This window comes from Cataglyphis hispanica, chromosome 14 (assembly GCF_021464435.1).
Source record: "Cataglyphis hispanica isolate Lineage 1 chromosome 14, ULB_Chis1_1.0, whole genome shotgun sequence".
NCBI classification, from domain to species: Eukaryota; Metazoa; Arthropoda; class Insecta; order Hymenoptera; family Formicidae; genus Cataglyphis; species Cataglyphis hispanica.
Window position 1 is genome coordinate 2,638,626 of NC_065967.1, and position 72,089 is coordinate 2,710,714.

Sequence of the window (72,089 nt, forward strand, 5' to 3'; positions counted from 1 at the left end):
TGAAAAAAGATTTCTTTTTCAAAAAGAATATTAGAAAAAAAGAATGCTTATCTTGAATGCACGTAAATGTTTAGTATGCGCATCGCGAGAAATAGACGAAAAGGATATTACTGAGATACTCTTGTTCTTTCGTAGCAGTTGCATTCAAATGAAAATCTGGCGTATCAACGTTACACGTTTTCAGAAGGTGCCAATTCCGCTTTTCCGTCGGAAATTTTTGCTAATTATAGTTTTTTTAATGCGGCTACTGCTGTACACCTCTCTTCCTCCCTCATCCTTTCTTGCAGCACGAGATCCTTCGCTCTGGAAACGCGTCCTCACGACGCAGAAGGGTCGTTATCAATTTCTTAAACGGCATACATATTCATGTATGCGTATCATATGCAAAACAAGACGGGAGCTCAGGCAAATATTTGCGCGTTGCCGCTGACATTTTCCGTGAGAATAGTGCGAAAGTGGATCTGCAATTCTGAGATCTTCATCGCCGCGAATCCATTGGTTAAAGCGATTTACAGATATTGGATTACGGATCACGATCCGTTCCCTTAGTCCTTCGTTAAATATTAATTAAAAAGTTGCAACACTCAAAATTCGCCTGGAATAAAATTCATCCCAAATTCCTCGAAAATTTTATCATTTGAATTAAAATTGAATTGAAATTTTTAACACTCACCGCGTCAAATATATGTGCAGAGTTTAATTAAAGTTTAAATTTTTTTAGGCATTCACAACACATACTCCAAGCTTTTAAAATTAACTCTCTTTCACATATTATATGTATATTAAATTTACAATTAGTATTTTCTATAGAAAAAAAATATCAGATAATCTCGTGCGTGCGCGAGAATATTTTAAACAAGATTTGATGAAAATTATTTGATGAAAACTAATGAAAGTTATTTTAATAGATAAATCTATTTTATGTTTATCTAAAATCTCTTTAGAAAACTGCGTTTATATTAAAACTCTGGATAAGATTGTGCCTTCTTTCTCTTTTTAACATTTTGTAGTTAATTTTTCCACTTTTTATTAATTTTTTCCATATCTGAATTTTCGTATTCATTTTCACGCATAAATTTCATCTTCTTTTTATCCCTTCTACTAATTGCAATAAATATTTATTTTGAAAGAATAATGGATAGCTGATTATTATTATCGATATTTGATATTTCGTTACTTGAACATAGTTCTTATAAAAGCAGAGAAAATCTGCAAATGAAATTCCTTCATTTCAAAAATTTTAGCAGAATAAAACTTTTCTCTCTCTTTCGAAACTGTGAATTAAAGCTTTTTAAACGTTATGCAATTTTGCATAAGTTTATTTTATGCGCCAATGCCCGTAAATATGATAATCCTCGCTTTAACACAGCTTCCTCGACACACAGCTTTATCTCTATTTGTTGATATTAAGAAATTATCGATTTAAAAAAAAATTCACACGAGTATATATTTTATTTTTTTGATAATTATTTCTAGTGATAATAAATTTAAATAATGTATATGTGTGTGCATGTATGCGTATATGATCAAATCTTTTATTTTAATTTACTAAATATTAATTGTAAGATACACATACGCATTGAATAAAATAAAAATTTAAGTATGACAGATATTAAGGATTTAAAATAAATGACGGATACAGAAAAATATTTTATCGCGATGCTCTTTAAAATTATAATAGTTAATTCGGTGTTATGATTACGACATGATATATAATGTTGCTGTAAAAACGTTTATAATGTGACGTATAAAAAACGCTTATTTAATATGAAACAAAATGGTTGTTTTTTGCAATGTTTCCATTTTATCAAATGCATATTTTTTAATAAAACACCTCATTTCGCAGTATTATATCTGTACGTGATTTTGTTTCACGGTAAAGCAGCGAGGTGTTTAATCGACCATCCGAGAAACATTTTTCTTCATTTTACTCGCAGTATATGGATGGACGAATCACTTTCCTTACGTAGAGTAAAATAAATTGAGCTCGAAGAAAATTTGAGTTTAAATATTACATTTCTCTATAATGATTACCGTATAATTACTTCCAAGAAAATATTGTGTAGAAGCATGAAGAAGTATAGCATCGGATAATAAAATTATCTGTGATCATAAGATAATAAAACGATTAGGAATTATTAGAACATGCATGGCGCGTAAAATAATATAACTATAAATAAAATAAATGATAATAAAATAATAATAAAATAAAATACTAATAATAATAAAATAACAGATAAAAGTCATCATCTTTTTTTTTTAGATTGTCAATTGTATTAGCGATATAATGAACGAATAATGGAATTGCTTTTGTTTCTCGGAACTAAGATAAGATTCTTGCAGAGATTAGTGTACGAATTAAATTTGCGTCAACTGAATAGAATTGAATTTAGAATGCTTAATTTCTTTACTTTGAGTTATTCTCTATTCAATGTTAATTAAAGTAAGTAAGTTAATCTTTGTCGGGGACGGAAATGCAATTCATTCAATGCTAGATTATGCTATGAAAAAAATAGAGAATAATCCCGTACATGCGGAATCCATTTCCTGCTTGGCAGCGTTTCATCGGCGGTTAGCCGTTGCGGTTGCAAGTGTGAATAAAAGAGAGATGCTTCGCCATCGGGACGGATATTTTTCCAGAGAAGGCCCCGTGTGTACCGTCTGCTATTTCATTTTTATCGATCAAGTATAAATTATAAACTGTATGTTCCTACATAACATGTATCTATAATATTGAGCACACGCTACAGCTGTCAGCTTTAATATTGACAACTTTACCCCAGCATTCTTTTAATGTCCATAACATAATTTTTACATAATATTTATTTAATATATATATTGATATATCTTTTATTCAAATTCAATTTATTATGCATATTATATAGCACTTCTTACATATTACTTCGATTTTTTTCTTGTTATACATATTTTTATTTTTTTATTTTTTATTTTATTATATTATTTTACTTTTATTTTATTATTTTTTGATTTTAGAGAATTAAATATATTTATTATATATTTACTATTACATAATATTATTATTAATATTATTATTAATATTATTATACGTACAATCAAACAAAATAAATCCCATGATCGTTCTTCCATTCTCGTGGAAATAAAAGTATACGGATTCTAAAAAAGAACAGGCGAGCATCGTGCGGAAAATGCAGAAGAAAGACGAAAGAAAGACTGAGGAAATAAACTCGCGTGTAACGACTTCTCGAGACGTCAGAGCACAAGTGAATCTTGATATTTATGTTGATTTTGTCGACTTTTATTCTTCGCTCTTTGATATTCAACACGACGCATCGTCGTGTCGAGACGTCGAGTGCGATGTGAAAACTCGAAATGCTGGATTTCGAATTCAATTGGCAGGCCGTCGACGATAGAGAGAACCTGCAGAAATTATTCTCTACAAAGACTCAAGGGACACAATCCCCGTGCCGTGCGTTTGGACGTGAAATTATTATTTCCGATCTCGCGACGGCCGATTCTAGTCCGAAGAAAAATTGAAAAATATACTCGGGGCATGAGGTCGAGGAAATCTCAATAGAGATGATTGCCGGTTAAATACCTTTAACCTTTTAAAAGTAAGTCGGCAAACGACCAAGTACTCTCAGATATACATAATATATGTGCCTCAAAGAAAAGCTAGGTAAAAGTTATAAGAGAAGGTAGAATCGAGAAAAGTTGTACGACATATTTTTCAAATTCACCGCGGCATCATCGTATAGTGTGAGTTGCAGATCACTTAATCATTTAGTATAAAACAAACTTTTATTCTGAATACTAAATAATGCTGAATACGCTTTATACAAAAAAAGGCCGCTCTCTGAAAGTTTCTGAACAAAATCGTTTAAACCGAATCAGAGATAAAACGCGAAACAAGTTCTGGTTGATTCGACTCAACCGCACGTGAGAAGAAAGTATCGGATAAAATCTACGTATCGAATGTACATGCCAAGGGAATATATTTCTTGCGAGTGTGAAATATCGAACACATAGTTATGGTGTAAGCCGCTCGTTATAAGAAGAAGATATGCTTATTCGATACGGACACGTCTATCAGCTGATATTTATAGATTCGTCCAACTCATGATATTTCTTGTTACATTATGTCACGTGTGATATTTTAACGTATCGCTTATTGATAACATTCACGAAATAACATTAATAATTTGTTTTCTTTTGACAAAAAAAAAAATTGAAAAATATTTTTTCAACCGCGATTTATTCGAAGATATTAAAGGAAAACTGTGCACAGAATTTTTCGAATTATTCAAAACTATTTTCTCAATACTTATATGCTTTATGTATAATATTTATAGTTTACACGTTTTAGAAATTTAGAAGGCACGCTTAGAAATTTTTCTTTGCATGCACTGTCTACATAGAGTTTTCGAATGATCGAGTGGAAATCTCGTTTTCGCGATAACATGGAATTCTTTCCGAGTTTACTTGAACCATGACATGATCGAGATATTGTAGTAAGGCTCATTCACGCATGACACGATTATCGGTAAAATTCTGAGCGCAACGTTGACAATACACGCACAGTGCACAACACATACGATCCCACAAGTGGTCGCAGTGCGATGCATCGGAATAATGCCGCGGAGCCCGATTGTTACGCGAAATCAATGCAAGAATATGCAGTCGCAAACAGCTGAAAGATGATTGTGTTGCGTAGTTGAAGATTCTTCGAAGAAAAAGTGTTTAACGCTGGATAAAGCTGCGCATTCAAGCGCAAAGTAAAAAAGTGGCTTAATTTTATCCTCATGCCAGGAATCCCCTTTGTCAAGGCACCTAATCGCAAAGTACTTTGCATAAATTGACTTTTTAATTCTTATATAAGATCCATTATTCAGCCTTTATCTTTCACGAGAAATAAATGATATGCGGATAAAATCGTAATACGAAAATTACATTCTCCGTTTAAGATATCATTGCAATTTTTCAAAGAGTACTCAAGATAAACGATCTTAGCGACGGGACACCTTTGATATCTGATAATTAAAAAGTTTCGAGAATTAAATATAAAAGAGTGGAATATACGATTAACGAGATTTCTTTTATTCTCTCTCTCTCTCTCTCTCTCTCTTTCTCGTGTCACGCTAAGATTCAATATCCGTTATATATTTCGAAGCTTCTTCTGAGCGAATGGGAAGAGAGCATGTCTAGCATTCTCGATAGCATCAGACGTATTAATGATGTCATTGATACATCTACCTCAAGCAGTCTGTAATACGATTACGATCCTGTTCCGCCAGAAATTTAATTTCAAAAGTCACGAGAATTCTCTTTGACAATTTCAGATAGAGTTTTCCAGGATGAAAAACGAAAGAGAGAGAGAGAGAGAGAGAGAGAAAGATAAGAGTGATTTATTATCTCATAATTTTATCGTTTCACAATTTTCACATCAAAATAGATGAAATAGATAAAATAGAAAATCTAATACATTTTCTGTGAGCTTTGTCGAACTCGATATATTTTAATCATGTTATCGCATGCCGCACAATATATACACACACGGCTGCCACAAAGAGCACGTGAGATCTCCTTCTTACACGTCGTGCCTGCCATAAATTTTCCCCGTTGCGACGTAGCACGCGAGAAGAAATTCGCGTGCACCACTTGGCAGCAGCCCTCGTCATCGCGCGTAAAATGATCCTTGCCATTTTCTCGGAAACAAATGCTAGATGATCGTGCCTTGGCGAAAAGCAATCTCAGCGATGGGGAATTTACAGAATACCATGTAACATCGCGCTAATGTTTCTCTTCGTGTTTTCCCTCTCGCGTCTTTTCGCTTTTCTCTCCCATTCTCTCTCTCCACCATTCTCATCGCGTGCTTTATATCAAATTTAATCTCGCGCTTGCCGCGTCATTAAACTTTCAACGCGAGACTGTTGCGTTGTTGGTGTTTCATTTGTATAGAAAAAGTTAATAGACCTTCGCAAAACAAAAATTGTTTTTTTTTTTACTTAAATATTGAACACTTAAAAAAATTTTATCTCCATTTTATTCCTTTCGCAATCTAAGAAATTCCCAGCTGGGAGAAATCTTTTCTACATCGAAGTAGATCAATCGAACAGAAACGGTAAAAAGATGGTAGAGAAAGCGGCTTGAGCCAAATTCCTTGTCCCTATGCCTGATTAAAATTATTCTCATTCTTTATTTACTATATTTACTGTGATAAATCTGCTTTTCTTGATTCGATAACGATAAGCTGCATTAAACATTAGCAATATCTATGGTAATTTAAACTTAAAAGGAGCTCGGCTGCCGATTGAGAGATATCGCTTCGAATTAAGTAGTGCGGCATTGGAAAGTATAAAAAGAGATCGATGGCTTGATCGACGAGAGAAGTCATTCACTTTGGTCTGTGCCTATGACCTTTGCATAAAGAACAAAGTAACTTCTCTCGTGCTTTCAGCAAGATTCATCGACTTTCCGAGTAATCGTCGAAATAATGAAGAACACGGAAATGTACTCACGAATGATACACTCAGAATTCTAAAAATAGAAAATTGAGCCTCTAAGTTTAGCACTATTTATACAGAATTTATTTAGAAAGCTTTGTGAGATAAGTGCTGATATACAGAATCAATTAGAAATGCGCCGCCTACGCTTTCTGACGACAATTTGTTATCGTTCGATTGCTGGATAAAAGGTTTCAAAATTACTTTAATAGTAATTGATAAAAGAGAATATATAGCGCCTTTCTAGCAATGATTGTCAAGAGAATTGCTGATCACGTTGAAAACAAACGACTTGGTAATATATTAATGTGCTTTGAAAATTATGATAATTTTTCGCCATATCCAATACTTTAACTATCAATAAAATAAGATAAAAATTCCCAGAGTGATTTTCTAATATTGTTTTTAAAAAATCCTTCAATTTTAATTAAATATCAGCCGCGAAAATACGAACAAGCGAGCAATCAGAGTTCATCGAAAAAAGTCTGCCTCGTGAATTCAATTAAGAAGTGGAAAATGGCTGCTAGACGATGATTGCTTTATATGACGAAAAAAAAAAGTCTGAGCGCACGACAGAAATCGAGTACTTTTATTTGTCATTGCGTATTTCTACGAGACACAACCGTGTTCTTTATGAGCCTAATAAATAGACGCATTTCATCTGTATTTTTCCACGCGATTCGTTTTATGCATTTTGCGAGGCAATAAAAATAGCATTCGTACGCGGATAACAATGTAACGAAAATTGAAAAATGAGAATCACTCTTCGACGATTAGACACGTGACTCCTCTTAATACAATTCAATATATTATCATTTTTAATGCGCTCATTGGATAGAACTAAAATAAGCAGATTTACAAAAGTTCTTGCAATAATCGATTTTATTCGCAGATATTAAAGAGCGATCGCGCGTCGATTATCCTACATAATCGAAGGTAAACTCGTTGTTAACTCCCACGTGTTCCGATTAAAGTTTCACAAAGCTGTGGACGCCTTCAATTAGCGCAAAGTCAGGTAATCATTAGGCGGCATTTAGCCCCGCGAGATCGGGTCGCTCGTGTGCAGATAGTAAAGACGCACGTAAGTCGGTCTGTTTGCATGGCCTGGATAAGTTTTGCGCGTTGGATCCGTCGTCAACATGCACGAACGAATATCGTGCGCCGCACGACACGTGTAAAATGCAAAATAAAATATTCATACGTGAAAAAGCGTAGACTTTGAATAATCCTATTTGAAAATCAATATTTCACGATGTAATATATAAGCGTTTGTTTTAATAAAAAATATGTTAATAAAACTCGCGATATCGTCTCTCGTGACATCTCCTGTCGAAAGATACAATGTACGACCGATATGAGATATATTTATGAGATATATATATATATATATCGTATAACGTAACACAGTTGCAATGTATGTCATAATTAATACTAATCGACATATATGAAATCGTTTCTGATTAGCGTCATGTCGCTTCATTACGCGTCCTTCGGATACGACTCAATCTAGCTAATTCCAATAAGAATGTGTCGTCAAATATCTTTTCGTGGGCGACCCTAATTTGAAATGATGACCTGGCTGTCATTTAGATCGGTCATTACATAAATTGATCATACATATCCGAGTGATCGAATTTCTTATGTCGGTGTGGATCTAAGTAGAAGAAAATTAATTTGTAGAAGTATCCGATGTTAAATGAGCTTTTGAACAATGATAAAAGTATTTTCATTTGAGCAAACAAATTTGTCAAAAATATCTAATGTAAGAAGAAATTATTTCAGTATAGAGTGTTCTTTCTTTTAAAGTTGAAAAATTGAAGATAAGAGAGAAAGGACAGGAAATTAAGATTGTAACTTGATAAGATCCATTTTACATATGATTTCGTATTTCAAATGAAGTTTGTAATACTGTAAAATTTCAATTCTAAAGTGAGATAATGTAGATTTCACTTGATATAAACTGTTGTTAAGCGTATTCTGAAAGACTTGTTCGGGGTCGTATTGGCGACGCATTAACAATGAGTTGAAATCGACGAGGCGCTACTTAAAGTCACATCGACTGGGAAATGATGCACTTTAACCTATATCGCTGATGGAAAACAAGGCGGATCGCCCCTTAGCATCATCTCGTTGCCGCAATAGTGCGCCGTATATCCTACCCGGAGGTTAATCTTGGCAATAAATACGAACGCCATAACTGTGGGGGAAGTCTTTTCCGATGCTCCGAGGTGTATGTTTCCCGTCACTGCGACATCGCATCGTAATTTTCGAAAAGGGATAAGCTATGACCCTGATAAAAGAGCGGAGGTAAACGAGATTATCGCGTAAGCTTCATTAAAATTAGTATCTTCACGTTAATTAAGGCCTCAAGCAACGCGCGCGCGCGAAGATAAGTTTAAAGTGAGTCAACTAATTATAACGCTGAAGAAAATATATATCCAGTAAAATTATTTTCTCTAATCTTCTCTAATCATTCTCTCTTCTCTTTTAACTTTTAACGTTCTCTTTTTAAATCATCCATATTTTTCGTAAATATCATTTTTTTTTCGATATATATATCTCGGTCACTTTTACTTCTCATTGCAACTTGTTAAATTTTTTAATCTTCTCGCGTTACACAGAAGTACGTTTTACACAGAAATGTAAGACATCTAGTAAGAATAGGATATTCTTTCTCTCCGGCTGCCCCGGAGCTAAGAACGCTCCTCTTCTATTACGTCTATACTATTAATCTCACCTTGAGAATATCAGACAAATCGACTACTTCGACCTGTTTTTATCTTTCGAAGGAGCGTATTACGGGTAGATAGATTCCGCGATATTAAGCATTTCACGTGCGCTATAAATCTGCTCTCTCGATTTACTCGCGCCGACAAGAGATGCGAAATATTGCCTCCTGTCCGTGATAATATTATCGCGCCAAGTAAAAATTGAATCGTGTGCGAAAGTTATGTGTATTGCTCTTTCGCGTTAAAAAAAAAAAGAAAAAACAATATTCGCATTCACCAGTCAATTTGTCTATTATTTTATTTTTATTATTCTATTATTTTTCCATCTATCTTTATCCTAACTAATTATCTATTATTTTATATTACTCTATCATCTATCTTTATTATTTCTATTAGTTTATTATCGTATTATTTCGCGCACGTTGCGCTTGTTCATAAAATGAATACCGCGTGTCCATAAATATTGTGACGCGTACATCGACAGTGTCGACAATAAAACTAGAACGAAAAACATCCATAGATGTGTTAACAAATAAAATGCATTGTATATCAAACGCAACGTAATGTTTTCAATTTAATAGAGAGGATTAAATGAAACTTTCTGATAATAATAATAGTAGCCTTTTTTTACATAAATGCGGTTTTGCTTTCAACGCCATTATCCGAGAACTTCGATGCAGAATCAATTCATTTTCAATATCTGGAATAGAGTTATATGTGAGATTTCGGAGTATCTGTGTACAAAAACTATCGCGGATATATAAAATATGAAAGAGAAAAAAATTTTTTTCTTGCACACGGACAGTTTACAGCCGCAGTCGAAAAGCACAGATACGTAAAGCATACTTGTGAGTATAGAGACCTGAGAACGTAGACGTAATCAAGTTTCGCTGCCGTTGCATAGAAGCGCATAATGTCGATGTTTTTCCGCGGCGAGGAGCGAGGCACATAATGAGATTGAGCTGGAGCCTGAAACTTCAGATGGCATACTTTCCGAGGCACTCCGAGAGCTAAGTATTTGGTTGTTTCACGATGTCAAGCACGAGGAGAGAAGCTTACGCAATCTAAGAGGATTTTTATCCGCGACATTATTTTTGCATCTATAACTGCACAGCTGCATTTTTCTTTGGAACGCGTGACAATCCGGTCGAAGATGGATTCGAACACAATATGCATTTGCAAATTCCGCTTCGTGAAAGGTATCGCTTTAAACCACATTATTTGCGATTGGTAAGATTGAACAGAATTTTCCATAGACTTCGAAATAACGTTAAATATTTGAACTTTTGGCAAGTAAATACGAAAGGAATATTTTCAGTGCCAAGAGAATAAAATTTACAGTCCTGCGAGAGCTCCGGATACGCGCGGAAAATAAATAATTCTTTTTGCCAAAATGAGAAAAACGCTTGTGCGTCGGACTTCGGAGAGCCTTTAATTTATGTCTTTGAATCTATGCCAAATGTAACGCATTTCGTTAAGCCAACGAAATGTATTGCTTTGTAGAGAGAATACCAGGAAATATTAGATCCCCAAAAATATATTACGCTGCATCAAAACAATTGTTCATTCATGCACAACGGTACCGTGTTAATATCGTTTGCAGTTAGTTACGCAAATCTGCTATACATCGAGAGCATTTCTCTATTTGCAGTAATTACAAAAGTGACAGGTGACTACTGTTCCTAGTTTACATACAGAGGTAGATTTACATATCAACGATAACGAAATTTAGTAACTAATATTCTTGATATTGATTTTAACATTATACATGTGTTCCTTGACTATACATAATAAGAGAGAAAGTTGGTTCGAGTTTTAACAAGTGTAGAAGATACCACGTAATTTTTCAAACCGAGAATAATTCACATTCATTTAAAAAGAAACCTGCGAAGGTAAAAAACTTTGCATATACTCTTTAATCTTTTCCGATAATTTACCGTATACAATTTTCAGGTAAAAACGTCTATTTTATTATTCACAAATTCAATGTTGAAATAAAAAATTCGAGAGAGACGATCCATTTAAATGCATAAGAGATTTCAATTAAATCACAAAAAAATGCGAGTTTCTCTACAGTTCGTTTCAAAGCAGAATCAGATTCTGCGATAAGCGCGTCCTTCGTTATACCAGCATCGATAAGAGCGCACGTCGTAGAGCACCTGGCGACAGGTCGCCAGGTCGCGATTTCGCGTGTTGGCGCCGATCTGCGCCCCACGTCGAACGTACTCTCTTGCCCGCACCCTCTCGCTCGGGGGTCGCGTTCAGTCAGCTCCGAGCCGCGAGTGGGGTAAGTTGCGCCGCGCGCCGGCTCGTCTGGCCCTTCTTAGCGAACAAAGCGTACACACAACGCCGCTCCGCGTGCACCCATTTCACTCTTATCTCGTCGCTGATAACGAGAAACGCAATTTCTCCAACGACCCGATCCGACCACGCGACGCGCTCGCGTAAAAAGCGAGGTGAGGGATGTGGGTGAATCGCATGGTGATCGCGATTTTTTCTCCTCCGCTCGGTTTCCGCGTTTAATTCTTTCGCGACGAGAGAGAAGAAGGGAAGGATCTTTGGTCCGATTTATGACGACCGAGGAAGAAAGCGGCACCGGTGCTAGAAACGCGGGTCGCGTGTGAACGGAACGGCGGGCGGAAAGTGAGCTTCGTCATGTCGAGGTGAGTTCTCCTTTCTCTTCCATTCGATCTAGTTTGCGCGACGTGACTGTGTGACTGCGCAATTTCTTATGTAACGTAACCGTGGAAAGCCTGGCCCCTTGGGGTAAGAATATACCTCGTTCTCTTATCGAGTTTCGCAATCACGTCTGCGAATCGGTTCTCGTTGGCATTTGTAATATCGCGTATTGTTTCTGCATCCCATTTTCTTCCTATCTCTATGAATTCTTTGAACAATTTAACATCAGTTTTTCTGATAAAATTATTGAAGCGATAAAATAGTTGATAAATTTCCAGCGATTCATGATTTTCGATGAATTAAGCTTCACGAATTCAAATAAATAATATTTTCTTTGTTCAATTTGCTCTCTAAACTGCTCTCTAGTTGAACAAAATTTTTACTTTTCCAAGATTTGCACCCATTTACAATAAACTATATTAAACTATGTTGCCAAACGTAGAAGAAGTATTTGTCACACTTTTATTTTTTCGAAATGAATGTCGGTATCCGAGCTTTGAGTTTGACGATTGCTAAGTTTTGAGCAGGAAACATAACAAGAATTTCAAAAAGTAGTTTATCATTTAAAGTGCACTTTGCAGTCTTGCGCATTTTTTTACAAAAAAAGTTTATGCCCACTGGCAATTGGTAGTAGACTTTGCTTCGTGAAGCAGTTTCGTCTTGTCTAGAACAAAGGTCGGCTTTTCTTTGGACTCTGAATAAAGATTCTCTAATAATCTGTTGGCAACCCATAATATATATTATCGCATTACTGTTAGTAATGTTAGAATGGGGAGCATGATCGATTAGGAATCAGAAGCGAATACCAAACGCGAATTGCAGCGCAGTCCTATGACAATAGGAGCAAATCTCTCAAGTGGGTCAACAAGTTGAGTACTCCGTAGATACTCGGTTTTGTATTCGGAAGCTATGATAGGAGAGAGAAAGAAGGGGAGAGATAAAAATCGAAAACGTGAGTAGCAATTATTGGTTTTGCCGCTCATTCCGTTTGTAGAAACTAGTTCAAATGAACGAAAAAGAATAAATTAAATTTTTTTTTAATTACTGAAGATAAATAGGGGAAGAGAGGAAAACAAGATAATTATATGTAAATATTTAAAATATGTTATATTCTAAATTATAATTGAAAAAGGATTAATTAAACAATTACATCACGGAAGTGCGATATTTTAATACGTCTAATTTATTCATTACATTTTAGAAAAAGATTAAGACAATTCTTACATTTTCGTCGTATTTTTGGCTTATTAACGCAATAAAGAAAGAATATAAATTGGATTAAATGTTCAATTCGACAGATTTATAATATTTTAAATATCAATAACGATGATTTACCTTAAAAATTGCCGACAATATAAATTTTTATTGTACGATCATCATTAATGTTAATACTACTTAACAAGAGAATTTTGAAAACTTCATGAGATATTAATCCCTTACTTCCACCCCGAGGTTATTTCACTCTCATTTCACGTACAGCATGCTCTCTGCGCAAAAATGATATCTTCTCTTGCAAATATTCTTTTTATGTCAAAGTTTTGGATGATTCTCGGCAATGGACACAGTATATATGTGTGTTTTAATATTTACGAAGAGCGCTCACTCGCGAGAACTCGCATGCCCTATAACACCGTGATCTTTATGCATTATTCGGCGCTTTAAGATTTATTATGAAATCTACGAGCGAGTGATGGAGCAATTTGAGATGTTTTTCGAGTTTAAACGATATAAACTTATAATAAAATAAAATATTAGAGAGAGAGAGAGAGAGCATCACAAATTTTTTCTTTCATTATTTTAAGGAAATATACAGATATGTTTCATATAATTTCTTCAATATTTTTATAGCCAACTGCTAAAAAATTGTATTTCTTCTTCAGCTTTTCACAAAGTTGACATGCAGTTTAATCATGTATTTACAGAACCGTAAATAAACAGACGAGATACGACGATATATGCGATTGCACCGGATGGTCCGCGAATATAAAAGCGATGTTAAAAACGAACCGATCAATTTCGCGCTCTATTTTTGCCGCGATCGATCGCAGGTGCCGTCGAACGCGCCATTGAAACGACTTTGCAAAAACGACTTTATCTTTCTCTCTCTCTCTTCCTTTTTTTTTCCGTCCGATTTTTGCTCGCCGTTCCATAATATTTCACTGAAAATATCCATGCACAAAAGTCTCCCCAAAGATCCTGTTTCCTTTAAAGCTCGCTAGCATAATACATGCGATTTTTTTTTATAACGTAGCAGTTTAAATCTCTCGGCAGCCTTTAAAACGTTTTTAAATTCTCAGAGGGGAGGTGGTTGCGCGACGAGGGACGATACTTGTCAGGGGTACTTTATTACATCCACGATCGTATCCCATATCGCCCGTATATCTCTTCTTGCGCAAAGTTCTATTTTTGTTTCGCCATATCGATTCCCCCCTCATGTTGTTTGAAGTCGTAATACCACGTCGTGCCGGATCTCTTTCGCAAAACGGCGAAATCAAGCTGGGCGTTTGTCGCGTGTTGGTGAGAAAAAAGCGGCGTAAGAGAGAAGAACGATGCTAATAATATCCGGGAGGATAACAGATAGACGCTGTATTTTAAATTTAAATGAATGCTCATTTCGGAATGCGATTTATCCATGTAAGTTTAATTTCTTTTTCAGCTATTTCTTTTTTACAGATGATACGGATGCAAAGTTTTTATAGCGACTTGGCGACTCTCCGCGAAATATGAATTGCAAAAGTAGTAAAACTATCAAATGTAGTTATAAGTCATTCTTTCTTTATCCTTTTTTCTTTTGCGACTCGAAGCTCTGTTTCGCTGCACGAAATGAAGGGCGACTCTAAATACGCCGTGGTGGTGCGGAAATTAAATTAAAAAATTCTCATTATATATCTTTGGATTTGTCGAATAGAATCTCTCGAAATGATGAAGCTTAATATAAACGCGTCAATGCAGAATAAGCACACGTGCACTACTTTTTCCGGATAATTTACGCGATAAATTTGTAATTAATTAATTTCCATGAAATTATTACTCTGACTTTAGAATTTTTTTTAATGATTAATGAAATTTCTTAGTAAATTCCGTCCACGAGGTTGATACTTTTTAATTAACTATTGATTAAATAAAGTTCATGCATTTTCAATCTTGAAGTTGAAATTGTTAAGTCTTGAAATGTTTTACATTCCATAAAATATTCCATATAATTATGCTATCCAAATAATTGCGTTGCTTAAATTCTTGTTAAGGAAAAGACTATAATGTCTTTTCAAGAGAATTTTTTCAAGTGCACAGAGAGAGAGAGAAAGAGAAGATCACTAAACGGAAATATATACAAAACAATGACGTGTTTCGTCTTCGGAAAAACTCTAGAAATGCCGAAGAAATCCAATAGAGATCCAACAGTTGTCAAACAGTCTAAGGTATTTACGCTCGAATGTTTCTCTCGATACAATTCTGTCTCGAGGGACCGAGTGTTTCGTGCAGAATTCCTACAGAATTCAGTAGTACATTAAATATGAATTAAAACAAAGGGCAGGTAAGGCTTCGCAATGGCATACGAAAGTACTGGCTAAATGTTGAATTCATCAATGAACAATAACGCACAGATCGATAGTCAGATTAATTATCGTCGTTAACAGTGCATCCGCTAAGGTAGAACGATCATTCCCATTTACTGGAACGAAGTAATTAATTGCTAACTGGTAACAACGCTTGCGGACACGCGCCGGCGACGACAGTGCTCGTTTATTAATTGAGGATCCAATCGAAAGTTGCATCGTATCTCGCGCGATCTGACAAGTTGGATTATGAAGCATTGCGTTCTTGTGTTTTCTATTAAAATTTCTTGCACATTGCTAAGGTCATTTATTCGCATTCCTTCATCCCGATACTTAAATTCTTTATTAGATTTTTAGACGCACAAGTGAATAAATAAAAATTATTTCTGTCATTATTAATCTTTGTGGCTATTTAATAATGTGAAGGATACTTTAAATCTGATTTTAATCTTAATCATTATAATGAGAAAGAGACGGAATATCGTTTGATTTTATCAAAATGTAAGAGACGTACTGTAAGCACTTACATCTACGAAGATTCGAAGAAACGAGATAGTGCACGCTTTATTTTTATTGCGTTCATTATTCTCTCTCGCGGAAATGCAAGATCTCTTATCTGTTAAAAAAAAGAAATTGCTATTCTCTCGGCAATATCGCTAACATCGTAAATTCAAGCGATAGTAAGATCTTCCGTCCAAAAGACTTCCGCTTGAAAATTTCCGCGACACGAAAGTTACGAGAGCGAGGATTTTGAGCTTAATTTGAAATGTATCTTCAAACTGTCGCGGGAATAAGTCGAGTAATAGCGTTCCACGTGGAAGATAACGGCGGCTCTCAACACATCAATATGATAACGAGCTCGCGATATCAGAAGATATGTGTATGTGTGTGTATATTTGCGCCGTACTATTTATCTTTCGTCGTTTCTCTCGTTGATATCGCGAGTGTCACGTGAGCGGCCATCTTCGCAAATTTACATACTAAAATTTATCGTTGATTTATATCATTAAATTGTACTATCGTAAAAGCTGAATGAATGACAGTTGATTTTGTTCGCCTCGTAAAACTTCTTGCGCCATTTTGCGATTTTGAATGCAATCCTGTGGTTAAACAATTGCATCATAACATTTCGCGTATCCGATTATTGAATCAGTTTTGTTTGCTTATTGAAATATACCTCGATTCGTATTACGCGTTTAACGCATCATGTACTTTGTCTGTCATAACATTGAATGCATTTATTATAACTCTACTCTCGATTCATTGTAGTTGATCGTTATTGATTGATTGATCAAGCAGATTCTCGCACTCTCTTATCATTCATACATCGGGCTCGTCGCTATTGTATACTTTGCGATTATCCTCGGCTTCCGATTGCGATTCTGAATAATTCGCGAGCACCCGCCGCCTTTAATCCCCGGTTGAACCCACCCTGGGATCCGCGCACGTTATACAAACTCGGGGCGATACGTAACAACTTGTCGGGACAGGTCGGCGTTAATACCATTACATTACCCGTATAATCTGAATACCATCAACATAATTATGTTTGCCAACATCTTGCCTTGGCTTGCCAACCTTCTGTATCCCGTCTATTCAATTATGCCTCCATTTCTCCAGTCGAACATCACGGCCGCAAGGGAAGATGCAGTGACATTCCAGCAGCATCGATCCTTAAAAGGCGTTGCGATCGGTAGCCACGGTCCTGCAACTTTGATGGATCACTGCCTTATCTCATCTTCTTGGTCGTCGCAAAAAGTAACGGACATGCTTCTGTAGATGCTTGATTGAGAGTAAAACAGAGAGTCGGATAGGACATTACTTGGACAGGTAAAAGGAAAGGAATGCGTCAGTCGACTGCTCGTACTCTTCACCGTTGCGTTCTTTTTACTGCGAGCGCCATGAAACGATTCTTCTCAGAAGAATCAATCGTGGAAGAAATACGGTTGTTTCCTTAACTATATAAGTGGTTATTTTATTGAAGTGCTTGATATTCCGTTTCTGAAGGACCCGATAGCCATTTTTACCTCCATTTACTTATCCGATCGTTCAAACTTTAATCTAACCTGCGAAAATGAAAAATGTCTTTTTTCTGCCAGATTAATAAAATCCCTTTTTTAATCAGAATTCAACAATGATCGACACGTTGTTAACTTTCTAATTTTGTATTTTTTTTCCAAATTGGACTTTTCTTGGGTGTTTTAAGAATATACTTTTATTCTTGAAAAGATGTTCGAAAATCTTATTAAATGTTTCAATTAAGAAATTTCTTATTCAATTTCCGTTTTCATTTCAGTGTTTCCAGCATACATAAATATTGATTTATATTATGTGGGTAATGAAGATACATTAATATAAATTGCATCTTATTAACGGCGTGTGTGTGTGTGTGTGTGTGTGTGTGTATATATAATTACTGTTACCTGAGAATCTCGCTATTTGTGCACAAAAGTTATTAGCATAATTATCAGTGATAAACGTTTTGCTATATAAAAATTTCAGAATTTCTCGGAGTTTCGCATTTCTCATGAAATATATTTTCGCGCGTTCTGTTTTGTTTCCCTCCACATCGAAAGTCTTGTTTTTGTTTTGACCGTTGCTGCAGTCATTTGTAGAAGCGAAAAATTAAACTGATATGATTTTAGGAATTGAAGTTTTGATATCGACAAACTGTTAATTAAACATACTAGCTCGAATTATTACAGAAAATAATGTATGCTCGCTAATAAACTGCATGTAATGTAAATTTAATGTATTTTTATAATATAAATAAATATTTAAAAAAATTTATACAGTAACTGCTATTAATTATCTGTCTAAATTAAAATACCTTTAATTGAATTTTCGATTTCTATTGACAAGTATGTCGATTTCTCGATACTTTTCTCTCACCGCAAAGTAACACAAAAAATTTGAAGAAAAACTTTGTTCATTCAATATTGTTTGTTAGATACGAATATCTTGTAGAACGGAAATTACGCTCTTTCTTGTACGTTTTATTACAATACTCTCAACAATAAATCCATAAGAGAAAAGCAGCCATTACTCTAACAATAAGATATTATTATTGCAAAACTCTGCATCGCGTAGGAAAGATGCTGTGTATATTTCATTATCTTTGCTCTTTTTATACATTATAACAATAAAAATAATAATCCGATTAAACTTGATTATTATTAAAGCCTTTTCTTATTAAAATGCATTTATATGATAAACGATTTCCTTCAGACAATATTACAGACTATTGCAGAAAATATCGAGGATTTGACAAGAGACTTATTTCCACGAAACGATAGCGATTTTCTGTATCGTGTCTATCAATGCGAATTCACGATAGGTAGTATGAGAGAGCATATATACCATTCTATCTCTAAAATGATTTCTTGATATGAATATCAAAGAACGAAAAAATAGTATTGATGTGATGCAGAACAGTTATGTCATAAAGAAGAAGATAAAATATTAATATTATTTATTAAAGAATCTTCAATTTCAATTGAAGTAAGAGCTTTCAGTTTGATTTGATAGAAAATATCAATATCAAAATAAATATGTAAGAGAAAATGTATTTTTTATTTTTGTGTCATCGGCTCCTTGCTATGTAAACATATATTTACATATAATGTAAATATATTTTTTTGATGAAAAATTATTATAACAAAAGCATGTAGCTTAACAAAATAAAATTGTCGTTCATTTATTCTCTCATCATATTTTCTTTTATCTATCGTGCATTTTTTATTTCTCTCATTTTGCATTATTTTCATTCCTCAAATAGAATAATGAAATGGAGTAATGCCATTGATCTCTATTCTGACGAGTAATAATGGCATGGATATTACTGAGCGTGCGGTCTATATTTGATTAAATTATGTATCTTTATTTCTCACACAAATTTCAATGTAAAAGGAATTCAAATTCAAAATTCTTACAGTTGAGCCTTGTATAATAAATAGATTCAAATTTTGTGAGTCGAAATAAATTAGCGTCGGTAATGAGTTTGAGAACTACGAGACTACATCGTTTCAAGGATAACTACTCCCGATCCGTAACTACTCTCGAGTTTCGTTGTAGTTACGTGATGACTTCTTCTCTCTTGACAACCGCGATCCTTCAGCATTATTTCGCGCTACTGTATTTCTCGTTTATCCTCATCCCGTCAGAAATCCCGCTTATTCCTCGGAATTATAACAATTGAAACGAATCGCGGTCGTACGCATATACATGGCACCGCACTTCATGGAATTGGCATAAATTCCGCGCTGTTAAACTTGCCGCTTCATTTGCCCGTCTTCCCTAACGGAAGATAAATGGTTTCTTCGGAGAAATCCGAGAAAAATGATAAGAGAAAAGGTACGAGGCGCGTGGTCGGAAGGAAGCGGTGTATCAGAATAATTGCGGATCCGTATATGGAAGTGGTTTTATTCTTCTTCTTTCCGAGAATTTTATTCCTTCGATGATTGTTATACCGACAGAATCGTTAGTTTTCATCGTGCATGGTTTCTCGATTAGTTTTGCGTTAATTTTTTTTTTTATGCGGCTATATAGCACCGATCAAAGTTTAATAAACGTTTTCGCATTATATCTGGATATTACGAAGATATTAATAGAGTGATGTGTGTGATTAATTACATTGCCTTCATTTGCGCGCTGATACCGGTTTATTCCGGAAGTTAAAAGTGATTGATAAATGATGGGATAATTAAGTCAAAATGATTTACTGCGGATAATAGTTTGTAATAAGTTGTCTCTTTTTTTTATAACACAATATTATATACAATATAATAATTTACCAGTATACTAAACTTTATATTATCGAAAAATATATTAAATTCATTTTATCCCCCATTGATTCTTATGCCATTGTTTGATCGATACATTTTAAACTTGCTTGACGATAATTAATTACCGAATAAGCAATCAAAAGCAAGTTCAAGATCGGAACATTGAATAATTTCGGGCTCACACTGTCAAAACTCCCGACAAATCTTGACTTTATTGTAGAATAGGTCTATAAAATAGCGATTCGAGATTTTAATAAAAAAGAACACTTTGTAATATGGATGTAATGGATGCAAATCTGAATCTCCCATCTTTTATTTCGCTTTTAATAAAATAAACTGGTAACTATTGCCGCGCGTTCACACATTCCTATGTACATTGGACGCATTTCATCTCGGAGTGTAAATGTCGCATTTGGCATAAAGCATTCAACAACTTAAGAACTCAAACTGCGCAGAAGTTTCAGTTTCGCAAGAGAAATCAAGACAAAAAGAAAGATCAGAGAACATTCGTTATTACGAGCTCGCGCGTCGCCTTCCATCTTCGTTAACGCCGTTCCTCGTTCATCTAATAATTCATACGTCTCTTCGGATATGTAGTAGGACGTGGTAATTACGTTCTGAGAAATTAGGCCGTAGTGCACGGCGCCCAAGCCTCTCAATTGCCTCTTGCGATCCATTGTGGATAAATTAATCTTTGCTCGTGTAATTCAGATGCAGCGAGCATCGTAGATACGTTGTGTGGTTTACAAGTATAAGGATGTTCGTGCCCGATGATCGTAACTTGTAGGACGAGTAAAATACGGCACGGCCTACAACGGCGAGTCGATTTATATCAAAGTATCGCGACGAATAATTGACCGCGCTCTGTTTGCTCCGATTAATTAACTTTCAATATACGTCCTGGTCGCGCGTGATTCCCTAACATATCAGATATTTAATGAATATCCCCGGTATCCTCAAACGTTCCTCGATATTTTAATCTCTCTTCTCTTTTATTTTTTTTATTGGAAAAATCAATGTATCTCGATGGATTTTTCCTCGAGGATTTATAAAATTTTCGCTTTTTTATGAATCTTTTTTTTTACATCTCTTTGTATTCTTTATAATATTTAAAAGAATATAACATGACTAGCTGCGTCCTACGCATTTTCCTACGCTCTTTTCTGATCAGAATAAAACTTGATTGAGTGATTTTGAGAAACCGTACTTGCAACGCAATTTGATTAATTATTTCTGATATTTCATAAACAGAAATATTTGTTGATGCTATTTTGATGATTTATTTTATGGTTCATTAACGCATTACTGCATTTAAATAGTTAATTATTCTGAACGTTACGTATAATTATAATATTGCTGTTGTAACATGTATTATCCAGTTATTAAATTTATTTATTATAATTAATGTTTTTACAGATATTTATTTATTTATATTAAAAATTTATTTTGCGCGAAAAAAAAAGCGTTAATTAATTTTTTTTCTTTATTCTTTACAAATTTTGATATTATCAGAGCAAAAATAATTAAGCTTTTAATTCTATTATTATACAATCTGCCACTAGTTAATCTGTGTGCTTTGTCCATTAAAGCAATGCTGTATTTAAACTGTATTTTATTAATTTGGGCGTGACATGTGAAATCGCAAAATGTCATTGTGTATATTTGTAATAGCATATTGCAACGTACTGTCGTATGTTATTAATTGCTGGCAATATCCAATCAATATCAATAGAACATTGATTGGTTGATTATCCTTGAAACTTTCGCATGACTTAATTGTTTGACGTAATCGCGGACCGTTGATGTAATCGTAATCCGTTGAGGAAAATATCGATGCTGATAACGCGGATAATCTTGCGACGAAGAATTGCAAAGTTGACTTGACATAGGAAGACTCTCACGTGGGCGATAAAATAACAAGCGCACGTCACGACTATTAAATGTCAGCGAAATGTTTTCAATGTTTCATCGAACGGTGCCGTTAAACAAACATGTCGTTCTTGTACGGGATGGTAATGATGTCGGCAGTGTGTCTCCTCTCGAGTCACTGAATTATAAAAGTCTCTTCTTTGAAATTCTATTGTGTGTCGCCGCGTGTACTTTGATTATATTCGCGGCGGATTCGCGAGATTACTCGATAATATTCTTTACTAAAACTTCGAGCAAAGAAAGGTGTATCTTCGCAAGAAATGTTTAGCTCGCATACAAATGCGTATCCATAGAAACTTTTCACATTTCGAAGATATATATACACGTGGATAATATATATATACGCCTGGTCTTTAACTAAACTTAATAAATTGCTTTCGCAGTAGATAAGGTAAATGTGTAGGCAGACATAATCTCTTAACACTGTACGTGCGATCCTTACCGTGAAGTTTTCGTCAAAAATTTTCCTCCAAAAATCTCATCTCTCTGTTTGAAGAGCGGCATAGGAACCAATATTAATATCGCCTACGTCAAAAAGTTTTTCGTAATAATTACATTCTATCCCGCGTGCTCGCTGCTTTAATTAATGAGTCGCAAATCCACTGAATCGGAATACCTCGCTGAATTTTGCATTCGTTTCACCAGTAGATTTTATGAAATTGTTGAAAGATAGTCAGCGAGAATATCAGGATCTCTCTAATAATACAGATTATTTGTATAAAGTAAATATAAGCAATACAGTAGCTACTGTAATTTCCTTTCTCCCAGAAGCTGCAATAATAATATTCAATAATTTCCGTGCCACAGACTCATTTCAAAGATATGTCCTGTAAATTATGTTGACGTAAAAATTTCCAGAACCATAAGAATGTAAACCGGAATGAGAGATTGGCACAAGAAAAAAAAAAAAATTACGCTTTACTCATGTATATATTTGTTCAACTTTTTTATGTATGAAATATATGAATGTTTATATATTACTTATATAAGTTAATTATTTTAAATTGTATCATTTCAGCTTTTAGTTTTGAAAATTACATTATTTGCTATTTATTAAATTTATATATATGGCAAGATATTATTCTCCCTACTAATAAAACCTTTATCGTAACTCTGTCAAACTGAATATCCCCTCTCTCTCTCTCATCAGGCATCGTATAAAGTACAAACAAGTTTTATTCATCATGTCGATCATACCCGACAAAACAATTAACAATATCACGATCATTCATCCACATTAACGAGGATCATATTTTCAGGATATACTGCCTATCCTATTCGTGTTCAAATTTCTTGTTCAATTATGGAACATGAGAATAAACAGGTGTTTAATTTCCTAGTTATTATTCTGTTTATATCTTTTGGAAAATAATCATACAAATATAGACAATCGTACGTTTTAATCGAAACATGTATCATTTCAAATTCTCTTCCTATTTAGATTGAATTGCGAGATATTTCTGTATGCTGCAGTTTTGGAATGAAAGATTTTCCGCATCGCGTTTTATTCATTTTCGTGACATACAACATCCGGCCGTAAATTTTCGTGACATACAATATCCAGCAGTAAATTAATCGCGAATCGATAATGTATGCACCACCTGTATGTATAGAAGAGCGATATGAAAGACACGCTCTTAACAGCGCATCAAAATGCATGTCATAGTTACGAGTCGGGGAATTAAGAGCGTGTAATATAATATATCGAAGCGAACTGTGCACTTATCTGGGTCATCTTAATAGAAATCATCCTGGTCAGCGTATATACGAAGGATGTTCTGGGAAACCTCTATTGGGCATTCAATTGACTACTTAGGATGTAGCAAAATAAATGTATTATACGTATATGTAGTGAATGTGTGGGTTAAGCACACATGCATGCACGAGTTACAAAAAAATGACATAATTCGCCAAACTTTTGTTTTGGACTATTGTATTTTTGTTTTCCAAATATTGTTTAATAATTTAGGTTTTATATAAATGTGTAATATCATAACGTGTATTAAGATGACTTTTAATACAGTGATATTATCAATCCAATGCGATTTTTCGTATATTCTCAAATAAAAAACAAAGGAGCAATTCAATTTGTAGTCCTGTATATTGCTGAGTTTATTTTCTTTTTAATATACCACGCCACTAAAAAAACGAAAAAAAATTTTTTTAAGAATTCTTATTGTTTTTTAAACTTTTAACAGATATTCTCCGGTTTAGTCTCTGGAAAATGTTTTTGTACATATTATATTAATAATGCGGGCTCGCTTTTCAAAGTAAGATACTTTTTCATCACAGAAATGCACGAAACACAAGATTTCTAGATATTGCGTAAAATAGAAATTAATAAGCTAACTCAAAAGCAAAAGTATTCCTTATTTAATTAGTATAATGGACTGTTTCAATTTATTCTACAATTCAAAAATGATGTAACATATTTCTTAGTTAGAATCTTACTTTGCATATTTCCCTCATAAAAACGCATCTTATTCGATACCAATAACGATTAATATTAACAATTAATGCTAACAATTTTTATAAATATATATAAAATAATTTATCAGCGACGATAATTAATGTACTCGTTGAATGATGAAAGTGGAAATTATTTTGTGTCACAGGGATAAGAAAATGTCACCGTGATGTTACACCGAAGCGCTTCGTCGCGGCGCCGGCGAGCGTCGCCAAGCGTGGCAAACACCCAGCTGGCAGGGGTGTCTTCGACGATGCGAGGTCGACGAGCGAGCGTCGCTACCGAAAAGCCCCTCATCTTGCCGCCAAGCAGCCCCGGCGAAACGATGGAAAGACAGAGATCGCCGAGGGGTAGTATGGTCCCGAATATCGCTCTGGATACCGAGAGCCACTCCCTCGATGAGGTTAGTATTCACCCTCTTATATCTTTGGAATTTCTGTATAATTTCTTTATATATATATATACTTTCCTGCCGTTATTACTTTAGCATACAGTATACCCTCAAATTCGCCTTGATATATGTGCAGCTATAAGATGGAGGGACGTAAATTTAAAAAAAGCTTATTTTCTCCGAAAAATTATGTATGTATATATAAGAGGGTGTCTGGATTTTTAAATTATGCTTACGAATAATTCGAGCGAATTGACTTGGCAAATATTTTTGTGATGCTAGTAGTTATGTAAAGCGTAAATAATCAGTGCAATTAAAATTATCAGTCAGTTGAATTTTTAGTTTGAAGAATGCAGCGGAAATGTCATTTTTCCATTTTTTTTTTCGCTTGCTTCGGGGTAGGCTATATTACACGGAATATTCAATTATTCGAAGAATATTCGATTGTACGTTTGATGTCATATTCAGTAAATGTAAGCGTATATCTATCTATGAAACCGAATATAAGCTTTTTTTCACGCTTTTTATATATCATTTTATTCGCGAAATTTTGATATGAAATTTTATCATGAAATTTTCACGCAGATAGATTGCTATCATATCTATCACATGTTATTCATTAGCGGATGATTGGTGCGCAATGTAGACTTGCGTTTGAAAGCTATCAGTAGCTTTACACTATGATCGCTAAAATGATTAAAATCCATTCATTTCAATCGACCGTTTCGACACGTTTCACGAGCATGCAGCTTTGCTTTTACAGAGATAAATTTGTCCCTCTGTTAATTAAAATATGTACATCATAGAGATATGAATAATAATATTTATGTACATAATATCTCTAATAAAATAATACTCAAATAAAATAAAAAAATAAAAAATCAATTAACTTAATGAGAAATATTTTGTGAAGGAAACGGCGATGATCAATCAATTTACTTTTCGTAGTATCCCTGACATCTGTCAAATTTATGTGAAAATAAGAAAGCGATTTATGTCGTGACGTTTTTTAAAAATTTAAAATATAAAATTGAAAATTAATTTCTCCGTTTCGACAGAATTATTTTCCGTGTTCTCTCTGCTCTGTCAATAATTTAAATAGATGGAAAATAGCGTTCTAGAATCTGTACAATTTATTCCAGGGAGTCAGTCGCAGGATTTTGCCAGATCCCGAACAGTACGGCACCGGTCGCAACTCTCTGGCGCCTGAGGCGAGTCGCAGCCCGCGAAATTCACTAATACCTGACGATTACTGCAGAAGCCCACGGGGCTCTCTCATACCGGATTCCAACAGGAGCCCGCGAAACAGTCTAGTGCCCGATGTGGCGCGTTCACCGCGATGTAGCCTCACACCGGAAGTAACGTTAAGTCCTCGTCACTCGCTGGTGCCCGACTCGGCGCTTAGTCCCAGAAATTCGCTTGTGCCGGACGTGGCTTACAACCGGAGTCCGCGAAACAGCATAGCGATCGGTGCGTCTAGGATCTCTCTGCTGCCGGAGAACGGTAGCGCGATCACGGCCGCTACTCGTAGTCCCAGGCACTCGTTGGTACCGGATTCGACGAGGAGTCCGCGCGGCAGCATGGCAAATCTGGACTTCGATCGGAGTCCGCGCGGCTCGATCTGTCCGGACGTACACAGAACACCCAGGGGTAGCATCACCCCCATCGAAGTCGTAGACAGGAGTCCCCGCGGTTCGATAGCCTCCGAGTGCCTGAACCAAAGCCCTCGCGGTTCGATCGTGCCCGATCCCAACAGATCGCCCAGAGGATCGATAGCGCCGGAAGCCGCGAATCGGTCCCCGCGCGGATCGATATGTCCGGAAAGTAACAGGAGTCCGAGAGGATCAGTCGGGCCGCACGATCCGACGAATCGATCACCGCGCGGCAGCATAGGCGTGAACGACATCGACAGACACTCGAGGGGTTCTCTCGGAGCTATCGACGACGAGACTAGAAGTCCTAGAGGGAGCATCGGGCCTGAAGGGATCGATAGAAGTCCTAGGGGAAGTCTCGGTGGACATCAAGACAGAAGAACACCACGGGGCAGTCTGGCTTTGCAAGATCCTAGAAGAGCTTCCGCAGATCAGGGTAAAAAAAATATATATATATATAATTTTTAATATTTATATTTTTGTTAAATTTATAATTTATAATATATATAATTTTTAATATTTTTAATTGTTAAATTGTTAAATTTTTCAAGTTAAAATTAGCCTTTTGTCTCTCCCTTCCTCCCTCCCATTGTCTCTCTATTTTTCTTTTTTGACATCTATAAATAATTACTGTTGGAATTGCTATTGTTATGAAAGGGATTGAATCTCGAATTATGGGCTGATTTTTTCTATTACAAATGAATCAAGCTTTTGACGGGATTGTCGTGGATTTGTTTCCCTACATTGCGACCGATGATGCGTAACTTTCATACGAAAACTACCGCGAAAATGCGGTTCTTGGACATATCCAAACCGCAACGCCCTATATATTTGAGTATCGAAATCAATGTAAAACCTTCCTCACGAAATTATAGCGTCGCGGTGAAACGTAGCGCGATATTCAACGAAACGTTTGCGTTTACTGCAAATGCGGTCCAATTGTTCCAATAATACACCTACGTCAATCATGCCATAGCGATATTAAACAATTGTCCGTTTATAGTATATCGACTCGAGGAAAATTATAATCAAAATTTAAAAAAAATTTAACAATCTACAGAATAGATTGGAGAAAAATAATAAACTTACACGAGGATTCATACATATTTCATCGCGTATTGTGTTATAATGATATACTTGCTATCGATAAATATTAAAAATAATCGATGCTCAGATAATTTTAAACAAAAATATTTACATGCAAAGAGAGAGAGAGAGAGAGAGAGAGAGAGAGAGAGAGAGAGAGAGAGAGAGAGAGAGAGAGTATTCTGAAATATTCAGAAAAATATTCAGAATTCCGCGTTTTATTCCTTATAGTCTCGCATTTGCGGATTGAAAATTTGCCTCAAGGCAGCATACATTTCTTCCTTTGGGACTGCAATAGCAATTTGACGCTCATTACTGTACAACTCGACGTCAGGTCTCCAGAGAGACCGATTAGGGTTTCGTTCGTTTCACTCGACGTGCCCGAGGCACATCGAATGCGATAGATACGGATAATATATTTCGAGTGGCGGAAATTGGTTGCCGAGCGATACATTCTCGCGCGTATACACTCTCAATTGCTAGTACTATGTCGTACATTCGTACTCTTCTTTTGTAACTACGACAGACTTTCACGCCTTGAAGTAGCGTATAACGTATGAACGGAAGTACAATTTGTCAATCGATATAAAATAGCATCGACAAGTTGAGAATAATTCGACAATATTACGGCGAAGATTAAAAAGCAACGTCGATATTCTAATCCTTGATGTTCTCTGTATTCTCGCATAGTTAAATTTATTGCAATTTAATTAGATTAGAATAAATGAAATATCTTCGATTTTGTATTGATATTTAGATATTATCACTGTACATAAGTATTATACAGCATTAAAATTAGAAATTATTAAAAAATAGAAATATACCGATGGCTAGATGATAACTAATCATATTTTTATTATGTAGATTATAAAATTTATATATGTAACGATATGTAAGTATATTATAATTAAAGAGATCTCTATTGATTCGAAAGTCCGTATGGTTTTAATATGCTAGCATTAAACCACGTAAGCTAACTTATGCAAACCTATGCAAACTAGCTTATTGTTCAATGTATGCACTTCTGTGTGTTTGGAGAACAATTCTCAGGACTAACACATGCATACGCGAATACGTCATAACATATGCGCGAATATTTTACTTTTATACTGCGTTTTATTTAAAATATTTAGCCGACATGCATATTTATTTCTTAGCAATCGTTACATATATAAATATTAAATGAATAAAATCTGAAAGAATTATCTGAAAGAATCAGTTAACTCACCGGTTGATGCATCGCCGTTGTTGTCTCTTAATGTCTTAATTCATGCAATCGAATTGTTCCAGATATACTATCTTCAGTCTGCCGTTAGATTCGGCACTCTAGACTATTTCACTCTCGCGATACTAAAAAATATTTCAGACACTTATCATTGCGCGAAACACGTGTTTGGAGATTGACGTCTCGCGACAAACACTCGAACGCACGAAGCGATGGACTCCGATTGTAAATAACCGCGGTAGACGCGATCGCGTAATCCAATGGGTAGATCGAAACGATGGTCCATCGCTCGCTAGTTTCGGCACTCGCGATTCGCGATACTTATCACACACTGCGCGAAACACGTGTTTGGAGATTGACGTCTCGCGACAAACACTCGAACGCGCGAAGCGATGAACTTCGATTGTAAATAATCGCGGTAGACGCGATCGCGTAATCCAATGGGTAGATCGAAACGATGGTCCATCGCTAGTTTCGACACTCGCGATTCGCGATACTTATCACACACTGCGCGAAACACGTGTTTGGAGATTGACGTCTCGCGACAAACACTCGAACGCGCGACTTCGATTGCAAATAATCGCGATAGGCGCGATCGCGTAATCCAGTGGATAAATCGAGGCGATAGTCCGCCGCTAGATTCGATACTCACGATTTGCGCGATGTTGAAAGATATCGGAGATACTTATCACTGCGCGAAACACGTGTTCGGAGTTTGACGTCTCGACAAACACTGGAACGTGCGAAGCGATAAACTCCGATTGTAAATAATCGCGGTAGACGCGACCGCGTAATCCAGTGGGTAGGTCGAAGCGACCGTCTGTCGTTAGATTCGGCACTCGCGACTCGTCACGTCTGGTACTGAAAGAGACATGACATGCTAGACATGACAGATTATGCGAAACACACAACGCGTGTTTCGTATGTGCATGCGGATAATTTCACAATAGTATTTTATCGTTAATATATTTTTTTTGAATAGAATCAAAAACTAGAGTCAAAAAACAGAAGGTTGATAAATTTTGTATATTACAAAATTTTTTAACGCTACAAATTATTTTAACGCAATGGAAGAAATCAATCACAAGGCAAATGAGAACCGTTTATTCCAGCGATAATTAACATCATGCGCAGATATGTTTCGGCCGTGTAAATTGGCCTGATTTTGTCGCGCATGCACGATGCTTATTAATGTTCACTGGTTATGTTGAATTACCGTCGGTCACGAAATATGACTACGCATCTGATATATATTCCCACTGTTTCGCACTGCGAAAAGAGATTGCGTGCATCCATAATCGGCGAAATCGTCAGAGTGTATGTTTCTCCCTGGATTTTCTGAAACAATAACAATGCAAAATGAATAATTCGTTATTTTATAACTCTGCAATTTGTTTTTTAATTTTACATTTATTATAGTAATTTTTGTTGTATATGTAAATGTACTCGTACATATAATATATTATAATGCTTTTTTACGTTTCTATCACGCAAATTTGCTCGCTATTTACGTGATTATTCATACGAGATCAATACGATGTGAGATTGGCCTCTTTACCAAGCTACGTAGGCAAGCAAAGTGGATAAATTTCGCGGCAAATCAGTGAGGAACGTCGCAATAATCGAAATCTCTCCAGCAGATTCGTATTCCGTAAATTGAAAGCGCGGATTTATCGCACGAAGCAGTGCGCATTACGCGAAAGCTTATTGACAAAGATATCTCATCGTCTGAGTTTGCAGTGCATGTAGTCTCTTTACAACGAGCGAAATTTATGCAGAAATATGTGAGGTGAGAATATAAATTAAATTAGATCATATACTAACATTGTTAATTGAAGCATGACTCATCAATGAACAGTTATTTAATATCCATTAATTACAAACGCGTATCAAAACAAGCGAAATCGGAAATTAATAGCATAAAGCATAGTGACAAAAAATTTAAACAAATATAAATAAAAGATTACATTACAATCTTATCGATATTATATTTGAGAAATATAAAGTTTATGTAAAAAGTTAATGCATAAAATTTATAAAAAATTTGCGTAAAAAAATGTCAAAATACAATTGGGTATATTGCTAATAATTTTTAAATACAAGCTTCAATTTCATGATTTCTTTATCAATGCGAGCCTTTCTGCCGTACATACATCTGCAAATATTCACACGAGAGATATCGTGCAAGATTGCTCGAGCTTTGAGGCGCAGTAGTCGGGGAGAATCAAATATTTGCATCTGTCCAGGGAGCACGAGAAACCGAAGTTCCTCGCCTTATCGCCAAAGAGAAGTGAGCTCGGGAAGTGTCAGATCGGGCGGAAGCGGAGGCGCACAGGTCAACCTGGGATATGGGACAAACACTTGGGCCGATTCTAGACGAGCCAGCAGCTCCGTTTCGCAGGTAACTCTCTTTTATATCGCATGCCATTTTCCGATCTGCAATGTGTTCGAGGAATTTTCTTTCCGCCACATGTTACGGCACACGCCCCAGTTGCGAATGTCATGGAATGCGAGCGACTGAAAGACGCGCTATTTTTCTGGTTGAAGGAATTATCATTCGTCATGTAGTGATTACAACGACCTGGTTGAATTATTTTTCTTTTTATTAATTATATATTACATTATATTATGTTTAGGAAATATCTCGTCTTTTATCAAATTTCCATCGAGTTAAAATTTGATGGAGTACAGCGCAAAGTCGCGTAGAGGAATAATTTTCTGTTTTTTTCCTCATCGTTTAACCTCTCGCGCTTGTCTTCAAAGTAATTTTCTGCGTTATTGCTCTAGAGACGTCGACTTCGCAACTCTATTCATTTTTATTTTTTACAAAATTCGTTTAAGTTTGATTATAAAAATAAAAAATAAGTTGAAAACCTCACGGAATAAGTCATAAAAAACGGATAACTCATTTACCCTGGGATAAGTATATTTAGAAATGTTAAAAGTATTTAATTACGCACGTAATATATATAATATAATACACTAATTAAAGTATAGAGAAAATATTTTTCTTTCGTATGTCACTGTTATTTATCAACGAAAGAAGGTCCTCTTAGAAAAATAACACGAGCTGAAATTGCATTCCGGACTGGTTTTCCGGTGCAGACACAGCTTGGCACGATTCGTTGCTACGACGCACGCGAGGTTAAATAACGATACTACCGGTAGCTTCGTCACGAAATTCTCCACGCCTTTATTTCTCGTGCCTTGCCCTTTGCCCTTTGACTCGGAAAACCTTCATGGGTTCGAAAGAATTTCTTTCCTGTTATATTATTTTTATTTCCAATTTCCATGTGAAAAAATTATTACCAATATTTAAAATAAAAACGTGCAAGGTGTGCGTTTATTAATTATACAATTATAAATCTTTGATCAATTTCGATTTATTATATATTTAATTAAGTTTGATTAAAAAAAAAAAATAAGTATACATAAAATTTATTCAAGAATAAGCAACGATTGATGCGTTTTGTGTCGACAATGAATGATAGCACAGATTTATGATGAAATTAACGCTTGTCTTGTCGAAATTATCGAAATTTGTTATAAACACCTGCTATATACTCTATTTCATGGTGGAAAAATTAGAAATTGTGTGCGGGACATCAAAGGTACGGGCGTTCTCTGTTCGTGACAGCTTAAATTTCTTCCGCACAGATCACTTCCGTCGCTTATTTCCCGCGTGAAAAACGTGCTCGAGATGTGGTGCATGCTACCCGAGGACCTCTCAAAAGATCAATTCCGGACGACGTAGAACGAAAATTGGTGAGAAATAAGGAACGTGTCAGCAACCGTTGAGCAAAGCTCGCGCGCATTTTACGCTCGCTTATTGGATCCACGTATGAGTGTAAACGGAATATAAATTGATCTTTGGCGCAAAATTTGCGCGGCGTTTCGAAAATTTCCGATATCAATTATTAAACCGTAATGTGAAGCCGAATTTTAAAATATGAAAAAAATATCATTTCTCATTGTTTAAATTACTGTATAACTCTTCTTATAACAGCACCGAGTTTTCATTAATTTAGAACAATGTGCATGTCCTTTAGAAGAATTTTTGAGAAATTTTGGAATCGCTTTTAAAATCTGGATTCTGCTGTTAATTTTTTTTCCTTCCATATATTACGAGCGTGTTGGTTAACATGGGTTCCTCGCGAAAGACGGAAAAAACCGCTCTCTTGCTCCGTCACTAATTGGATTACTTTGTAATCAGCAAAATGCAGACAAAGTGGTACACAGCAGCACAGTATACTAATGCAAAGTAATGAGGACAAAATTCTAAAAAATGAAAAAATAATGTTACTGAAATAAAATTACAATAAGGTAAAGGAATGCGAAAGCTGGAATACGTCTGTTTATAATTTTGTCAAGTCATTTCTACGGTTTAAGTCTCGCGTATATATATGTGTGATATTAATCCGAATAATCTCGCCACAACAAAATTGTATTATATTACAAGAGGAAATTTGATTTGAGTTGTCGTGTATGCTTTCAGCTTTCAGGCGACGAATCGCGTCGACTTTGCGCCAGCGGCGTGAAGGTACCTGAAAAGGGCAACGCGGAAACCGCAAATCTTGGCGTGGCGACATATGGCTCAGTCGTATTTCAATTAAAGGACGCCCATCTCGAGGCAAACGGTATCTGCGATTTCGTCTTTCGCGCCTTGAGAGTTATCAGCAAGACGATGACGTTCACCATATGTCTCACCTGTCTATCCACTGTGCCTATTTTGATGTTCATTTTTGGTGAGTAAGGAGACACAGACGATTTAATATCAACGGCTTCGATTAAAATCTTGGTCACGCAAGAATCGAAAGACCTTTGACCGAATTGGCCACGCATGGATAATTTAATTATATAAGAGAATCTTTTTGAGCAGCATGATGAATATTATATAATAAGTAGTAGGGATAAGTGGGTCGAAAGAGTTGCTTCAACGAAGCTGTTTTCCACAGTTCGATCCATTTGATATTTCCACTTGGACGTAGCAGATCGATATTCAGTATATCTATACTTAAGAATTAACGACAGGCTCTCGTGAGACTCAGGAAGGTGATATAGCTTATCTTTATTCTTTGATCATCATAGCACTTTTTAAAATTCAAATACTGCCAATGTATCACTCTTTAATATAATGCCATTTACTATCCTTTCGTCTTGTTAGTTTTTAATGTTATATCTTCTCAATATTACTTTTAAAGATTATTATATGAATATTTTATAAAGAGAGATAGTAGATTCGGTTTATTTAAAAAATGATGAAAAATAAATGATTGAACAAGATGTTCTTTTTAACTTTCTTCGTGTTGTAATAAACTTTGCGAATTTTTCCAGCCTTTTTCCATGTAAATTTCCTTCCATTACATATCTCTCGAGAATTTTTTCAAGAAAATATCTTTATACATCCAATGGAGTTAATTTCAAATATCAAAAAAATTTTAATACCCATCAGTATTATGATATTAATCTACTCTTCAATTACTTTCTGAATTGAGATTGGATAAAAAATACAGAGTCTCTGACAACTGAAGATGATTTTTAGTGATGGCTTACATGAAAAAGATGTTGAAAGATAAGATTCTTTTTCCAATAACACTGCTGACACAAATATTTCACGGTATCACCGTGAATGCGAAATAAATGTGGAATTTTATTGGGACAAATAAATGGGAAAACTTTTTTCATCACAAAGTATTTTACGTAGTTTAAATATACTTCATTTTCATGCAATGAGTCCTTTTTTAAATCAAATAAATTACGGTACCATGCAGCGAAGGTACATTTCCTTTCCGGATTGAGTAACAGAGCTCGAAATTCCACGAAATATTCGACATCGTTTCCGAGTTAATTAATGCTGCCACGATTACGACACGCGAATCGCTAGCGTGTCGTAATCGTGGCTTACGGCATGCAAGCATATTTAATTTCTCGACTATTCGGTCGGTTATTCGCGCTACAAGGGGCATAGACGCTCGACCTGATTTATTCAGGGGCTCGGTGCATTCACCTTCCGGCAAAGTCAACCCTGTAAGAACCTGCAATCAATAATATAATGGGGCATAGGGCCGCAAAAATGGCCGTAAATTGTCGAATAAGACTTAAACCTTTTATGGCTCACGACACAAAAGGCACGAAGGAGTTACAAAAAACGACAGCTAACTACTATAAAACTTTGATAAGGCACTTTAAATCTTAGAATAATGTAAAAAGGGACTGATTCGAAGAATAATGTAAAGCACATCGAAGATTCAATGTGTTAGAATGCCATTAAGAAAATTACTTCATTATTTAATCTGGTTTGCGGAAGGAGGAAAGGAAGCAATCGACATATCGCAATTGTCGATCGCTTGCGAAATTTGATCTAATCATACGGGTAGTTCGTGTTTACAGCATTATAATCTAAATAAAGACATTTAAAGAAGTTGAAATTATATATATAATTGCTTTAAAGTTTTTTTTCTTTTTCTCAAATACAATATATCATGTGTACGTGCATTTTTTCAATTACAATTTTATCTTTGCAACAATTATCGAAGTATTTATGATGATTATATTGATTTTTTTTATCATAAGACAAGAACACACGAAAAAATTTTCAAAAAAGATGATACAGATTATATTACAGAAATTTAATAATTTACATATACAAGATGTGCATAATAACGATGTATTCAAGGGTATATCGTAGTGAAGAACCTCTCGATATTTGCATGTTACATTATCCTAAGTTGGATGTTGAATCAGGACGTGATATAACAGGATAGACGTTAGGCAGCATGCAATAAATGCAATTAATGGTAAATTATTCCTCGTTGGCGTTGCAAAAAGCGCATAATAATGATGTATATCATATACACGTTAAATCTTAATTGATTGGCAAGAATATCGATTAAAAGATGTTTTTTTTTGTCTTTTCGAAAGTAATGTAAAAAAATTATTTAGCGTTAAGCAAATTATTGTAATATGTTATTGCTGCTTGGTGCTCAAACTATAAAATAGAATATTCAGGTCACAGATATACAAAGAATTGATATAAAAAAAACATCATAAAAGATCCACTAATGAAGAAGGTTTCAGCGGAAAACCAAGAGAAACAAAAGTCGTGTTATCAATTATCACATTTACTGCCATATATATGCGATGCAACGTAAAATAAAAAATTCTACGTGTAATGTTTAATTAGAGATCAATTTTACACGCACACAGATGTATGTATATTTATATAAGCTCTAAAAATAAAAAAAAAATATATTAAATATATTATATACATCATAAAAACTTTTTTTGACGTATGTGTATGGCAGATTTTTTTTTTCTCATATCTTAGCGAATGGTGTCGAGTCATGTTTAAATTTATCGTTGTAGGTGTGCAGTTTATTAAGGATTGTCCGAAAGAGCCATACATTCCTGTCTACATGCTGATCGGAGGAGTTTTGGGCACCGTGCGCATGTTATGGGCGCTTTATTCGCAGATACGCTCCCGCAGACCGGAAGTCCTGTCCGTTCCCGCAACCACACCATACGTCTCACCTATGAAATTACTCTCCGTAGCTCTATCGTGCTTCCTAGTCGCATGGTTCGTGTTAGGTAAGCAATTTGAAATTTCGTTCGGAATTATACGCGTGGTGTATTTTATATAATACATCCCGTGTCAACAGCATCTCCGAATTTCCCGAGCTTTAAAGCCTCAGAGGATTTACTCGACAAGTGCAAAGCTGTATTACGAAAATACTTTATAATATTCAATTGCATGATTCCATAATTACTTTATGCAAACTTGAATAAATGATAGAAGATTATCACTACGCAAGAGCAAATTACAAATGATAAAAATAATCGCCATTTTTTTTTTATAAATTTTTTAAAATTCTTTTTATAAATTTTTTCTAATTATTTTATATTAATTACTCACTTTGTATTATTTAACCAAATAAACTAATTTTATGTGGATTACAAAAAATTCACTGTTATGACACGATTTAACTGTTCGTGACCAGGCATCGTAGTGCAATGTTTATATCTCGTGTATGGCGCCAATTTGTTGCATGGCGGCAAAACGCGACAGTTCATTGGTCGAGGTACGGGACGTAATTGCAGGCTACTTAATCAATCGATATGTATGCCACGTAACTCCGTGAGGTCGTTACTACTTTCAAAGTTTTTGGGTCGAATGCAAGAACAAAGTTTTGGTTTAGTTGGGAAACGAACGAGCGAGAAAAATTTTTCTATACATCCTTCAAAAGAAATTCCTTCTCTTCAATATGAAGTATTTCCAATATTCTTTAATAAAATTGACAACATTCTCTATTCTACAACATTCATTTTTTTATATTTTATTCTTCGGATTTTGAAGATGATTTGTACGTACGTCATGTCGCATGCTTTCTTCTTTTCTGTTCCAGGACATTATTGGATACTGCATATAATGTGGCCGGAATACAAACTTTCGTTGTACGCGCCCAATCGGTGGTGTCACAAAACGCTCTATATTTTTTCTTTGGTTCATCTGTGCGTGGTGTATGCGGTTTTATTTGTAATACTAATAGTATCGATCGGTCTGGCTTTCTGCAGAATTCTGGAATGCCCTTTACCAGAAAGGTAAGTCGCTTTTTGGCGTATTCAGAATAAATATCTGCTTTACAGGATTTGTTCAAAGAAGAAGAAAAAAAAAAAAAATAAAAAAAAGCTGATAACATTAGATCTATTTTAACATGATATCTTTAAAATGTATAAAAAAATTTCTAGTCACGAATTATTTACAAAGACTTGTATCTTGAATTATATTTTCGTGTATAAGTTTTTGTAAATAATTCGTAAATTTCTCTTTTTATGAATTGCAGATATAGAAAGCGACAATTCCAATCAAGACTAATTTTCCTAAAAATTTTCAAAATGGGAGAATAACTCACAATTAGACACGTGGTTCGAATTTTTCTTGGAAAATATGACTATGACTTATAATGTAAATAACGTGCGATGTTGATTAATTTTCGTAGAATTGACGATGGAAACTATTTTACAACGAATACGACGATGAAAAATGTTTCGTCGGCACCGCGTTTCAATTTGCTTATTAACCCTCGATACATTTGCAAAGCCGAGTAGCACAGATCATGTATCGTATATATATATATGTACACAGATTATTATGTTCCTATCGTCAACGAAATGTGAATATCTCGCTCGTAGCTTGCATTGCGTGTTTAATATAACGACGTGACTAGAATATTCGCGGCGATTATAAAAGATACAAGTTAAAAGACTTCGCATATAATACCTGTATCGCGATTTAGCCGTTTTCTATCCCGCACATGAAATGATACACGCGAAATGCCAAATGCTTGACTCGTCGAAATTATTGTGCGTGTTGATAGCGCGCGCTATCTAATCACTATTAAAACCATAATCGTTGAAACAATATATATATATATATATATATATATATATATATATATATATATACAGTTTCGACAACGTTCCCCACTCGATCTATGTCAAAGCGATATAGAAAGCTACATTAAAAAGTAAAATGAGATAAAATAAACTTTTTTTATACATAAGGCGACAAACTCCCCCGCGAGATCGATAAGAGCACACTCACGCTCCAAAGTGCTCCCGTTCTGGTCGACTTTCAGATACAAATAACCACGGCGATCCGTTCGCCAGAATAAAATCCGCGAGAAGAAGAAAAAGACGGCCGGCGGCAGGGACGATGGCTGGCGTCTAGACAGACATAAGGTCTTGGAGGACTTGCAGGAGGAGGAGGACGACGACGATGACGAGCGGAGCGATCAAGGGGAGGATTGCCGTAACAAGATCGTGCAGGAAGTGAAGTACTGCAGCAAAGTGCAGTTTCGCGCGCCTGATATCATCGAGCTGTGATGAAAAGCATGATGCAACGGAAGAAAACGCGGAGACGCGATTTGCTTTGCGATAGCGAAAGAACTCGGGAGAAAGAGGCTCGTAATCTTAAAAGTTTGCCACGATAACGAGGAGGAGCCGCGGGGGCGGCAAGCTCTTCGGGAGGAGACGGAAAAGAGAAATATATAACGAGGTCGTGAAAGGAAAGGTATCGTCGGAGATCGATGGTGGTGTATCTTTCGTGAATAATCAAAGTCTCGATACTGGCACGTACGAGATCCCGGGATAGAGCCTTTGCATCTTACGCAATGACGATTTACGTGACGGGAACGTATCGACGGGGATTCGAATCGATCGCAAAGGAATTAGTCGTTTAATGAAGGTAATGGAATCTACGGAAGCATGTAATTAGATTGTGACTCGATTCATTTATCCTATTTAATTTGCGAAATGTGATGTGAGAGAAAAGATAGTACGATTGATATTTTTTCCAACAATATTTTCGAACAATATTAAATGCATGGTGCATATAACTTTTAGCAAACGATTATTTTTCAAAAGTATTAAAGTTTTAATATCATATTCAATCATCTCAATTTTGAGTAAATCGACGTGGAAAGTTCATGGTTTTTCGATTCAATCGTTTCATAGCAGCAAGAGGAAAAACGGAATGAAATTTTTATTGGCGAAAGATTATCCAAAAATCTTCCTGTAAGAATAATATGCGTCTTTGTTCTGGTAGCAGAGGACAGAAACAGAGAGAATATTTTCTGAAGAATTTCGTCCTCTCCCTCCCTCCCCCAACGCAGTAGTTTTGATTCAAGTATCTTAGCTGCGGTTCAGCGAGGAAATCGATACAAAGACCTTCACTCGTATCAAAAACAAGAATCTCCGAATTCCGCTCCTACAAAAACAAACGCTTTTTTTTTTACACGGAATTAAATGCAGGAATTTAAAGCACTCGTAAACAATCTGATTGAATTAACATGAATTAAGCCGTACATTCCTTTTCTCCTGAGAATGTTTGTCGAAGAATTCTACATCGTTATAATAGTGATTGGATGCGTGCGATTTGTTTGAGAGATTCATCAATCATCGATCTTCCGATTCTTTTAATTCGCCTTATAACGGAGCTTATTGATTTTCTTTATTTTTATCGCTTAGCTCCCAGCAAACGTATAAAGAAGCAAGCAACTGTTAAACATGTTTCTTCTTATTTTATTATACCATATACAACTTTGCAAAGTTGATGAATATTTCCGAATAAAATTATTCCGCAAGATTCTTCTTGTGTAACAGCTGGCAAGGTCTCGAGCACGAGTTTCATTAATTCCCACGTAAATCCGCCCCCATGGAAAATGCGCCGCGTTGAATCACGTTTGAAGATCGCGCAAAGTTGAAGAAAATTCGCGAAAATTTCACGATTACAGTTTTACGGTTTTAATATCACTTGTAAAGTTGCGGCTCGTGAAGAGTACTTTCCAAGTTACTTACTTTTGAAACAGAAAATTGTACGGGGGAGAAAACCGCCATGGGCAAAAGAATGGAGCCCGGTATCGACTTATCGAACGACGTCGACGATGACGACATCGGCAAGGACGACATACTCTCCTACTGACCGAATCGACGCGAAATCCGCTTCGTCGAATCAAGTTTTGCAAAAGTAGTTACAGTGACTGCATTCGTTCAGTGACGGAAATGATATTGAAATTTTACGCCCTGATTACTTGATGCTCTCTCTCTCTCTCTCTCTCTCTCTCTTTCTCTTTCTCTTACGTGCGCGAAGGAGTAATATTCGTGCAAAATTTTACGTACGATATAGAATTTAATGCTCGCTTGCTACGATTCGTCGACATGTCAAAGCTTCCAATCGTTTCTCTCGATAGTATCGAGCGCTGGCTGCGAAGGTAAGTGAATCTGATTAAGGATACTTCGATGTAGGATAAAACATATAAAATATATGGGATTATTTCTTTCATTATCTTTTCTCATTCCAACATATTACGCATTGAGTATCAAAAAGAAGCGCTCTTCGAAGCGTATAGTAGCTATTAGCTGTGTATTATCAATTCGTACGTTAATTATATAATAATAATTCAATTATATATTAATAATTCAATTAAAAAATCAGTATACATACATATTTATTCTGAGTGAAACTTGTCGATCGTCGGAAGTATTATAAATAGGTTTTTACACGCCTACTACATATCCATGCATATATAGAAAAATACTTCTCACACACACAATTTTTTTATCTACATTTATATCGTCGAGTGACATTGTTTTTTTAGATTTTGTCTCATTTCTAAAATTTCACGTAGCGTAATTATAGCGTAATTAAAAATATAAAAGTAAAAGAATCAAATTAAATAAATAATATCTAATGTTCTCTTCTGAAACTCTTCTACGTGGGTGCAATGCTTCCTCGAATCCAATAATTAAATGTTTAAAAAGGATTTTTTTTTTTTATTAAATTTCGTGAAACAAAAAATAAAAGAAACGATGATTGCACGACAGAAGTATAAAAATGAGACTTCAGCTCGGGCTAAAATGAAAATGAAGTCTATTGATTACGCTAAGTTTATAGGAAGAAGGTAGACAATAGAATAGTAAAATAAATCAAATATCAAAGCTAAAAATCTCTGGTTCAAATAAGATGTAATAACTGATGAGATGGCCAGATATGTTAGCAAAGTGGGTTAAATTGGGCGAAAGTGGGTCAATAAGTGGGTTTCTCGGTAAAAATGCAATTTCCCCTACAATCCCTTTCATCCTACTACATGAAAGAATCTGACGTTATAAAAGTTGTTTAACAAATTAAGAATATACGTGCAAATGAACGTGCTATTGAATACGCGCGCATAGATATGTCATTGTTCTAATTATAAAGAAATTTTAAACAGGAAATGTAAATTTTTCAAAATTTAAATTACTGTCTTTATGGTTTTTAATATATCTGCTACGATTGTATAAAACTTTTAGTCACAGTGACAATTAATCTTAAATTTATAAAATTTATCATAGTATATTCGATGCTCGTAAAAAGAAAATTTACGTTTTAATAATAAAATAAACTCTAAATTTAAAAACTTTATAATTAGGCTGACAATATTTTTATTTCGTCATATATATATATATATATATATATATACCGTATGATATGTTATGCACGCGTCTCGAGCATAATCCTGCGTCAAGAACTTCGATCCAACTTGTATTATTCTTTTGCAATTATGACACGACCGATCGCATCTTGATGCACTATCATGTAAAATGTCTCTAAAGAAAAAATAGATAATAAGGAAGAGAGGGAGAGAGGGAGGGAGAAGAAGGAAGGCACAATGCGTCAATTAAATCAACACATCAACAAGCTTCGCTTTAAGCTTAAATGCAACTCTAACGAAGACTTTTTTGCACAAACATAAATACCGAGCAACATGACTGTAGATATTTAAAGATTGAATATACGTTAAATAAACTTTTTCCGTTTTAACGAAATCATTTAACAAAAGATTCATCGCAAACGCGTGAATTTGCTCATCTTTAGCATTGCGATAGAAAGCACATTCATAAGAATTTATACGTTTTGATAAATATATTTTTATACTATCTAAATGTTTAAGTAATAAATAATTTACATTGCTTTTTTAATACAGAAATAAAGCAAGACTGCATGTTAATTATGATTTATGATTTAATTATTCTTTATGTATCTATAGTCATTATATCGGATTATATGAAAAATTGCGAAGCGAATGCTTAAGCAAATGAAAGCAATTGTATTTATTTGTACACATGTACACATATTGTGCGTGTAAATATAAATATACTCTTACGCACGCGAGAATAAGATAATTTCTCCAACAAAAATCTGACCAAACACAGCGATAGATGATCTATGTGAATTAGAGTGTTTCAATGGCCGTTAATTTTACATTATTATTTTTATGTTTGCATTTGCGACTGGTTCGAAAACGGGTCCATAATTAAACGTCTATATACGGAATAAATAAATACAGTAATTGTGTCGCGATTAAGACTATAGTTCAACTCGTCACCGTATGTGTGACTGTAAAATAAATCTCCACTGGGAAACGCGCCTTGCACGATATTTCCATACGTCGTTCATTCCAATCGTCATTTATTCGTTTACCATTATTTCAACGAGTGAAAAGTCTATTCAATTTCCAATCAAACGAACACCAGGAAACAAAAATACATTTTTATATTGTTCTTTACTTTTTCACATTGCTGCGTAAAAATAACCTAAGTATTAATAATATAAAACACGAAGAAAATATAAAATAATTTCGCTAATATTATCAACCTTTAAAAAAAAATAGTTAAAATTGTATCGGTTAATAAATCGAAAGCATGGTTCGCTTATTTTTGAAATATTTTATGAACAAAATATTATTGCTAATGTTTTTTTCATGAGAAGGAACATTTTGTTCCTTGTAAAATGAAAAAGTCACAAATAATAAAACCCTTTATTTGTGTGTGTCATATATTGGACAATGGTGCGAAAATTTCAATTGAGATTGTGATAGATGACGATTAAATTAAAGTTTTGTCTCCACTATAGAAATGCGATTTTTATCACAGCTGGTTTCGTGAAATGGCTATATGTCATAGCCAAACGTGACAGTTACGGACATAAATCATATGACGGCCACAGATACGTGCCTATACATATAAAACTCACGTGTAACTAATCGTAAGCGGACTCTAGACAAGTTTGAATGCATAAATGTTTGAATATGAAAATCCATTTCCGAATAAGAACATAAGTTGAGTTAAATTAGCTAAGTATCTCTACAATTAATAATTATTCTTATAAAAATTATGTGCATTGTTTTTGTAGTTTGTCATAGCAAATATATATATATAATAATATTTGATATTATCGAACTCTACTATCAACGTCACATTCAATATAAATGAAAGTCGCATTGAGTGTTGAATCCAGTGGAAACAAAGCTCAGTTTTAAAAATCGCTAAAATTTCGGGAATATTTATGCATATCGGCAAATTGCATATTGATTTTTTACAGCTTAAAATTTAATAGCTGTTCGCACTTTTGTGGGGTATTTATGCAGTATTAAAAATCATGACGTAGAAATCACGGAACGGAAAAAGAAAAGAAAAAAATACACGAATCGATACGATGTGCTATATATTTATCCGTGCCCATTGAATCGCGTTTAATAAAATTAATTTGAATATTGAAGAGTTGGATTCATTAATGGGGCATGTAAATTTATACAAGTGAATATAAAATCAAAGTTTTATTTAAACAACAGATATTTATAATTGTTTTTGTTTTTTTTTTTTTGCGCAAAAAACTCAAATCGTGCGAGTCATGCTTCGATCGATTATCGAGAGATATAATTCAAAATAGTTTATATATTTAACGTAATATAATGTACATTAATCCTCTCTGCATCGGAAAAAATCAGGTCATTCATGATACTACGTTCATAACATTATGTGGGTTTTCTGTCTTTGAAAAGAGACAGAAACTTATTACAATGCCTAAGTCGATAAAATGGCAAGATATAGGATATAATGATATATCGGACGATAGATGATATTTGTCGTGATAATTGCGCGAATGCGGCGTAACTCTGTATTTGAGAAGGAGACTTAGCCAGTGAGACTTTGTGATAATCGTATACATACATATGTATATCGAGCGAATAATTTGGAACACCACCGAGATGAAACAGAATCTCGATCCGAGATTACGGTCCTCTCCCCTACATAGCTCCGCCTACCTATAAGTAATGTCGTCGATTAGTAATTATATTAATAAATGTACTGTTAAAGATGTCGTTGAATCTCGATAGGAATATTAATAGAATAGAGAGTAGAGATTTATTTATTTTTATACTGGACACCTCGATAATGAGCGTCCGCTGTATTTAATTGGGCGCCTGAGACATCCATTATCAACGAGCGCGATGTTTTTCTCGGTTGACTGGGAATTTACGTGTCAGTTCCTTTGATTCTTCGTATAATAGATAATTGCAAATCCGTTTCAACGCCGATTATTGTTAATTGCGTGTTAAATGTGTCATTTGACCGTTTAACGTATAATACTCACAGTGTGAAACGAATGACCAATAAACGCAAACGAGAACGATAAACGGATATTAACAGTAACGCAAACGTCAGAACGCGATACGATATTAATGGCACTTCATCTGTACTATCGAGTAATCTGACAAACGGCCGAATGATTCCGGTGGCGATATCGGTATTCATTAAGAAATGTTTCCATTCCCGAATTACTCTCGGATATCAATGCGTGTGAGAGGTAGATTTTTTGCCGGATAACCGCGCTATGTGTTTTAGTGATATGTACGTGTGTTTTAGCTGTATAATATAATTGCACGCGCCAAGAGTCGCGAATTGTGGTCCAGGCTTTAACGTAGAATTTACATGGCAGCGCCACGCACAGATCGATCTCGTTCGCCGCGACAGCGAAGAGAATGAGATGTCTCGTGCAAACATTATACATCGATCGTACCTTTTCTACATCGCCTTTTCGCCTTGTCTCCTTTTTCGGATGACTTATGGTTGATCGCTTTGGTCCAATTTCCTAGTTACAACTAGCATCATCTCTCAATCTTTTTTACGAGCCACAAATGCGATAGTGGCTCGTAAGGAGCATACATCGCACAATGAATTCGCAAAATTTAGAGAGCCACACACACACATACATACACACACATTTGTGTAAAATTAAATTATGGTTATACTGTGTCAAATTGTACATCAAAAGGTCGATATTAATAAAATAATAGTGACAATAGTATTTGAAAATTTATTATGGTTTACGTTTAGAAGGAAGACATATTCTTGCAAATATAATTAAGAGAGAATTCTGTCTATATTATAAATATAGTAATGTATTATCAAAAGATTAAAATTGTTAAATTTATAAATGTTAAAAATATGTTAAATTTTAATTCCTCGAGAATATTAATTAGTCGCGAAAGAGAAGCCTAAAAAACGATGGCATCGATCCAATGAAAAATGAAACAATAATTGCACGATGAATGCATACAAATGTCAAGACAAGAAATTAAAATTAAACTCTCGTGAGCTTAAATTCATGTATATAGATAGACTGACGTTGATTTTATTACGATTTTATTATGTAAAAAAATCGGTATTTGTTTCAGGGGAAATCAATGCGTTCGTTCATATTCATTTCACGTACACTACGAATCAATTTTCATCGAAAGAATCGAGTGCCATGAAACAAAAGCAACGCCGAAACTTACGATTCTTCGTCACGTCGAAAAGCAATCGATACTATTTTGCAGCAAATTATTATTACGACCGTGAATAAAGCCTATAAGCGAAGAAAAATTCTCTCTCTTCAACAAGTTATCGTCCTCAAACGATTCAAATCCGAATAAAAAAAAAAAAAAATAATAATTATAATATAAATTTTCGCATTGTACAAATAACTGAATCATTTATAAAAAAAAGGCATTAAATAAAATTATCATTGAACTTAATTTGTGTCTCTACAATTTATGCAAATATATCAATATGATATAACTATTGTACCGTGATAATTCTTGTCATTAACAATACCAAATATCAAATTCACTTGGATAACTGAGTTATTAACGAGAGTTATGAATAAAATAAGATTCGATGATTTATACGACGCGACGGGACCATCATACCGTAATAATCATTATCCTCCTGTAAAAACAGCGGACCGTATCGACGCATCAACCTCGAGTAAACCGTCGTTATTATCGATTTTGTTATGGGAATGTTTTATTATTTCGCGATGTAATCGTCTGAAACGGGAAACGCGGATTGCCCGATGAAAGTAGGAATCAGATAATGTCGTACCAAACCATTAGTATTTATCGACCCGATCATATACGTCGAAATGATTTCGTTGCAATGTTCTTAACGGGGAGGAGGCCTCCGTTGCGATTTCCAATTCTTTCGTCGCGGTCCAACAAACCACGCTCATCGTATTATATCCAATAAATGCCGATCCGCGACTTAATCATTCATGTATGTATGCGTGTGCACGTGTGTGTTAACCGTTATATGAAGACTTGAAGGGTCCAATCACAACTTTGACTCAGCATAAGTCGCGTCATAAAATATGTTCAATATTCTCTCATCCTCTTATATTTGAGTAAATTCTGTATGCAATTTTAGAGAACTAACGCCTAATCATATCCTTTACATACTTGAATGAAAAGAAATTTAAATCATTAAGAAATATAAAACTCGATGAATATAATCGGTGAAAAAGAAATCAGTAGAATCTAAATCGCTAAGTTTTTGTTTGTTCGTACTATATTATAGTATTGTAACGATTGTGATTTTATAATGATGCAACAATCTGCCAAATTTAAGAGACGTATTGACATCTTTTGATCGTTGCAACGTTATGAATCATTGTAATATTATGTGCAATTTAAACTTCACCGAATCGTGACATATCGCTTTAAGAGTAGCCATGCTGTTGATACAAACGCGATACGCGCGTTGCGAAATATTATGAACGCTCGCATTCTTATCGCACATTTAGCGCTAATTGCGACTGCCTATATTAACGAATTTGTTCTATACAACTCTCAATAAAAAAGCAACCAACAAATCACATTTAGCACTAAATGAGCGTCAAAGATACGGACCAAAGTATCTTAGAGTGAAATACAGGTAGTTCTCGCGATTTGCGTGATTATTTAACGGAGCTTGCGGAAATTGTATAAGCTATATTTTTGGAAAGAACAATTCTGTTCAAAAAATAATTCGTCCTTTTGCACGCTATTTGTGCCCACGGAACAGTCATTTACGGGAACACGATGATCGCGCGCAGAACGTCAACTGCCTGTAATGAACCTCGAGAACTCATCGTCGTAGTAGATGTGAAAGAAACATTTTTCCAAAATACGTTTCGGCTTTTTGTCGGGACTTCGTCGAAAATCTTTTGCATCGTGAATCGCGTAGTTGCAACATACCAGCGAATGCAAGCTATTTCATTGGATCGCACCATCTATATCTTTCCGTTACATATGCCGTCACGTATGCGCATGAAGATCCGCATTCTGCATATTAAATATTTCCGCTTTTGTAACGGATGGAGGTGGAGATGTGTAAACGTAATTTTCGTCGTCGCTCTAATTATTCTGTACGTATCTCGGTTATGTATCCAAATATTTCAGTAACTCCGTTGAAACATCTCTCCAAGATATTCCACAAATTTATCAACATGTAATATTTTCTTGCATATCTATATGTATTTCGCATAATAATTTCTCGTATTAAATATTCTGAGTAATTTGTGCCATTTAGACTGATAGTGCTTGACTGATATAAAAAAATGATAAATTTTTTTGAAATATTATAGTTTGACATATAATATTATTTTCATTATTGCCGTTTTAATTTAATTATAATTTTTATTTTAATTTTGCAAATATCTTTTAACGAAACATTGAGAATTGAAAATAAATGTATATAAATTATATTAAAAGAGTGTAGCGTGTCTATGTGCGTGTTTTATTTTGACTTATGCAAACAGCCGGAACGTGTTTGAAATATGTACTTGCGCGTAATTGATGAAAGATGCAACTAAACAATCGAGCAGTGCCAGTGCATGTATCACACATTTGTATAATATATATATACAATATAGCGTAACATAATATATATGATAACGTAAACACATATGTACTATGTATTCCCGTAGAACTATCCAAGTAAAAAGAATAGTAATTATACGAGTACATTTATATAGAATGTATACTGTAAGCAAAATGACTGTAAGCGATATGATGGACTCATATTGTGACCTATTTATAACGTGAGTGCTGAAAATATAAAATGTCTACATGGTATACACAGTGATATCTGCGTCTCAATTTTTTTTTCCCGCAACAGACTCTTCCAAAATTAATCAAAAAAAAAATATCATAAAAATGTTTAGGCATTATCTAAAATAATGATGTAGAATTACAAATAAAAATTAGGAAGCATTTCTTTAAAGAGAATTTTCATGTGTAATATATAATCATAATTTTAATTGTGCTCGATATTATATGTATATGCGATTACGAGAGATACGAATGATATTCAGATTCGATACTGATATCGGTTTAAACAAAGTTATTATGATGAATGAAAAGGTACATTTATCATTATTATTTGAAAACTGAGTATTGTTTTATAAATGAATATTTCGTCAATCATCATGACTGCTGCAAAATATCGCATGTGTTAATTTAGATACGTACAACGCACGATTCTATTATAGCTATCAGCATCCAAATTGCTATTAGATTTCTATATAATAACCAACAATGCCGATACTATATAGTGAAGAGACAAAGTGAATGGGCAGCGATAGCCAATATATTAACAAACAATGCAGCTTCCGGACTACTAGCAAACTCTACACAAAGTGACGCACAATGATAAATGAACGACTCTTTTAAATAAAATTACTAATATCAGATCAAAATAAATGAAACAAAGTGATAGTACAAAAAATATTAACTTATTGATATAGAAAAAGATTAAATTTATCCATTTTTTTCTACATACTTCTCAGGTACAGATTTTTAGATGGATTGATGAAGTACGTATTATATACGGGGATAAATCTTTTATACACATCAGCTTTAACCGAGAAATCGCGCTGGATTGTTCATTCAGATAATGGTTGCGAAAATATGGAACTCTATCTAAATGTAAATGCATGCCGCCGCGAAATGTTTGTCAGAGATCCACGACAAAAGAAGTTTTAAAAAGAAGTCGTTTTGTCAAATCCGTACCGCGCCGAAAGTTTTCTCGCCAAAGTCCATCAAGCAGCTGCGATTATCGATACACATTTCGCAACAAGAAACTTGAAGCAAAGAAAAACATTCTTTCGACAATGCTATCGACAAATGCGTGGGTGCAATCACAGCTGTTGGTGAGAGTATGACAGGCGAGACGTTCGAATATGCATATGTGCTTCGCTCTTATATATATTTTTAAATTATTAAATTATTTACTTAAAAAAAAAAAAAATAATATTAAAGACGTAAAAAATAATTTACAAAATATCATGTGTATCTACTATTGACTATTGTATATTTACTAAATTTGAATTTTTAAGAAATTTAATTTTTTCTTTAAGATATAATTCTCTCAGCATTTTATCTTGTTAACGCTTCAAAATATATCGATAAGTAAATTCTATTTTAAAATTCTATTTTAAAAAATAGAAAATTTATTGATATCGATGAAGGAAAAATCGTTATTTGTTAAAATTTGCTTTTTATCATATAATAACAATTTAAATCTAGTTTAAATAATACATAAGACTTTTGAAATGAACTGTACAAAAGCCGATCAATATAATGAATTGTGAACTCTGTATAGATGTAGCTTGTATACTTTGTGCACTTTTCCAGAGTAAATTCGACGGACTAATATCAGCTTCTATTGATTTCGAAGTTTCTTTCCGCGCTTGGATGCATCCCATCATATTTTATTTCTATATTCCGTTTGTATTTTTATTCTCGAAGACAGTACAAAAAAAAGCATCTCTTCAGTCAAGACCAATATTTTCTATCTCAATAAAACTGGCAATTTCAGAACGCATGGTACATTGTGTCGAAATTGCCAATGGTGGTCATGCAGAAGCTTGGTACAATTTTCCAGAATCGACACTACGTGTTCTTATATTGCGAAGATTTTATCGGACTATTTGTCCCGATTTATTGTGATTACAGTCATTTTCAATCGCATTCTTTCTAGTACAAAAATAAAATAATATTATTCGAATTTTCTTTGATAGATGTTTTTTTTTATAACAAAACTTTATTTAAAAAAGAATAAATTTATAATAAAAAAACTCGTCACTTTTCGATAATAATTTTTACAGTTATATGCAATAAAAACTTTTTCTTCTTTTAATAATTAATTAACCGCATATAAATTTGTTCGTCATAAGATCTCGCGTCATTGCCATATTGAAAAGTTTGCATAAATTTCATTGCTGAGAACCGGTGATGAAATTATGTGAATCTTTCGACTGCTTTTAGAGATTCATATTTCTCTTTTGAGTAACTCGAGTGGTTGCGCTTATGGGTTGACATTTGACGACGAGACGATTCCCTTTCGTCCCCAGGGCAATTCTACTCTCGTCACGTGACGAGAGCAGGACCTAAAGAAAAAAGGACTCGACAAAGCCGATGGAGAAACCTCAAAAGAGATGGCATTAATTGTTCAAGATCAGAAATGCACGTATTCTTGTTGTGACACGATCGTTAATCGTTCGTGCAGCCTTATTGTGATGTGATCGAAGCTGTGAGAACTGTTTCAGGCTTCACTGAATTTGTGTACACGTATATGTGTGTTTGTATTTGACGTATAATAAAAAATAATAATTTGATAAAATATATCAACGCATATATAAATATAAACACTAATATATCTCGTGTCGCGGTGAAAATTATTAATAACTTCGACTTTTGTAATCTATAATTTGCGGTTAAATTTAAGATAAAGATATATACGAAGTAAAACATTTAGAATTAATGAATATCTTAAATGCTAATTTCATGATTGCTATATATTTCGCTTAATAAATTAATTTCAAAGCGATAAATAATGATTTTAATTGAACAAAAGTTCAAGGTGAGCATTTCAATTATCGAGAAAAGTTTGGGAGCATTATGAAGATAACATAAAAGAAGAGTTCTAAACTTAAATATCTTTAAAAGTATTTAAATATTAATTATAAAAGTTATTTAAAATATTATTTAAATATAATTTATATATTGACTAAATATGATAAATGCAGCACATTAAGTTAAGAGAAATCTGCAGAATTTTCTGACTTTTAGATTATATTTAAAATGGACTCTGTTATATGAATAATAGTAATAATTAATATACATATAATACACATTTTAAAATACTATTACAAATAAATCAAATTAAGTATCGTACACATATGTTAGGTAAATATATATAGTCACACAAAAAAAACAGTTCTATTATATGATTTCAATCTTGTTATCGACCGGAACAAACGATATTTTAGATTTTATCGTTAAAAGCTAATCCTGTCTCTGCAGTTTATGCAGCTACAGATTATATACATTAACAGATTTCCTGATTAGAGAGCGATAGCGCGTAGCCGGATTATATTACCTGCATATTGAGCACAAAATAAAGTTATCCAGTATGATATTAAATTCATTAAATCGTTAAATAATTAATAAATTTTTTTATAAACTTATAAAAAATTTATTTTCTTGTTAATTTGCAAATATACATATAATATGTATGTATATATATTTTGCTAACTCTTGATTTTACTGTTTCAACGTTGAACGAACACCCTCAGTCAATATTCATATTTATATATTGGAGCCAGTTGCGTCTCTCTAACGTTATCGCGAGATCTGGCATCTGTCCGAAGTATATGGCGCTCTAATTCAGCTACTAAATAACAGTAACGTGAGAGAGAAAAAAAGAATGAGAGAGAGAGAGAGAGAGAGAGAGAGAAAAGAACCGTACGGCGGGGGAACGGATCGGGAGGGTTAAACTGCGATGTCAAAACGAATTAAGTCATCGAGAGAAGAGATCCGTCTCTCATGTCGACCGACACTTCCATTTGGGTCGGCTCCAAGATCGCGCAGATGAACCCCCCTAGTGATCACTCTCGCATTCGTGTATATACATATCTTCGAAGAATTCCGATCGATCGCCTGTGAAAGGATACACTCTATAGCCGATGGGTAAATCTTGAAGCGCCGACAATACCATGATTCCCGATGTCGATTGTGCTGAGAAACTGTTCACGACCCCTTCATTGTTCGCGATTGTCAGACAACGACAACGTTGCCTCCTTCCTTGAATAACTCTTGCCTCCAGAAAGGGAGGGGAGAAAGAAAAAAGAAAGTAAGATAGAGCTAGATTAAACATGAAACGATCGGGCTAGATTAGAGCAAAGTAGATAGAGATAAGAGATGTTGGTTTAATTCTTTCAAGAATTCTTCTTCGAAAAAGAAAATCCGCCAGGAGAAATAAATATTCCTCGATAAAAAAAAAAAAAATAGTAACCGCGTCTTAATTATTAAATTCATCACGTGCGAGCTGTATTTTTAAAAGTTGAATTATTCAGTGTGTTAAGCTAAATACGAACAGTTTGCTACTCGCTGCTTCATGAGACGCGAAATTACGCAGCTACGGACAAGTTTCCGCTTGAGAGTGGGGAAGCAGCTGCATTAATTATACTGTTTCAGATAGGCGTCGCTTAAAATGACTTGGGAAAAGCGATTTGCGTAAAATGGGGAAAGATGGCGAAGCAGAGAGACCATTCGGTTGTTTGTATTTACGCACACATACATCTCTGGACAGCACAGGGAAAGTTCTACGTTTAATGTTAAATCTCTCTTCACTATTTCGAACAGTTATATTGCTTACTGTGCATAATGTGCACATTTGAGATGCAAATGCTGTCCAACTCATGATATTGATATTTATTTCATATATAGTAAAAATGAAAAATGATCATTGAGCTAGCTTTTTCCTCTTGAATATGTATGTATAATAAAATGTAATAATAATAAAATAAAAATGATATATTAATACGCAATTAATTGATAAATAAAATTTTATTTATTCAATATTAAAAGATATAACAATATTGTTTCAATCTCTCTTTGAAATTTAATTACATATGATCGAGATGATAAATTAATGCACCGCCTCGGAAAACCATATTGAAAATAGAACAAATATTTCAAATTGTAATCATAACTCGGGTGCTTTTTACCGCAATCCCTTGTTTTCGCGACGAGTCTCCTCAGTCTCTAGTCTCACCCATTCGAAATCACTCAAGCATATATCGAAAGACGATTTGCGCTGCGCGCCACGCCTACCATAAAGCACTATGTGCATCCGGTAGCCGGAGCGACCCGGAAAACCGGATCCGCTGTCAAACGAGTTCCCGCATAGGGTTTGGCTTAAGACCGCAACATTTCCCCTCCATTGTCGCGTTTAAAGCATGACGGAATTGTGAATCCCGCTCGCCATCGTCCGGCCATGACGGCACAGTAGCCAACTTTCCGTTGAATCACATTAGTGTAGTATTAAAGTCGCCATGTTGGCTCGTTTTTGGTGTGGAAAAGTAAACCCGAGTACATAAACACAGAGCGGAAGTTTGGTGAGTTGACATAAAGGGGATAGAAAATTTTCACCAACATCAGAGAAACACATCAGCGAACCTTCTTTGTTAAGAGATGATAATAAATGTAAGATGTAATTTGATACTTTTCACACACTATATGTATTTCATTAATTTTATATGTAATTTAAATGTAAAAAAGAAAATATCTTAGATATAAATAGAAATAGCCGATTCAGAAACAGAATTATTCGAGAGAGATTTATTTCCGCGGTGACAATATTAGAGACAATAAAATCAGCTGACGATAATTAATTCAGAGCTCGCGGACTATTCAGAGATAACTAGCGTGAAGAACGAATAGAATGTGTGCTGAGAGATAAGTGAATTATCCGCATTTACGCGAGCCAGACAATAACATTGATCCGCGATGCCATTTTTAGCTTCCGGTCGTCAGCCCGCAGCATCCACTTGCGGTGACGATGACCCCGTATTAGCTATATATGTATCTGTGTTCTATGTTATGTATTTGAAGTGATTGTCTTAATTAATCCTCTCACTAACAAAGCTTAATAGACATATACAATTGATTCTAATTATAAGTCTGTCAGAGAAACTAGTTTATCATATACATATCTGCAATATATATATATCTACCCTTCGACAAAATCTTGGGCGTTATGTAAATATAAATATGTTATTTATTTTATTAGGATAATTCACTTATCTCTCAGCACACATTCTATCGTTTTTCACGCTAATTATCTCTAAACAGTTCGCGAGCTTTGAATTAATTATCGACAGCTGATTTTATTGTCTCTAATATTGTCACCGCGGAAATAAATCTCTCTCGAATAATTCTGTTTCTGAATCGGCTATTTCTATTTATATCTAAGATATTTTCTTTTTTACATTTAATGTATAATTGTTCCTGTGATATGAAGCTCGACACTTTTTTTGACAGCCTAAGATACCCTGAAAATCTCTCGTTACGATCGCATCTGAGCATAAACGTGAAAATTGGGAAGACCTTTACGCGATCTCATAGCAGATGTCACACATTTTTGAACATAGTGTATGAAATGTTTTGAATTTTCCTATAATTTATGAAACTCCTCAGTAAAAATTTTATGACAAGCCTAAGTACAAAGTTATTCAATGTTGTAAATAAAAAACTTTTTAATAAATTTTAGACGTTAAAGATAAATGTGTGTAGGTGTTCAATTTAAACAATACTTTATATGTAGATCTCAAAATTAAATACTGGTATATGACTAGAATATGAGGAGAGGTGATATCCTTGTGAAATATATATTATACAAAAATGTATTATATTTTATATGTTTCAACTGTGTACTAAAACTCGAAGAATCTCACATATACATTGTTTATATAAAAATATAGTAAAATAAAATGCTTCTCTCTCAAATAAAGTGTAATAGTATTTATTAATAATATGATATTGTTTCTTTGAATAATAACGTATTAATATATTGAAATGATATAAAATTTGCGATTGTTCGGAGAATGATGTTAAAGATTCTAGAAGAGCAAAAAACAGGAAAATTCTGTTGCTTGAATTTTAACGTTGAATCAAAAATGCTCGAAGCTCGTTTCCACATGAAAGCAGTTTCTTAGTCGCGCCAAATTTTGTGTCAATTTCTCGTAGACAGAGTATTGTTAAGTTGCCGGAATGTATTATGCGTTATTTTTCTCCTTCTTTTTGTCTGACAGTTTTTCAATTCTGGCCTAGAGTATTCCGCGTCCCTTTGTTTCGGTTAAAAGCACTCGCAAAAAAAATGGACATGTGAATGGAGAGCAGCAAATGAAAGGCAAAAGTGTACAGGCGCTTTGACGGGTGTCGACGAAAAAGTTCATTTCGTACGATTCATGTGCAACGACAATTTGTTACAATGTGGGCGGAACATTTGCGATGATTCTTGTGATCACGCGTATTTGATACTCGGCAAGTATTAACTGCGCATAAACTTTGACAAGGCAAAGTTGAAATTTAGATCGACTGTGAAGATAAATAACTTGTAGAACAAAAGATCGATAAAACGATCAAAAGTTTTTCGTCGCGAGTGGTAGAAATAAAAAACGAAATAAATATCGAAGCGCTAGTTTTTCACCGAAAAGCCTTGCACGAATTTATATGAAAATAGCAAATCATATATAGAATATCAATTATTAAAAGAGACACCGATTCTTTCGCGCGTGATAAGGAAACTATGTGATACATATCTATGCAGTACATGTCTGGGGATATGCATTTACGATGCACCTTAATAGAATTTGCGAATACATGTTTGTTCATAAAGGGATTCGCTGCATCTCTTGGGTCTGAATTATATATGTATCTACAAGCTTGTAATTATATAATTATGCTTTCAACTTGTTATTTACCACTAATAAACGCACTAGCGTCGCAATATTGGTACATATTTTTTGATGATAATAATTGCGCTATAATTATCGATTTTACTTTGTAATATCGCATAGTATACTTTGCACACAAATTGGCATTCATATACATGCCAACAAATATATTGCACGATAACGTAGTATAACAACATCTATCGTAATTGATCCTCGATTGATTTTTCTCGATTGCTGTCATCCTGATCGAGCGCATACGTACACGTAAATGTTCGCTACAATTTAACCTAATTGCAGCGCGCGACATAGAGTGATTACTTTTCTACGAATCGAATATCCGTTGTCAGGCGGGAAAACAGTTTCCGCCGGATTGCTGCGAGTGACATCGGCCGCGGTCAAATCAAACCGGCGCGGTCTAATAACGCGATTAGCGCAAAATTCAACGCTCGTTCGTGTCCGTAAATATCGCTTTAAATCGGCGGCCAGGCGAGAGGAAACGCCCATGAGCCGGAAATTCGCGTGGGTGAATGAAGGCTTCGTATGAATTTGCCACGGCGATTCGGGTAACTCGAAATAGATTCATATCACTAGGTTTAACACTATAGTGAGTCTATTTATAGATTTAACGCTTTTTACAGATTAACAGACAAACACGGAATTTTTTAGTCGCAAAAAACAGTGATTTTCCACAATTTTATTGCTACAAAATAATTTATTTTGAATTTTGAAAGAACAGTATTGTATTCATTTCTTATTAATTTTTAGACACCGTGTACACGCAGGAGAAACCTGAAATAACTCGATGAATGTTTCACTAGTGAATTTTTCGAGAATATTTTCAGAAGCAACTCCATCGCGGTCGACGAGATTATTCATCAAATTAACGTTATCCGAAATGGAAGCCTCGGAACATGTGACTCTAATATTCGGTAGTACCGGTCTTCCACAATCAGCAACAATGTCCTCGAAATGCTGCGGAAGCCATACACATTACTTTGTAACTCGTACGGAATTCGATATGTGTCACGCAGCGGAACATATATACAATATGGACCTGCACATACACATATAATAAAATAGATGCAGGTACAAACGTTATACTGAAAATGTGCAGAATTTCGCAATGTTGTTGCTATTTCTCTTTTCTCTCTCTCTCTCTCTTTCTTTCTCGACGCAAAATACATCTTTAATAAAAGCGAGATCGCGTAGAAATCAAGTAAATAAAATGCGGACGTGTCAAATCGCAAAATTAGCAACGTCCAGCGAAACTGCTGATGATAAATTTATTTTAAATCTCGTATTTTAATTTCATAAAATTTATCATCGCATAGATAATTAAAATTTTTACTCGTGCAATACAACGCTGCTTCGCAGTATTAATTTCCTCCAAAAATTATATTGCTCTTTCGTTACTACATTAATAAAGCAACTCAATAAAATGATTTAATTAAATGAGAACAATGCGCTGCTTTAGGTAAATCAAAACATTTTGCGAAATTATTAACACGTTGGTTGCGTTTATTTATTTTATCTACTTTTTATATATAAAAAAAATAAATTTATCACAAATAATTTATAATGCAATTTTTCAAGCAAATTCGACCAAGAAATAATTTTATTTTTATTTTTATGTTAAATTCATAAATAAAAAAAAAAGATTTATTTTCATAAAAAAATCTAATTGCAAAGACATATGTTTAAAAATGTATATTACCTTACAAAATAGAAAATTTATTTCCTTTTCCAAGAAACTACTTTTATTTTTAAAGAAACTTCTTAGGAAAAATAAAAACTACTCTTAATCAAAATAAAAAGCAGAAATTCATTCGAAATTATATCCGTACAAGATATCTTTTAACTACATAAATCGGAATTTCTCGCAGATTTGAATATACTGTCTAGTAATAATCTCGACCCACATATCGAACGTGGAGTGGCCGGATCAATATATGCGGAGACATGATCAAGCTGATGTCAGCTGTCCCTTCGACCACTTCCTCATCAAGATCTCTCCTAGAGCTCTCCTAGAGGTTTAGGTAAAGCAAACTGGTCAATTATCTTCTATCTGTGCTGCTATTAGTAACATAGCTCAAAGGGGAATTTAGAGATGCAGCACGTGTCTGTCAAATGAAATGGCTAAAGGTCACAGATTTTGAATTTCTATTTGTGAGAGATGCAAAAATACAGTAAACGTTTTTAGAAAATCATTTCTTAATTTTAATTTTACAGACACATAGAATACGAAAAGTCAATATAACTGTTAATAGTATAAGTATGCGACGTTCAATAATGCTTAATACATTGAAACACGCTGTATCGATACCGTCCGCGTCATCAACATGACAATACAGCGACCAAACGAGTGAAAGCCGCAAAACAGAATAAATGAAAAAAAAAATGGAGAATATTCGATTGGCACCCACGCGAGATCACATTGTGATTCTGGATGTCCTCGAGGCGAAAAGTCATCATCCGCTCGCCTGAGCTTATACATATATTCCTGCTGCTCGTGAGTATGCATGCATATGCATATGTGGATTCTCGTGAACACGCTTGTCAACGTGTACACGTGTTGACGAAAGACGAGCGTGACAGTGTCAGGACGAATAGCAGTTTATTCGCGCGCGTGGATCGCTGGAACGGAAAATTGCGGATAACGGCGGTTTGATCGGCGGAAAAAAAAATAAATGCGGATGAGTAGAAATGGGACTGGAAAAAGAGAAGTTGATGACGCAGAAATAAAATAAAAAAAAAACAAAAAAGAAAAATCCTCTTCAATCGCGAATCGACTTCTGTGTCTCTCTCGTTTCCATAGAGGCAATGGAAATCAGAGATAAATTAGAATAAAATGCAATCTTACAAATTTAATTAACAAACATTTTTTTCCTCATCACATGTTTAGATTAAATATACTTTATTGGCAAACTTGTCAACCGCATAGATTTATATAAACGGTTTTAGCACTACATTTTTTTTATCGCCAGTTTAGCGCAGTGCAGCAGCAACGACATTTTTCTTGTTTTGTATGTGTATGTGGGGCAGGTTCAAAAATTGTCACAAATACTACTGACAGTCGAATATACAAATACGCGCATGTTTCCGTACATTTTGTACAAAAAAAGAAAAAAAAAAAAGAAAAAAAAACGAATAATTTGTTATATATATTTCCATTTTTACTGTTTCTAATCTTTTCTCACCACTATTTGGTTTTCTTTTTAATAATATTGACATTTACTGTTTACTTTTCGCATCTGTCTCGCGCGTTTTATTTTTTCTTTAAATATAATAAAAATACACAATTTTACTAACAGTCAATTTTTCGCAATATTTGCAACTTTATGGATCAAAGAAAGTACTAATTAAATAAATGTATCTAATGTTATTAGTTTGATATTTTTGTGTTTCTCGATAAAGTAAAGATCGTTAAGTTACTTTTATATTCTTTCTAATGTTTAAATATGTCATCTAATCGCATCACGTTTACGTCGTTCTTTTATACAGCATTGAAGGTACACAACGCGATTCTTTAAACCTAAGTCAACCGCGACACGGGTGTGGGCCATTAATAAAATTGACCACGCGCCAGTAGTCCCCTTCGTAAAGGGCGCCGGTAGCGTCCAAGCGAGAGTTAAAGAGTCGGCTTGGATAATAGAAGAAAAAAAAAATGTACGTCGGAGGGATTGCCAGGAGAGATGAAGAGAGGCTCGTGAGGGCGAGCAGACACAAAAGAACGAACATATGTCTTCGAAGCGTGCTGCCATCGAAAGAAGGTGTATAACGGTGCTATTTTCTTTCTCGAAATACCTTCGGTGTCCGAATGCAAGAGCCATCCCATCGACGGTGATACAGGCATTAAACTGACTCGACTTCTCGCGACTTCTATAATAGCATACATACATAGGTTGTATATGAAGTTAATGTCCTGGAAAATTGCCAGATTAAACATATTATATTGGAAACTCGCCAAAATGCACAGGCGTTACTTTTATAACTGCCAGTGAGCTTGTTCTCTTTCTCTTCTAATATTCCGAGAAGTCGGATTTGCAATGACCTATTAAGTTCCAGGCACGCGATCGCGGTTGCTTTTTGATCAATGCTTTGGCTCGTCTAGTTTATAGTAAGTGAAAAAGCGGCATGGTTGGAATAGTTTAGACTCACAATGGTTGAGCAAAGGAACCTAGGTTGTTATCCTACTCTCATTTCTTCGTCCTTATATATATTCTCGCTTTTATTTTTGATAAAAGTTGACTGAGAGCCCAATGCATGCACCGTTCAGTTTCGCGATAAAAACTGACTTATAAAACACTCAATGTATATAGTGAAATTAAAAGTCAAAAGTCGTCATTCAACGAGAGGCAGACTTTACAGACGAGCGTGAAAAGGAGGAAAAAAAAAGTAAGGCAAATTAATAGAATATTTAATAATCAGCCATCTTTCGCGAGAAGGCAAACTTCGACTTGGACGAGCCATCGATCCATCCATATTCTTCCGCAATGAGTTTTACTTTGTGAGAGTTACGGTCGAATAATTTATCGGCATCATGGAGTTTTAAGTTCGAGGTACTTTCGAATCACTCTTTTCGTAATATAACTCTCGACATTCGTAAAGGAGTTATATGAGCTGCCGGCTTTTGAGCTTTTGGATAGAAGCAGAATTTATGAAAACACGACGACTTAAATCAGTTTAATTAAATGAGATTAATGCACTAGCTAGAAATCACAAGGTAAAATTGATGCCAGAAAGAGAGAGAGAGAGAGATCATAAGTATATATATTTAATTAAAGTCTCGTAATGAGAACCAGTTGTCGAATAAATAATTAGACCTCATTAATTCTTATTGTTGCTTCTTTGCTTTTGCAAAATCTTTACGATATCGATTTATTTTATTTTCTTATATATCTCAATTAAATCCTGCTTTCACGTAGTTCTGTTCGAATAAAATAAATATATGTATATATATTTCTCTTCTCTCTCTCTTATTATTTTATCTTATATTCAAAATAATCTTTATCTTATATTCAAAATAATATTTTGTAATTATCATATATTAATTTAATAACCTTTATTTCACTGATAAATTTATAAGACATTTGCGATATATTAAATTTTTTAACTATAATAATTAATTATATAAAAATTATCTTTGGCGCATGTGAAACATCGAAATAAGCCGATTAGCGAATCAAAGTTCGAATTACGCGCAATATTTAATGAACCGTCGAGCGTTTCATCGCGACGGACACTTAAATCAACCAAGTGCTGTCGGCAAGCTGGTTTTCCCACCGACGAAAGGGGAGAAATCCCCGGGACTAGAGAATCGATTCTCCCGAGCTCTACCTACATCCTACGTGTATTCCACGAAACATTAAATCACATGGCTGAGCGGGCTGCCATCGACAATATGCTACTTGTTTACTAAATCACTTCTCATTGACTACTCCACCAGGCAAATAACCACCAACAATAATGAGGGACACTTGATTGTGCAGCAAAGCCGAAGACGCGTGCACCACGAACTGTTCTACCATCGAAAGAGTATATGCAAGTATACGTGCAAGTATGATTAATCACGTACAATGCCACGAACGCGTGTGTTCGTAAATATACTTTGTAGATGTGCCTCAACGCGACCGATCATATGTAATGTCGAATAAATGTGTATATTTGTGAAAGATATATGTATATAATATTATATATATGTATGTGTGTGTGTGTGTGTGTGTGTGTGTGTAATATGTAAGAGCGGTTAGTAAATGGTATATCATCCCACGGAAAACAATAGTCAGATATCTGTGTATTTAAGGATCATTTTTATTTACAACCGATTCCATGGCATTTTGTTGCTGCTTTTTATATATTTTTACGGCTTTTCTCTTCGCGTTTTTTACGAGACCGTGTAAAAAAAAAAAAACTCGTAATAGTATCGTGAAATCTGCGGGAAATGGGGATAGGTGCGTCGCAAAAGTTTCACGAGCGATATTAATGGCGAAAATCATTCTGCTTTTGTTTGTTCCTTTCCGCGTTCTAATTCGATTTAATCCGTGCCGTAACGCATTTCCAGACAATGTTACGTTCCCAAAAGGTAATGTTAATTACTTAACGCCATTGAAAAATTATAAATACTTCATTGTTGTATTGTTATATTCTCGCTTCATTAAGTACAGTGCGCAAATAAAAGTGTCTAACTTTAACGTTAATGAAAAAATGTGGCAGCTTTGAGATAATTAAAAAAAGGACCTACATGTGCTCGAGTGATAAAATTTTTTAAAACCTTTTATTCGGATAAAAAAAATTTTTATCCGATCCATGACATTTTGATTATAAATGGATGGACGTCGCGTGTGATTGCGTGTGTCATATTGGACGTACAACTATACGCTATCGATTGTCAGCGGAATCTGCATGACAGAAGTCCAAATGTCGCCGGCGACATATGATGTTCGATCAATTTCCAAGCCGACAATAAGAGAAACTCTGTCGACGAGAACTGTCCGGGATCGTTCGCAACTGTTACGTCAACATTGTACCGAATGATGAGTATGCGGAAATGTAGGAAACGAAACGTGTCTGGTCATTAATACGAATTTGTCGTACGGCCAACTCTCAAATGAGATCGATGACGATTTCATTTCCGTTCAAGCATCAGCTCTGTATTCATCGATCAAGAACGCGTAACAGCAGCAGCCGATCAATGACAAAAAATCATTAATTTTTTTCCTTCAGACGGAGTATAATCATGCTTCTCTCGTGAAAATATCGCTTTTTTTACCGTAACACCAATCGCCGTAGATAAAATGTCATTGTAAAGGATCATTGAACCGTAATATATGTATATGTAGCATATTTGATCGTGAAATCTCGTCTTTTTTCGTACACTTTGCATATAATTTATATACAATTTTATATGTATAATAAAAATTCTGCTTTTGTAAAAATGTGTTTAACTTATCACCTTCAACTCATCCTCTTTGAAATCTTGTCTAATATTATTAATAATTTGTCTTAGTATCTTTTATTTATATATTCTTATTTATTTTTTTATGTTTTATTTATATGAGAGAGTACGAACGCGCGAGATTTAATAATTGAAGTAATTAAAACAAACACAAAACACACATAACTCGAAGTAGATACAGTCTCATAACAAAAATGAGTGATAACTATCGCGATGCATTATCAGCGATTGTGTAATAATGCAAACAGGCATGGATAGTGCATCGCATGCTAATGTCACCTACATTAAAGCACAGAACGAAGACCTCCCCGGACTAGCTAATACTTATTACGCGCTATCTATCACGATACACATACAATATCGATATAACGCGTATTAACATCGTCATTGCATTCAAGCCGGACCATGACAAACGCACACGTGCAGTATGGATAAAGGCGAGCGAACGAAAAGGGGAACGTGAAAGAAGAAGATGCGTATACGTGCACTACTCCGCCTATTGCATCGATTCCAATAGTTCTGTCAACGTGTTAAGTCGATCTGGGATTATTGTCAATTCGAGTTACTCTCTCTCCTTCTCTTTCTTTTTCTCCAATTATTTTGTATCAATCGCAACTTCGTGTACGTGCCGCACGTGCTTTGAAATTGTCTTGAAATTGTCGTAAACTTTCGCGCGATTCCGATATCAGGAAAGCGTTGTTCAAGTTGAGCCTTTTCCATAATATGTCTATCTGTATATTTTATAATCTATATATTATTTATATATTATCTATATATTATAATATTATAATATTATAATCTATATATTATCTATTTCGTATCCAATCTTGAATGCAAATTAGATGAACCGATTTACTTACGCAATAATGTGTTACATCGGAGTTTGAAATTGTATAATTTTAAATTTATCGTTTGCTTGCTATTTGACTTTTCGTATAAGTATAAAAATTTTTAATATTCTTTATTTTTAATTTTTTTTTTTTTATATTTAACTAGCTGTCTTTCGATTTACGTTTCGTAATTTTTAAGAATTTTTTTCTATGATTGAGGCAAAACTTTTCTGTTTCACGACCAAATTAATGGTTCGCATCAGCGAAACGTCTACCATCGCGGACGAAAAATACGCAATCCCTTTTTTTTTTATCTCCCGGGACATGCGATCCATTCATGAGTGATCTCGATCATCCAAGTCGGTAAAATAAAATACGCGATTCTACACCAGTGACATGGCCTCGACGTGCTGCGAATACAGTATGCCATTGTATTTACGTTCGTTGTGTCTTTTTCACAGGTGTTTTTAGGGTTGCGGACGTATATTGCTCGCGCGCTTTGAGAACGTGCTCGGCTGACGCTTGCATTTATTCTGTCTCACATTGTGGATGCTTCGATATTCTACGGATTCCACACGTGGCATGCGTCGGGAACATGCAGGTGCGCGCGGAAAATACGGGACAAGGGTGTCTCGTAACGAATCGAATTCGCGTGCGCAATTTAATTAAGAATTAACCTCGCTCAATCTCTCATCGATTGCGTGGGTCGACTTCGCGCTCTATTTGCACGTGTCAGAATGCATCTCGCATTACGAAGAATTTATCGACAATTGAAAAAAAAAAAAAAAAATTACAATGTTTTAGAAAGAATACGATATTTTAACATGCATAATTAAATTGCGTTATTTTGAAACAAGCGATATTAATAAAAAGAGACATTATTTAATTGTAAAAAGAATGTTATATCAAAATGTTATTCACATAATTATAATGTAATATAAATTATACTATGTATATCAATGTTAATAGAATTATAATATGTAAATAGAGGTATTTATATGTGTGTGTATGTGTGTGTGTGTGCATCCATTTATTAAATTTTTATTATTGAGTTGACAATAATTAGGATTCGAAAACTCGGAAATTAGTCCTTAAAAGTTCAACTTCGTGCGTTTGATTCGCGATATATCTTATGATTGGCTAAACGGGCTTGATTACTTGGATGCTCTGATTCCTGGAATAACTAAAGCCGACTTAATTTCAACGGGAAGTCAAGTTTCCCAAGTTTACCTCGTAATACCAGTTTGTGTGCTTTGAATGGATGTCAGGGAATTACGTGAAACCTTCAAATCTCTTTCGCGGACAAAAATAAAGACAGATCAAAGATCTGTATGATCGTTTTTATGTCAAAATTTCGCAATAATGTCATTTTTATTTGTAATTTGTACATGAATGAAAATTATTTAATTTGAGTTTTTAGAATAAATAATTTGATAAAAATAAAAAATGTTATACTATTTTGCAGTAAAAATATATAAGTTAGATAATTAAAACCATCTTTTATAATTATATTCTCACTAAAATAAAAGTTGTTCGATCCTTTCGCTAATTTTGCTAAGAAATTGAATACTCTCTCCTGAGGATATTAGCATATTCATGCTAGGTATAACATATTAAAACAGAATAAACAATTAATATCGTTTAATATAATATTATAATATCATAGTAGTCAATATTAGTCTACGCACATACACAATATTTGCCATCATTTTATACGAATAATTAACCATCATTACCGATTATTATTGATTAAATTTTCTATTTAAAAAATTTTTAAAACTTGCAATTTATTTTAACTATATATACTGTTTCGTAAAACAATCCAAGTATGTATACCAAGAAATTAATTACTTTTACTCATAAAACTCGAAGGTTCTAAGAAATATGTGATGTATATCTGTATATAATATGTAATATTAAATTAATTGCTCAAACGTAAGAATTAAAGAAAAGGTAACCGCGTGCAGATGCGTCATAAATAATTAAACAAAGATCTTGATGGCATCAAACGTAATGTCACGATGATTGAATGCATGAGTTATGCATACAGAATTGCAAACTTGAATCCATCTTCCCGGCTGTTGGTCGACGACCAACAGCAGTGCTTTTCTGCCTCCTTGAAGAGGCTGCTCTCTCACTATCGTGATGCAGTCGATCAACGATCTCGCGCTCCTCATCGAGGAGGAGCTATAAACGCGAGGATCTTTCATCCGCAGAATCATCAATAACGCGCAACGGGTCCTGAGAGCTTATAGGTGCTATGTGCCGGCTCCACCCAGTTTCCACGCTTCGTTGCTCCCGCCTAACAAGGCAGGTTCAAGTGCCCATTGTCGAGTTATGAATACGGGAAACATGTTCGATATCCCCACCCCAATGTGCACACTCGAGAGGAGAGCAGTTACAAAATTATGATATATCACGCGTCACGCTGACGCGCGCATATGAAAGCGTGAAATAGACTCGCGACCGGACCCAAAAACTTCGCAAACGTATAACTAAAAAGAGAGAGAGAGAGAGAGAGAGAGAGAGAGAGAGAAAGAGGAAAAACTGTGTACGTGTGCGCGCGTAGGATGTTTTTTTTTTCTTTTTTTTCTATTTGATCGTCAAACTCTGATTTTGATAAATTTGTTGACATTGAACGATGAGAAAAACATCGAATTCATACGAAAAAGAGAGAGCCAGCCTACAAATTTCATCTTTTATCTTTTTATTTAACTAAAAACTTGATGTGGAACGTAAAAATCTTTATGGCTTTTTGATCGAGAGGTTTAGTTGATGTTATGCATTTGAAAATATCAGTTTCAATCACGATTGTACACACACACACACACACACACAGACAAATATTTAGATAAAATGTATTTAAAATGTGTGTGAATCTCTTTCTCTCGTTATTCCTGATATATTTACATACTAAATAAAATGTTCTCAGTGATCAGTACAAGAGAAGATGATTATTCATGATTATTCAAAAATAAGAGAATATTCACAAAGTAATGAATCTCTTATAAAATAAAATACAAATATTTATCTTAATTTGTTCAATTGCCTTTAAAAGTTTCAGCATACTCTATAATTGCACGTGCGATTGTATCGCTTGTCACTACTATTATTGCTGGTCTTATGGGCCATAATAATTGCCGTTGAAAATGCATATAGAGATCGCTCCGTAAATTGTAACAACGCGCGACACGAAGGAAACCGTTACAATGGATTCGCTTGTAATACTTAAAGTGGCATATCATGCGCTTATTGATGCTATAAAGTTTCGGTCGGAAAATGAATGCGACCGCCGACTGTGACTTCCAAGCGCTTGTTACATTTTGGTATAATGATGGTGAAGTTATTAGCTTCCAAGAGACGCAATGAATATGCAGTGGCCCGAAATGAATTGGCATATTTTGCCTAACGACTCGACAATGATTTCATATTAATTTCAGGTAGCACGTCAAAGTAGTCCACTTATTTGACAATATTGCATTTTATTTGAATCGACGATATTATGCATTTCATTTCAGTTTATATTAATTTAATGAAAAATTACATCAAATTATAAAATTTATACGTGTATGAGGCTTTATGAATTAAACAACCGTATTCATTAATTTTATTCGACGAATGAATGGATGTATCTTTCTGTATAATGCATTTTAATCGCGATAGTATCGTCATGATAATTATTAACACCCTACGCGAAATGCATTTGTATCGTAACTTCTCTCCTCTCCACAACCGACAATTGTCCTCGGCCGAATCACCCTCATCGTGCATTCCAGATGCTTTGCTTCGTCTCCTCTTCCCCACCCCCACCCCGCCCCACACAGCGTGTTGTTTGCGCAAGATGCATCCGCAACCCTCTGTGTCCCCTTGCTATCTAATTTAATAAACGTCCCTGTGTAGAGAGAAACGGAGGGGTTGCGGTTCGTTGCTGGAAGAATGGCGATTCGCTTCTCTCTGACGTGTAACCCATCTCTTTTTTCAATCGTCGCGCTCGTCGTCTCTCCGGAATGTTCAATTTGTACATACTTTGAACTTAATGTCAGCCCCAACGTCCCCCGCGATAATGGCGATGCCTGAATGGTATCGAATGACGCAACGACGCGGAATTTAATGATGCGTTCAGTTAAATTCGCCGATCCTTGCACACAGCACACCATTTCGCGATTAATCACACGTCACAAATTACTGCTGTTAATTATATGCATTTATATATATATATATATATATATATATATATATATATATATAACACGGCATATAATTATGAAATATCAAAGGGCTTATAATATAAAGAAACTTTGCGCAATCTCTATACCGATATATTCGTTGATAGTAAAAAATACATTGCATATTAAATTAAAAGCAAAGTAGAAGAGTACAAGAAAGATAAAAATTTTATATTTTTAATATAAGTGAAATATTATAATATTCCATTATTTTGTAATTGTCAGTATAGTGATAAAAATTATTTTATAATTCTAATTTATTAAGACATAAAACAATAAAATTTACATATTCCTTTTTTTTATATAGTAACCATTCATATTATATGTCACATTCAGCTAATCATTTTATGATATATATTAATCATTAATAATATACGCAAATAAAAATTGTATCAATAGCAAAATTGAAATTTACATTTCATCTCCGACTACTGTCTAATATTTCAACAAATTAAGAATTTCGCGTTTAATGAAGGGCTTCGTATTTCAATTTCTCGAAGTAAAAAAAAAAGAATCATGAAGCTTTCAATGGGAAAAGACGGCACGCGCTATTAGAATACCTGCATTGCTAGTTTAACCGCCATTTTTCTAAAATTTTATCGACGATAATGGCACATTGCGCGAGAATTTCTTAACATCTTATTATTTCTATTAAGCACTCTTCTATAAGATTGATACAAGTAGCTGAGCTTTTTACAATCCTCGTATATAATTTGCAGGGAAAATTTAAAGTAATTTATTTTTCTCACTTCAGATATCTGGCCATCTTTCTCACTTTTTTATTTTTAATTCTCAATTTACTTTTATCAACAATTTTATATTAGATTTTTAAAATTTTAGTTAGAGTTATTTATAGAGTTATTTATTATAACTTAAATGTAATATGTAAATAACTCAAATGTAGTTTTTTACATTTTATAGATTGTTTATTTTGTTAAAGATATCGTAATCTCTAAATGATAAAAGTTAAAAATTGCAGCTATCTTAGTAGTTTATCAAAGATGTCATGCAATAGAGCACTTTCATAACAGTGCCAGCAAAAAAAAATAAAAAATAAAAAAAAAACTCACGGAAGAGACGCGCTCTCGGTCGCCTGTGGAGCTTAAGAAACTCTGACAAATAAAGATTTATGACTGGAAAAGGTAGTTGATGTTGAAGCGAAGAATAGGGGGAAGGTAAAAAGCAGAAAAAATAAATTTCAACCTTAAAAAGTATTAAAATATTGTATAATCACTTTTCTTTGTAATTTTAAACTTTTCCTATTTTGCGTATAAGTATAAATAGCAGTATAATAACAATTAATTGTGTAATTAATTCAAGTGATGTAATGCCTTTAGAGAGGCTTTACAATATTATTTCATATAATATTATTTCAATATAATAACAATATTATAAAAATGTAATTAAATTTTCAATATACTGTACATAACGTTATATTTGACATAAAAATATTTCTTGAAAGCATTTAAATTATTTTTAAAAAATTTTATAACAGTTTTCAGAAAATAAATAATTAAAAATCACAATTTATTGGTCATCATCATTGAATATGCTTTAATGAGCTTCGTAACAAGTTTCTTACATTCCCCCTGCTGCTACCTTTTCTGTTTATCCTACTCATCATTTGCGTAACAATGGTAACATAGTAAAAAGAAATGTCGTTCGTCTACAAATGTGGGCGTGAAAAGGACGCACACGTATAATGCGAGACACGTAAATTGCCTATGTTCTTATTTTTATATCAGAAATAATCTAGAATATGTGGGAGTATAGAGTAGGTGGAAAGAATGTGTGTATTATCATTAGAAGTTTTTGCGTTTTTTTCTTGTAAGATCGATGCATTAGAAAACTCATAAGAAGAGCAAACAAGTACCCTTTGATATATCTCGGAAATTATAGAATATGTCCGATATTTTCACTCTTGACATTTTTCGTATTTACAAGCGAGAGATAATTAATAAAATTCTGTTTCGTAATTAATCTCTGTATGAACTTTATCTGGAAAAAAATTTTAGATTTACCAAGATATATTTAATAATTAACAAAAAATTGATAAAATTTTTGATAACAAAAGATTAATTACAAACATGTCAAGCAACTGTTAAGTCAGTATGGTGTTTTTAGAAATTTCCATGTATTTTAAAATATATTTATTCACTCGCAAAGGTGATGTTTTATCGACATTAGCAACGGTTACTTCGCCTTTTGTGACAATATTTTCAATTATTATACAATTTGTCTCTCGTTAACCTCGTGTTTTAGTCCATTCGCAGAAAGGTTGTTTGACCAGTAGCGTCTAATTTTTCAAAGACCACCTGATCGTTCTCCAGGGAAATCAATAGAATCGCGCTCTTAAACCATTTTCACAGACTTCCTGTCTTTTGGTTTGAGTGCAGAATCGACTTTTTAAGTGACACCCACATAGTATCCCGCAGTTTCTCGCATTTCATAATAGCTATTACTCCGTACGATATTCACGAAGACGGGATGCCATTCGTTCGATTTTCATTCGTTCATTCACCGCCGATGAATGAAAATCGAAAGAGGCACTTGGCCTTTGCATCTCATCCTCCGCTGCAAAATTAAACCTCCTTGTTATTTCCCGAGGATGCCCAAGTCATCCTGCCTCTTTCTTCGGCGCATTCTCTTCACTCGTCCTTTTTCTCTCGTCCAGCTACATTTTATATTGTAAGCTCAACGAGGAGTCCAGGCGAGAAATTTAAATTTTCCGTAGGCTCAAGCCTTATGCGCCGGGACTCCTTTAAGTTACAGATACTTCAAATCACATAATAGCGAAGTCTCGAGAACTTGTGAATGAACCTCCTTACTACGGGTCCAGTCTACGGAGCCGAAAAGAGAAGAAGATTTTGACCATCTGGTCAACTCGACGTATTACAAGGCTAATAATAACGGCCTCTCGGCCATCATTGAATCTGATGGCAATCCTGAAGAAGGCTCTCCGGGATCTTTACATTTAACTTAGTATGAGAGAAAGAGAAAAAAAAAGAGAGAAAGAGAGAGCGAGGAAAATAGAAAAAGTCACGCACAAGGATGACCTGGACACTACATGGACACGTGTTTCATGGAATCAATGAAAAGTCGCATTCACTCACCGGAAGTTCGACCGTTCGTTCTCTCCCCAGGACTTTGCGACGGAGGCGCGGTCGGTTATTGATTTCGTATTAGCGCTCGAGGGAATTTCTCGTAAATTCACGTCGAGCTGGAACGATGTGTTTTTTTCTCTCGCGTTTATGGTCTATCGCAACGTTATGTATGGCGTACTATCGTCCGCACCTTTATGGTTTACACCTTAAAAGCTATGTTTTCTTTTATGCTTTATTAATAATATAATAAAATTGTATGGAGATCGCGCGATTAGCTAAAAACCGATGTTTTATATATATACACCATTTTAAGTAACTACAAACTAACGAAAGAGAAGGAAAAGAAGATAAGAAAATTGTTATAAAACAAGTTGAAAAAATTGTGAGTGCATTTAAATATGCACAAGTTCCTAAGATATTTTTTACATAGTTATTGAATTTTTTATTTCTAAAAAAAAAGGGAAAGAAAAAAGAAATCACGTTGTGTATTTTTCATATTTTATATTCATCTATTTATAATGTCTCTACATGTAGCAATTGTGCGATTCAAAAAATTTATTTTACTCAATTCA

The 72,089-nt window shown here is 34.5% G+C and overlaps 1 protein-coding gene across 2 annotated transcripts; it reads left to right on the forward strand.

Moving 5' to 3' along the window:
• The first annotated feature begins 11,501 nt into the window (after positions 1 to 11,501).
• Positions 11,502 to 40,095, forward strand: LOC126854537 (nascent polypeptide-associated complex subunit alpha, muscle-specific form-like). 2 transcript variants are annotated; one of them, XM_050601399.1, is made up of 8 exons: positions 11,502 to 11,874; positions 24,776 to 25,030; positions 26,161 to 27,106; positions 31,228 to 31,382; positions 33,477 to 33,726; positions 36,347 to 36,568; positions 37,384 to 37,579; positions 38,617 to 40,095. In XM_050601399.1, exons 2-8 carry the CDS (start codon positions 24,797 to 24,799, stop codon positions 38,624 to 38,626), a joined length of 2,013 nt encoding a protein of 670 aa, XP_050457356.1. In that variant the 5' UTR covers positions 11,502 to 11,874; positions 24,776 to 24,796; the 3' UTR covers positions 38,627 to 40,095. The 2 variants fall into 2 exon arrangements, with proteins under 2 accessions (XP_050457356.1, XP_050457355.1); XM_050601398.1 differs by lacking the exon at positions 38,617 to 40,095 and adding an exon at positions 37,822 to 38,387.
• The last annotated feature ends 31,994 nt before the right edge of the window (positions 40,096 to 72,089 follow it).

Bases quoted from the DNA above. Each gene is read 5' to 3' on its own strand.
- LOC126854537 (XM_050601398.1), top strand. From the start codon at position 24,797: ATGTTACACCGAAGCGCTTCGTCGCGGCGCCGGCGAGCGTCGCCAAGC. The intron at 31,383-33,476 runs GTAACTCTCTTT...GTATGCTTTCAG, and splicing joins CCAGCAGCTCCGTTTCGCAG to CTTTCAGGCGACGAATCGCG. The intron at 37,580-37,821 runs GTAAGTCGCTTT...TATGAATTGCAG, and splicing joins GAATGCCCTTTACCAGAAAG to ATATAGAAAGCGACAATTCC.